Genomic DNA, 72,089 nt, shown 5'->3' on the forward strand with positions numbered 1-72,089 from the left:
AAAGCAGAACCACGTTTAATTGTCAAAGAAAAAGAGGTCATGTGTTCTAGGGGGAGCTTGGGGTGGGGCCCAGGGGAAGGGTTGGAGGGAGGAGAGGAAGCAGGGGAAATTGTGTGATGTTGTGGAAGAGAATATTTGTTTTACTATGTAAAGTGTGTTGCTTTTGTTGATGCAGCATTTGTTGAACTATGTAAAGATGTGCTGTTGTTTCATTTTCCCTGCCTAAGGCATCTGGTTGGTCTAATAAAAAGCTGAATGGTCAATAGCTGGGCAGAGGAAGGAGAGGTACAAGCTGGCAGGCAGAGAAAAAAGGAGACGCACCCAGTGAGCCAGGGGCAAGCTGGGGAAAGGAGGATGGACAGCATATAGGTGAAGTAAACAAGCCTCAGGACAGCACGTAGATTAATTGAAATGGGTTAATTTAAGTTTTAAAAAGCTAGAAAGAAGCAAGCTTAGGCTAAGTCCAAGCATTCATAATTAATACTAAGTCTCTGTGTCATGATTCATGGGCTGGCAGTCCAAGAAAGCCTGCAACAGTGTGATTTTATTTTAATTTAATAAATCATTTAGAATTTATTTACTTTGACATTTATGATTTATTGTATATATGCACCCCTTCTCCCCCCTCCATATGTGTGTGTATGTGTGTGTGTGCGCACACACATGTGCAGTGTGCGTACTTGTGTGTGCGCGCGTGTGCATGTGTGCACGCATGTGTGTGAGTGTGCATGCGTGTGCGTGTATGTGTATGTGTGTGTGTGTGTGTGTGTGTGCGTGCGTACGTGTGTGTATACTCAGGCAGGTACCATAGCTTATTTGTGGGGGTCAGAGGACAATCTGTGGGACTTAGTGCTCACCTTCCACCATGTGGGGCCTAGAGACAGAACTCAACTTACCAGGATTAGTGATAACTACCTTTACCCACTGAGTCATCCAGCTAGCGTAGAATTTTATTTTTAGTCTGAAGTTGGTAGGAACACACATTAACTGATGAATCACCATTTATAATAAATAGGGAAGATAATATTGTCTGCATTTCAGAGATGAATCATTGAGGGTTGGCGGTGGGGGGAGATGACTTAAAACGACTTTTCACCAATAAAGCATAAAGTAAAAGGACAAGCTTTCTCACAGAAACCAATTACTTCACACTAGATAGTTTTTGTCAAACCCACCATGTCTTAAAACACCACCAGTCACACATCTTCTCAAACAGTCTGTGCATTTTCATTTATTATGAACAGTGAAGTGGCTCTTATCTTGATATGTGAGAGTAGGGGTGGACAAGACTAAGGAAGAGCCCTTTGCAGAGACTTTTAAAAAGCAGATGAAATATCTATGGACACTCCAAATCCTAGGTCTTAATTCTAGGTCAACAATTTTTGGTGTCTTACAACGAATAGAATACACTCTAAGGAAACCTAGGCAAACAGACCCAAGCTTACCCAGTGCTTGGTTACTCTCCACTAAGACTAAATAATTAATTGCCAAGGCCATCTTACGACCTTCTGATTTCCAGGATCAACTAAATAATCAGCGTAACACTGTGTTCATAGGATCAAGGCTGCAACACCTTTGATTTCCAGAGGTGAGATATCCAGTCACCGAATATCAGTGACTGCTTCTTTTACCAGATTCTATGCAACATAAAGTTAGTTCCAATTTTACTTCCAGTGTGTGGGGATCTTGATACTCTGGGAGTGAAACAGAATTTCTGATGTAGAGAGAAGTTTAGCTGGAGTAGACTGAGATCAGGAATGTCTGTAAGGCTTTCTGGAGCTGCTTTGAGTTGCTCTTCCTAGGCTTCTGGATTGTAATACATTAACGAAAACGATCACTACATCCTCTCACCCTACATGTACAATCATTAAGGCTCTACAGATACAAACTCAGAATGCACATGGAATGGAACAGGAGAGACAGCTAAGTGGTTGAAAACTTACTGCTCCTTCACAGGACCAGAGCTCGGCTCTCAGCACTCATTGCAGGTAGTTTACAACCACCTCAACTCTAGCTCCAGGAGAGCTGATGTCCCCTTCTGGCCTCTGCAGGGACCTGCTTGCATATGCATAAGCACACTCAGTCTCTCTCTCTCTCTCTCTCTCTCTCTCTCTCTCTCTCTCTCTCTCTCTCTGTCTCTCAGACATACACACATCAATAAAAGTGAAACAAATCTTTCATAAATACACATGAAATGATGAGATGCACCTTCCTCTTCACTTGGCAGAACCTGTGAGTTCAAGAGTAATGGGTTCTCATTTCCCCAGCAGACGATTGGACCCTGGAATTCTCAGCATGGGCTTGTTTCTTCCTGGCTTTCAATTTACCTTCACTTCTTAGATTCTTCTTAACTTGTTTCACATAACCAAGATTATTTTCTTCTCTTACTACTACCATGTCTATAATATGGTCTATCCTGAGATTGAGTCAATAGCTAAGAAAGGATCGTACTCAAATTTTACATACATATGTGTATATATAGTATGTATATTTATATATAGATGTGTATATCTATATCTCCTCCATATATGAAAGAGAAACATGAAGGTTTTGGGCTTTTTTGTTTGGGTAAGATTCTTTGGAATTTTCTATGAAATTATCTTATCCTCTACAAATAGATTTATTTCTTCCTTTTCAAATTTCCAATCTTCTTTTTTGCCTTCTTTAGAAATTCTGTAACTATGTTGATTAAGATTTATAAAAAGAAAACCCTTAATCATCCTTATCATGTTCCTAATCTTAGAGAACAAACACAGCAGGAAAGTCATTTATCATTGTGTTATGATGTTTGAAGGATTTTTATGGATGGTCCTTAGTCAATGGAAAATGTTCACTTGTATTCATGTTTTTCTGAGACTTCTTTTAAAACCATGAGTGAGTATCAGTTTTTATCAAATGCCTTTTTTTCCTGTGTTGATTGATATGATCATGTTTTCTCTTCGTTAACCTGCTGATATGGCAGATTATTCTGATTGTTGCTGAATGCTGAATTAGTCCCGCACATGTGAAAGAAAGCCCAGTTAGTCATGGTGTGGAATTAATTTTGTACATTGCTGTATTCAGTTTGCTAAATTTTATTGTAGGCATTCACATCTAAATTAATGAAGGATATTAGTCTATTATTTTTTTCCTGGTACTTTCTCTTATAGCTTTCGTATCAGGATAATTTTAATCTCATAAAATCACATGGGAAGAAATTACATAAAATTGATATGATTTTTAATGATTCATAGAATTCTTCAGAGAAACTATATGGGCCAGTATACATCTTTTTCATGAGATTTTCACTACAAATTTAATTTCTTGATAGGCATAATACTATTCAGGCAAATAGTTTCATCTTAAGAAAATTTGTGGTACTAATAAAACGGGTTCATTTCTTCTCCAGCATCATTGAATTTACGAACTTTCAAATAGTTGAACAATATAAATGTCAGTATCTAAGATAAAACCATATCAAGCCTTCCTATTATTTACATCCACCCACATTGTACCAGAGATGGTCTGTGTGACAGATAGAACATGCCATAATTAATTACCAAATGTCTCCCTCCCCCTGCTCCCCTTGCCTTTCTCCCTCAGCCCTCTTACACTGATGATGGCTCTGAAGAAAGCCAGCTGCCACACTGTGCACAGCTTTATGAAGAAGCTCATGTGGTGGGGATTCTTTCTGCCAATTCTGTGAGTCATCCTGAATGTGAATCTCCTGCTCATTCAAGCTCTCAGAAGATGGGAACCCAAGCCAACATCATGATTACAACCTCATGGCATACCCTTGGCCAGAAACGTCTAGCTCCTGGACTCTTTACTTTTAGAAATGTGTAAAACAGTATCCCATGACAGAATTTAAGAAAGATGATTGGTGCTGTGGCCCTGCAGCCAGTTAGCTCCTACAGGTCTAAAGAGCACTCAGGAGGGAAGGGCTAGAGAACAAAGAGAAGCCCACAAATTAGAGTTTTGCAAATGCTTTGCTCCTTTTAAACAATCTCTCTTCAACCCTTCTTAAGAAATAATTCCTAGGCTCCAAGAGATTGAGATTAAATAGCTAAGCAGGATCAATTTCATTCTCACTAACTAGAGGAAACTATGCTGCGAGGTCTGTTGCTTGAGTGTGTACCGCTGCTGAACTGAGGTGGTCACACTGGTATGATGACCTGGCACTAGGGTTGGGAGGGTTCCCTAGAATAGTTATATCTGTTTCTTTGAGGGCACACTTTTGGGTTAAGAGACTAGGTGGAGTAGGCCACTGTTGTAATCAAGAAAGTGTATAGCAGCCACCAGATGACATAGGAACCTAGCTACAACACTTTTGTTTCTTCCATAAATTTGCCATTGTCTGCTTTTGGGAAACCAGGGGCAGAGAGAACTGAGGAAGTCATGGAAAACACAGGTTTCCCTCATTACACACACACACACACACACACACACACACACACACACACACACACACACCTTGGAAGTTCCTTGCACAGTGACTCAAACTTGAATTTGAATAGAGCAGATAATACTGCTCTGCATTAGATGTAAGTGGTCACAAATCAATGGAGTACATTTGGGCTTCAGGGAGGAGCTGGAAAAGTGGAGAAAGTAGAATGATTTTTTTCGGGAGTGTTTGGTGGCATTCCAATCTTCAGTAGACAAGTTAACCAAAGATTAAGAGTTAAAGACTTTTTCTTCCCTGTATCAGAAATCATTTTTAATCTGATATTTTACTCCCAGAAGTAAATAAATGAATGCTCAGAATGAATACTGGTAACTAAAATTCAGAAATCATTAAAAATAGATACTTTAATTATAGCAAATATAATTAAATAGTAAGGAATAAATAGTTGAAAGACTTGGATACTTTGAGAGCAATGTAGAATTTATGAATTGTAATTCTCCAGGAAAAAACCCCAAACAAAGATGTCAGTTCTTCCCAAGTTGATTTATAGGTTTCATCTAATTCTCATCCAGATCTTGAAATGACAATTTGTTGACATATACAAGCTTATTTTTTTAAAAAAATCTGCAGATATACATATCCTGTTGAACTGTATTTAAGTTTAGTAATCAAGGAAGATTTTTGATGTCTTTGTAAATAAGGAAAAAGACAAGAAAAGTCATTCTACATCCATGCATTTGTTTTCTTATTTGTTTTGAGAGGTAAGGTCTTGCTCTGTATCTCAGACTGAACTTGAACTTAGCCTCCTGAGTTTTGGGATCATTGGCATGCAAAAGCATGTCAGCTCAACATTTCTTCCTGAGGGTTACTATATAGCTACAGTGTGGCACAGGTACAGAGATAAATACAAAATAGAGTGGTAGCTATGTAGAAACAGGCTCATAAACCATGCATAACTAATATTATGCTGAACTTTTTGCTTTGACTTTATGATAGTTCACATACAGTAAGTTGTCCTCACCTTTAAAGCCAGCATCTAATTATACCCAGAGCATCACTATCTATGTTGTCAAGAAATAGAGAATGTAGTTATAGGGAACTTGTGTTACTCTTTCTGAGACATGCTTTCCTCTTCCCCTTCCTGGAACCTCTGAAAGTTTCAAAGCTATTCCTTTCTATCATTCTGTTGCTTAAAGCATGTCACATAAATGAAACCATAAAGCATGTGGTCCTTTAGGTCTAACACTCTGTACTCAGTATTATATCCTGGATGCAAGTTGTCGTGTGTGTCTGTCAACAGTTTGGCTCTTCTTACTGTTTTGTCTTGTAGTATACTTGCACAGTATACATACAAGTTTACTTAACCATTAGTGTCTCTAAGGGCCTCTGAGTTTTCCAGCACTTGACTGTTATGAAGGAAGATGCTGAGTGCTCATACACATATTCTTATCTTCATATTAATTTGAGTTTGGCAAGAATACTTAAGGAAATGCTCCTGTTTGTAGAAGTATTTTCACTACTAAGGAAATATTATCAGATTATTTAAGGAATTATGGGGGGGCTCCTGAAGTCTGACCCCTATAACCCTCCCCCTTCTACTCCCTCCCTTGAGATGTCCCTGACCCACAAGCCCAGTGAACCTTCCGTGGGACATATCATACATTTTCATAGAACATGGCAGCCTCCAACTTCAGTTCCCTTCTTATCATCTATAAAATATGCTTTGGGAAGGAAGGATGGATGATATAAACGGATGGCTGGAAGTGAGGGAGGGACAATGGTCCTCTGCAGAAGGTGTATTACCTTCTTGATGTCTAAACTAAAATACCAAGCCCAGGAATGCTGAGTTTGTATGAGAAATAAATTCCCCAGTCATTGACATGGTTCTTACTTTTTGTTGTCATTGTGAAAAAGTAGCTGAGACTTGATTGAAAAGGCACAGGTACCCATACCTGACTCTAAAAGTTTTTACAAAGCCTAACTGCATTGCTTAAAAGTGACCTGTCTGAACTATTTAAATAGATAGAACTATGCCACACAGTTTAACATCTTTTATATGAATTCCATCTACTGAGCCAACACCACATTTTTTCCTTAAGCCCAGAAGCACAGTGGGTATCAGAAAAACAATAGTAGCAATTCATAGTGCCACCTGGGATATATGAAGCTATTTACACACATTTAGAGATTTTTATGTGGAGTAAGAAATATCTTTATAGAGTTGATAGATTCTTCCATGCTTCTTCACATAGAAGAAAGTCACAGGTCAGAAAATTCAGAAAATCTTGTCAAAAAACTCAGTAATGACACTCTATGCAAACTTTAGAATAAATTCATTTTGAAGTTGTAATCTACCCATTATTAAAAACATTCCACCGAAAATTTTAAAGCAAAGTAGAAGGCATCAGGGCATTAAATGTGAATTTACAATCTAATCTTGAGTAGCCTACATGTTTCTGGGATTTCATGTGTTTATTCCTATTTAATTAGGGGGAAAACCCTAACTAGAAGGTACATAGAGATGGATATATGGATGAGATAACCCTTAAATATTCTTAAGGATAAGAGACTCAGCAACCAAGTCATCTTCTCACTCATCAGGTGGCCTGTCTTGTTAAATGCCATGACAACAAATGAGAGTCATGGAAGAAGCATTAGGCTGACATGCAGCAACACGGAGTCTGTGCTCAGCTCTGCCAAATTTTAGAGTTAACTCCATTTTGTTTAATCCCTAATGCAGTTGTGTTGAAAAAGGAACACTGTTAACTCAGTGCTTAGAGCCCTAGGATGGTTAATTTGGTTAATATGATAATTTGGTTATTCAATCAGATGCTAATCAGGAGGTTTCTGCAAAGAGGTTTTGTAGATTTGGTTAATACTTACAAGTACCTCCTTTGATGAAGTCAGCAGACTTCATCCCCTGAACTGAAAGCTTTGAGAAGAGAAACAGGAGAAGATGGGATTCTGTGTCAGCACAGGAACATCAGCTCCTACCTGTTTCCATTCTGCCCTGTGATCTATGGGTTTCAGGCCTCACAGCCCACAACTGAGCCAAATGCATAACTGTGTGCATATTTAGATAACTTATTGGCTTAGTGCTCTGGAGTTCTTGGTCAGATGCACCAGTGCTGTTATATCCACTTAGCGAAAATCCTGCCTTTGGGAGATGATGATGCTAATTTCATTGACAGATTCCAGAGCCTGGGTTCAAATTATTATTGCATTGTTTTCTTCTATTTCTATTTCCTTTGCAGCAATCTGCATATATGGAAATATTTTGAATTCACATATCTTGCTATAGTTAAAACTCAAGAATTTCTCAGAATCATTGAATGTTAAGCATAAATATCTTTGAAGTCATCTAGTCCAAACTCCTACTTAATCGACAAGGAAAGTAGAGAGCAAAATGATTGCTAATGTTGGGATTGGGCCAGCACCCATGTTCTCTCACATGCAATCGTATCTTTCCAGTATAACTTCCTTTTCCCCCTGTCAATCACTTCCCTCCTCCTTCTGCTCTGGAAAACTGACTGATTAAGGTACCACCGGGTGAACTAAATAAGCTCCTGGGAGGAGGGAAGACGATTATGGATGAAATGGAAGAAATTATGGGGAAAGGAGTTGCTACATTCTGTTCTGGATCCCATCCAGAAGCAAAGGTATTCACATCTCAAAAATTAGGGTGACCAGCCACATCCTCTGATTGGGGTTGGGGGAGCCCCCTAGGAACTTTGGCACAATGAAAACTAACATGTTCCACTTATGGTCACATATGGTTCAAATATGCAGCTTTGAAAAAAAAAAAAAACCCTCAGTATCCAAGAATAGAAAAACCCTTTACCTCCTAAGCCTGGAAGGATGGTAGGATGTGTTTCCCCTTATAAGATAGCTTGATTTTTCACAAAATCAAAACAACAGATTATGAGACATAAAGAGAAAGTGTCTCAGATTGGAGGATGATCTGGGACATCGGCTTTCTCTTGAAAAGCAAAGCCTTCCCTTTGTAGACTTGTATACATATTCTTTCATCTAGTGTGATGCTGGATGGCAACTTAACAGCATAATATTGGGGAGACAAATGGGTCACAATGAAAACTAGAGTTGCTTTTAATGCCCAGAATAGGGTTGAATACAGTCCTACAGATCTTTCACATTTTTTCTACACAGAGAGAAAGTATTTGAGAATTCTCAGCTCTGAATCATACTAAGTTTTGAGCTTGGATCTTTCAATTTTGCACATACAGTTCTGAGACTAAATGGGCAGAGTGTTTAAAGGTTCTAAACATGCTCTGAGTACTTTGTTTGGTCTTCATATTAACACGATGAAGCATATTGGTCAGCACCTGAGAAAACAAAATTTGGACAAAGGAGTTTTGAGATTTCTTTTTAACCTGAAATTAACTTGTCATCAATAGAATTTCTAATTCTAAATTTCAAGTTATCTCACCACAGATCATTTGAATCAGGGTTCAGTAAAGATCTGCAAACTTACATGTAGACGAATTTCTAAATAGTTTTATTAAATAAGAAACACAGACCATGTTTGTCCTTCTGAGTCTGGGTTACCTCACTCAGGATGACTTTTTCTAGATCCATCCATTTGCCTGCAAACCTCATGATGTCATTGTTTTTCTCTGCTGAGTAGTACTCCATTGTGTATATGTGCAATATTTTCTTTATCCATTCTTCAGTTGAAGGGCATCTAGGTTGTTTCCAGGTTCTGGCTATTACAAACAATCCACCAGCTTTAAATGAATCCCCAGAGGAGTCTTGGCCTGGAGGAGATGGGAATGGAGGGGAGGGGATGGAGGAAAGGTGGCGGTGGGGGCGAGAGGGGGAGGACAGGGGAACCCATGGCTGATGTGTAAAATTAAAACACAAATATAATAATAATTAAAAAAAAGAAACACAGAGCCAAATACAGAGGTGAAAGCCATAAAGATCAGATAAATAGGAATAGCTACCAACTAACCTTAGCTCACCATGCCGCCATAGCTTCCCAAGAGAACCAGCTTCTTCCTGTCTAACCTGAACCTTTATTGCTTTGCTGTTTTCATTGGCTCTTAGCCCAGTTACCTCACTTCCCCTTCACTGCCTGTCTGTACAGACCCCCAGGTCTCTATGCTTGGTACTGGGATTAAAGGCATGTGTCACCACACTTGGCTGTATTCTTGAACACACAGAGACTGCCTGCCATGTGGTTGGATTAAGGGCATGTGCTACCACTGCCTGACTTTTGTTTATAGCTGGTTATCTATGTCCTCTAATCTCCAGGCAAACTTTATTTATTAACATACAAATAAAATATCACTACATCTGCATTTTAACTGATTGTCTAAAAGTAATTATAAAATATTGAGTAAAGCACCCTTTCTCTCTCCCCTCCCCCATCTCTGTGTTTAGTGTAGTGTCTGTACATGCTAATATGGGTATGTGCATGTGAGTGCTAATGGAAGATGAAGTCCACATCTGGCCTGTTTGTCAATCCCTCTCTACTTTACATTTGAGGTACAGTCACTGATCCTGACACTCATCATTTTGGCAAGGCTGGCTAGCCAATGAGCTTCCAGGATTCACTTTTCCCCTTGCCTCCACACCACCATCATTCCTAGTGTGTGAGTGACAAGCACTGCTACCATGCTCATCTTTTTAAAGAAAGAAGTGCTTAGGTGCTGGGGGTCCAAATGCACATCTTCATGTTTGCATAACAGGGACTTTAACAACTGAGCTATCTCTTTGACCCTCAATACAGTTTTATTTTTATGGCTATGGAATAACATCATCTGTTATAAATATTGGAAAACTATTTCAAAACTATAAATGATCAGTATGAAGTTTAAAGTGCTGAAAGTTTTGTGCCCATGCACTGGCACTCACCTGGGACTCTCAGCTCCAAGATAACAATGCTAAGTTACATCTACCCAAAACCTTTGCTGATGAGCTCCTGGGGTTGGAGAGCTTTGGATCCAAATGCTTCTAAACTTGTATCTGAGCTTGGTTGATCCATTGCTCTGGATACAGGGATGATTCATTTCCTATCTCACCCACCTACACTAATGTCATAAAACCAGTAAGTGTTCAGTTTATAAAAAATTGATTTATATCACCAATTTAGTTACCATTTATTTCCACAGGGCTTCTGGTGGCAGGGATGGGAGGCAAGTTAACTTATTTCCCCTTACTGGCATAAGCTGGCTCCACTGTGTCTGGAATACCTCTCTGCACTTGCTCTCTGACTGGTTCAAAAGAAGTCTCTTTTTCATCCTTGACCTGGATGAGAGGACACGTTTTAACCCAAATTTGAGTTGTGTCTTCCTTTTCAACCTCACAAAAAGAAACTTTGTTATTTAAAAACAAAAAATGATACCTGAATCTTTACTTGAACCAAATGTGTTTGTTCCTTTAGTAGAAACTGAAACAGATCATAAAGACAAAGTATCACTGTGTGTTTTACTAAGACATCTTGAAACCTGCTTCTTAAAACCAACCTCTTCTTAATTTTGATTATAGTTAAGGCTTGCAAAGCCTGTAACTAAACGATAGTAATTGCAAACAAAGAAACTAGGGCTAAATATTGAATATGCAAAAAGACAAAGATAAAAAATCACCAAGAAAGTAAAACAGGGACTGAAAATCCCCTCTGTGCTCTGTTACCAGCCTTGCTTACAGATGGCATGGGACATTGTGATACATGATGAAGACGGTACCATGTGTCCTAATGGACCCTGAATCACATGTAGAAAATGAACTCTATGTCCACACCCAGTAGTGGACTATCTGAAGATTCAACAGTTGGCTTCATCCTGTTAAAATATAGACAAACCATAGGTTCTAAACTGGATCTGAGGATGATTAATAAGATGATTCGATCTTTGAGCAGACTCTTAACAGCAATATACAAGTAGTCCCAGGCCATAGTGGGTTTGACTTACTCTTGATAATGCTGTACAAAACTCTGGAGAGGAACTGAATAAAACAAATGTTTTTATTTTTATAATGTATTTTGACTCAAAGCCAAGTCTTAGAGGATTTTGCTTGGAATCACATTCTGCTGTTTCCAAGTCAAATAGTTCCCTAGGCTGTTAGATTGGCAGAGCTTGTGAAATACTGCTCATCTGAGGCTATTTAATCTTAGGACTCTGAAAAGTTCCAATCTATTACTGCTGCTAAATTTAACCTCATGTGAGCCATGCCACTGGGGTATGGGGTTCATCGTTCTCATGGAGTGAAAGTTCCTTCTGCTCATGGCTTAGTGAACACACTCAAATAATACCAACCATCCGAGGCCAGTCCTCCTGTTTTCTACAGCTTTAGAATTTGTTTCTTTAGTGTCTTCTGTGTATTGAGGCTTAGTGTGAGGTTCCACAGATACAACTGCTTGCAGAGAACTCAAAGACTTGTGATGGAGAGGAATGCACAAATCAGTCATTATGGTAAAGTGTGAGTCTTTTCATAGAAGTAGTTTGAGGGGACAGTTGTGTGGTCTTTCAGAATCCATGGTGGCTATGTTTTATGAGGCTATGCTTGGGGTGGGGTATACTAATTATCTACTCCTGCATCAGAAACCATTCCATAACCAGTGGCATAAGAGAGCAGGCTTTGTTTGCTCAGTCAACTGCTGTAGAGTCCTGGCTCAGCCACATATTTCTGGGTGGGTGTCTCTTGGACTTATTTATTGTAGTTCATGCAGACAGCCTGAGAGACCTTTACTCATGTGTCTGGCAGCCAGGTAGATTTCTCAAATGAGCATCTTGGTTCTTCTTCATGTGGCCTTTGTAACAAATTTGCCCAGATTTTAAAAATGTTGACAGTGACTTTGAAAGAGAGTCAGATTAAAAATGACAAGCTTGGCAGTCATGTACCACTTTTACTGTGTCATGTTAAATGGACAATCCAGGATTAAAATGGGGGAAATAGCCCTCACCTCCTAATGATTGGTGCCAAAATGTTGTGGCTACTTTGAAGACTCACAGGTGTGGGTAGTCAGGAAAAATGTCAGTGGAAGCACTTTTGAGCTAGGACATAAAAGATTTTTTATGAGTTTGTGTGCTATGACATTTATTGGTGTGTGTGTGTGTGTGTGTGTGTGTGTGTGTGTGTGTGTGTGTGTGTGTGTACATGCAGGGGTATGAGATATTCCAAGGAGGGTACAAGGAGCATTCCAAGTTTAGTACCTAGCATAGTCAATGCATAGCACAATATCTGTGACTGTGGTCATGGATGATTATGTGATGTACCATATCTGCTTTGATCATAAGAACATGGTGAAGAGTAGGACAGAGGAATCTGGAAAACCAGACAAATGTTATGAAGGACTCTGCCAAAGACCCAGGGATCTGTAATTTATCCTCTAGGCCCTGGGCAACCTGAAATCATTTTCATGTGTAACTTCAGACCTACATGGAGGAAGTTACTGAAAAAAAATTCATTGAACACAAAGTCAGATTAGTGACAGATTCATGATGCTTAATAGCATGGAGGTGAGCACCATGAATCTCTAGCTGGCCTCTACTCAGTCTGGATCAAGACCTATCAGTAAATATTTATTCTAAGATTTTCAGTCTATCCGTGGTACCCAGAAGGGTTCAGGCAGAAGTCCAACCAGGATGAGGCTGGGGATCTTGTAAAGCACACAGTACTATTGGGATATGTTTTGGGTTTGCAGGGTTGACAGAGACTGAGAGGGACTGTGAAGATACTAAAATAAAAAAAAAAAAAAAAAAAAACCACTCTCAAGAACCACCTCCACTGTAAACCTTCTTCTTCCAGGATCCTTCTACCTATGAAGCCATGCCGATAACTGAACAAATTATTTTGCTCAGGCTTTTGTCAAACTTTATTTTCTGATAATTATAGATTCAGAGTATTGGGTACTTGGATTCCCCTATGACATTTGTACATCTTCTTCTAAGGTTGCTGTATTCTTACTGTACTAGTACAATATCAAATGAGGAATCTCACAAGAGTTCATTGCTGTTAATAAAACAGCACATCATAATTAGTTTTCACTGCTTGTTGGGGATGTGATAGTTAGTATAGATTTGCCTAATCACTACCACAATTTGATGCAGAGTTCTCTCACCTTTAAAGTACCCCCTCAGCTTTCTTTTATGTTCAAAACCCTTTGATTCCACAAATTAAATGATCCTGGATCAATTATGCTAAACAGTATATGTCCTAAGAGAGTGGGCTTCATTTTCTGGGGGATTTGTATGCTGCACTTTATGTGACATGAAACATTCATGTCCTTCAGTCCTGGCATCAGTCAATGTGCTTGGATGAGGAGTTTGAGAATTTATGTTCATTTTTCATTTAAAGATTTCTTTTGCTTGTATGTGTTTCTCTTGTTTTGTTGCAAGATACACATGGGTAGTTATTCTTTTCTTGTTCCTACCCTACCACACCTCCTGGAAGAACTCTTTCATGTGTTTACTATAATTGCATTGACAGAGATCATTATGTCATATGCCAACATTCTTTTATAAAACTCCAGTTTTATCTATCTGTTGTCTATCTATCTAAATATTGCTATAAATACAAATAATATGCATTATATATTTACACACATATATGTGCATACTATTTATTTGAGACATAAAGAATTTCCATTGATTTATAGGTTCCCTTCTTTGCATGAATAGATGTACAGTGATAGGTGATGGTAGTGATTGAAGATGATAATAAATTCTAATTCATTATCATCTAGAGATAAAAATAATTCTATTAATATTGACTTGGTGTGGACTTGAACTATTAATGAAAATATGTGGCTGTGAATGGGTGACATAAAGAGGCCACTGTTCATGACTTTTGCCAATGACTCTCTGTAGGTTTAAGCTTATATCTGTTGACTCTAATGAAAGGGGTTCTTTTTACCAATTTGTAGGCACATTGACTGCTTATGAAAACAAGTTCTCTAAGAATAGAGACAAAGTTGGTACTTATTTTCTGGAGGAGTTCTTGGATCACTGAGGCTTTGTGGCTTCAGCCATAAAACAGAATGAGATTACTTTGGATTTAGAATGCTGTAAAGGAAATTAGAAGCCCCAAATGGCCTACAGTGTTCTTTCTCTGCTACAGTCTTCAGAGATGTAACTGTGCTTAGCAGTAATTAATACTCTATCTACTTTTGACATGAAGTTGTCTGTTTCCAAAGCAGAAATTGCTTATACTATAATCTCTACTGTAATTCAGCCTGCAATTCAACGTCTCACAGTACCATCAGGTGATTTTCATTTGAAAATGATGGCGATTGATGACATGCAGAATGAAAGGAATTGGCAAACTTCTTATTGTAATCAATCCATCTATGCAGATAGGGAGAGCTGAGATTTTAAAAGCTCATATGCATAGCTATATGGTCATGACTTACAATTGTGCTGATTTGGAAATGGTTCTGGAGCATTAAGATAGGACCATGCTGAAGCTAGCTGCCATTACTGACCAAGTTTATTTGATTCAGAGGTAACTAAGATAAACCCTAAAATGAATACAAAATAAGCATAGAAAGTAAAGAAATATAGGAATGGGGGAAGTCCACAGAGTTCAACAAAAATGTGGATTAGGATTAAAATTTCAAACAGCAATTGTGAATTATAGAAACACTTCAATGGAGCAAGCAGATCTGTAAAACAATGCGAGAAGGGCTGTGGGCAAAAGCCAACACAGGAGAGGAAGGTGACTTGAGAATTACAGATCAGAATGAAAAACATTTGAAGATGAGAACTATATAAATTGGACCAGAAAAAACATGTAACACACAGGAAAAAAAATGTTACTTCCAATAGGGCAGAAGACAAAATACTAGATCTCAGAACAGTGAAATGAATATATTCCTAAAATCAAAGATAGGAAAGATGTTTATGAGAGACAGGCAAATAAGATTCAATAGATATGCAATTGAGAGTCTTCAAAGTTCAAAATGAATTCTAAAATATTTTGAGAACTAGAAGAAACCTCAAGAAACTTTGTATTTTTCAGGCTTGTGGACACTCACACTTCCTTAACAAAGGAGAATGTTTTCATATTATTACCTAAAAAAATTTATATGTGAAATATTAAGGATGGAACTTTTATGTATTTTATTGAACAAACTTTCAAAAGCATAATTATTTAAATATGTTATAAATTTAGAATACTAGATGAAACCTGAGCATGGTGACACATACCTTTATCCCAGCACTTAGGTGGCAGAAAGGGGTAGATATCCTGGTTTCCATAGTGAGTTCTAGATCAGAGAAGGTACAATAGTACTCAAAGATGGAGCATGGAAATATTATAATCTTGTAGCTATCAAGGTTTTTTAAAGGATGAAGGCTAAAAATATGACACATTTCAATACACTGAAAATTAAAAGTTAATGTGTAATAAAAATCATAAAAAGAAGTCATACCTCAACTAGAAAATGGAAAAAAAAACATATATGGCACTTCTTACACTGATAATAGTAACTTGTGCTTTTCAATAAGAAACAATAGAAAATAATTATATAAACCTACAGATCATGGAGAAAACAGTAAACAGCTTTTCAACATAATAATAAAAGTGGTAAATTCCACTTTGAGAAAAAAAGGGAGAGTTTATTTAAATTACTTTATTTATTTATTTACTAAATTCATAACAGTGAATTTAAGTTTGCATTTCCAGACAGAAAAGTTTAATAAGATGTGGAAGAAAGAGTCTACTATGCCCTTGGTGAAAACATAACTTGAAAGTAAACAAATACAAAGGCAAAGCTTTTGTATAAAAATATTATACATACACACACATACACACAAACATGTACACATTGTTTCTTGGGATGAGTGGAAGACTGCTATACATTCTTCTGAAATATTTAAGCTTTCCTTCTGCACTTTGTTTCTTATTAGAAATAATGCTGACATGAAATTAATCATTTTATTAAAACCATCTCAAGAATTCCTCTTTAGCTCCGTATCCCCTGGTTGTTCTCTACCTGCTTTCCTTTTCCTTGGCTTTGAATGGGGGAATCAACTCTGACTGGAAGCAGTCCACAAATTTCCTACATCCAATGACCTCACAGCTTCTACAACATGCCTTGAAGCTCACCCTTGGAGAGGACTGTTCCTTTCTATTGTTCCTTGTATGAAGACACAGTCTTAACATTAGGACATACCCTAGACCTCATCTCCAGCCTTACCTATTAGCTTTTTCTCCATAAATAAACAATAATTTTTTATTAAATTCTTCTTAAATTATTATATGAAATATGAACTAGAAATCAAGTGATGGAATTTTCACATTAATCTTCAGGATATTGAGAAATGAGTTTCCTTATAGTTGTTCAATTCAGTGGAAACCTCACAAACTATGGTAGCTATATATTTGTAGTTAAAAAAAAGAAAGAAAAAAAAGAAAAACACAACCTTAAGGAGAATTTATAATGTTACTTCTTAAGGAATTTAGTCACACTAAATTGCTGAGATTTGGTAATAAGCATGTTAGCAGGAATGTCAGGGTGAGCTTAATCATAAGAAAGGATGTCATGCTGACTCTTCTGGATGACCATATGTTACTCTGTACAGGGACCATAGACTCTTGATGTGGTGCTATTGTTTTCCCTGAAATATTGTGCATGCTAATGAACTTATCTGGGGTCAGAGAACAGGACAGCCACAATATTAAACATAGAGAATAGGCAGTGGTAGCACATGCCTTTAATCCTAGCATTCCAGAGGCAGAGATCTTCCTGGATCTCTGTGTGCTCAAGGATGCAGCCAGGCATGGTGACTCATACCTCTAATCCCAGGAAGTGAGCCTTTAATCCCAGGAAGTAATGTCAGAAAAAAGAAAGGTATATAAAGTGTGAGGACCAGAAACTAGAAGCTTTTGGCCTGGTTAAACTTTTAGGCTTTTGAGCAGCACAGTTCAGCTGAGAGGCATCCAATCTGAGGAAACAAGATCACTTGAGGAATAGGCAAGGTGGGGTGGCTGTGGCTTGTTCTGCTTCTCTGATCTTCCAGCATTCACCCTAATCAATACCTGGATTCAGGATTGTTTTTATCAATAAGAACTTTGAAGATTCATGCTACATCAACGTGGTGGTATTGTGGTCCTCGAAATATTGTGCACACTAATAAACTTATCTGGGGTCAGAGAACAGGACAGCCACAATATTAAACATAGAGGATAGGCAGTGTTAGCACACACCCTTCCAGAGGCAGAAATTTTCCTGTATCTCTGTGTGTTCAAGGATACAGCCAGGCATGGTGACTCATACCTTTAATCCCAGGAAGTGAGCCTTTAATCCCAGGAAGTGATGTCAGAAAGCAGAAAGGTATATAAGGGCATGAGGACCAAAAACTAGAAGCTTTTAGCTGGCTAAACTTTTAAGGCTTTTAGCAACAGTCCAGCTGAGAGCCATTCAGATAAGGACATAGAGGATTCCAGTCTGAGGAAAACAGGGTCAGCTGAGAAACTGGCAAGGTGAGGAAGCTGTGGCTTGTTCTGCTTCTCCGATCTTCCAGCATTCACCCCAATACCTGGTCCTGGGTTTGTTTTTATTAATAAGTACCTTTAAGATTCGTGCTACATCTTGGTCCTTTTACTCTATTTCTGGAACTCTTCATTTGAATGGAATCAAGAAAAGCACTGTTGCCTTTGAAACCCCACAATAGTGGTAAGATGTGTAAGTTGTGATATGGATGTCATAAACTGGGGGCAACAGATGGCCAGCGACTGGTAGGAGAAGGAGCTGGTCAATAGGTGTTGTCATGAACATCTCAGGGTACTTTTAAAGTTACGAGCACATCATTGCTCCAAGGGTGAAGAAGTGTGTTTTCATCTTAGTAGATATCCAGAGTCTACTAGTGACTTGCCCAACTCCAAAAGAAACGCAAGAACCCAAATAGCTGAGGCAGCTTCCGGTGGTACTCCCAAGCATACAGAAATACCAGGCCACATATTCCTGATGAATGGCTCTTCCTGTCTTCAGCTGGTTCTGTTTTCATGCAGTTTCAGTACATTGTGAGTGCCCATGGCTTGCATAGAAATGGCTTGCTTCTAGTGGCTGTGTTTAAGAGTGACTTGAGCCTGGTATTAGCAGAGTGAAAAGAGAAAAATTTCATTCCAAATAGTGCTTGATTGTGCCCTTTTCATTTCACATTTAAGTAGGAGAAATATAGAAGACCTCACTGAGAAAGTTCCATCATGAGTTTCCCTTCAGTGAGAGCATCCGAAACTCCATGGAAGACATTAGATTCTCTGAATAAATCAGTGTTTCTCATAATGAGACCAGTTCTTAACCTTATTTGATCTTGCACCACTAATGGACTTTCTCTAGTGAACCTTTTTCTGTCTGCTTGGATTGGTGACTTCACTTGAGACACTGTTATTTAAATTTTATCCCTCCCGTTCTTTTCCTTGATTCTTTGATTACTCATATCAATATCCTCAGCTCCTGAAATAATTGGTACCCTGTAAATGCTTATTTGCTTTTAATATTGATCTTGAGAACAGCCAATGGGAGTATTGCCACTCTGCTATTCAAATGTACAGTTTCCAGGGTTTCTTAAAGATATCCCAGAAAGGTGAAAGGACCAAATCAGTTAACATTGCAAAGTGCATAGAATTTGTAGACCTTGGCCCTGAGTGTGATTTTACAGATACAACATGGACTGTGCAATCTTAGGCAAGGTATTTAAACTTTGTCTCTAGGTTCCTTATCTTTGAGGTGAGTTTAATAATGACATATAAGTCACATTTTGTGAGAATTTTATATATATAGTAATTGATATATATGGCAGTTTTTAAACATTAGTTATTATTTATGTTACCTATTCTAGTTTTCTTTAAATTGTTGTGATAAACACCATGACCAAAACAGCTGAAGGATGATCAGGTTTATTTAGATTATACTTCTATGTTACAGTACATCATTGAGAGAGGTCAAGGCAGGAGCTAGGTCAGAGATTGTGGAAGATTCTTGCTTATTAGCTTGCTCCCCAATGCTGCCTGTTTCTTTATAAAACCCTGGAATATGTGCCCAGCAGTGGCAACACTCACAGTGGGATGAGCCCACCCACATCAGTCATTAATCTGAAAATACCCCACAGATCTATTTACAGGTCAGTCTAATGGAGGCATTTGCTCTTGGAGATTCTCTCTTCCAAGATGACCCTGGCTTGTGGCAAGTTGACAAAAACCAACTGCTGCATTACCATTTCACTACTCACTAACTATAAGAAACAATAGCTCTGTTATTCTAAGGTTGACATTCTGTTTTTGCACTTTATTGTGTTTGTAGCCATCACAGTAGCCACTGCTACACAGGAGGGGCAGGGTAGTGTGGTCTTTCTTTCTCCAATTACTCTTATTTACACAGAACTTTGAACTCCTTGGAGAAGGTTTCATATATATTATATGTGTGTATCATTTATTTATTTATTTATCCATTTATTTGGTTTTTCAAGACAGGGTTTCTCTGTGTATCTCTAGCTGTCTGAAACTCTCTTTGTAGAGCAAGCTAGCATTGAATTCACAGAGATCTGCCTATCTCTGCCTCCTGAGTGCTGGGATTAAAGTTGTGTGCCACCACTGCCTGGCAAAGAAGGTACATTATAAAGACAAGATATTTTAATAATTTGTGACACCAACAGTCAAATTAGGTAATAGAGTTCCCAGCACATTTTAACAACCTTCAGAAGGCAGTATTTCTAGACATTCCTCACGTCACCAGGAAAGTTTTTTTTTTCTTTTTTTTTTAGTAGAGTATGATAATGTACTTAGCTGTGAGCCTTTTATTTTCAAACAATTTTCATCACATTCATCTATGTTAGAAAAACGGAAATAAAAAAATTGAGTCAGCTAAAATTGATTGTTCCCTTTCACTGGCTTATGGGATTCCACTCCACACAAACAACTACAGTGCCAGCTGGAAATTCAGCTGGAAACATCTGCAGGACCCTAAATCTTTTCTTGCATATTTTTCCTGTTAAATTAAGTCATCTACTGATGATTTCACTCATTGAAGAAAAGTAGGTTAGAGAGAAAGACAAACAGCCATGGCCACAGATAGAATAAACTAGAGAAACATGATGACGAGGTGACTATTGGGTAATTAAGACAAAAACATGTCTTGTTACGGTTTTCAGGTGATTCAGAGCTTAAGAAGCATCATGGAATCAAATTAGGGATTTTTTTGTCTCAATAATATGCATTTTCTTATTAATTATTTCTGAACTTAGAAAATTTCATACATGTATATAATATATTCTGATTAGTTTTAGTCCCTAACCCTTTCTCTTTCTTCTACCCCTTCCAATGTAACCCCCCCCCCATACAAATCATTTTCCCACAATTGTGTCTTTGTGTTCTGTGACCCATTGAGTTTATGCAGGGCTATCTGTGTCACCATGGGGTCACCATGGGTGTGATGCTATCCAGTAGAGCCTGGCAGGCTAACTAGTATGTATTTACCTAAAGACAATAATAGTGCTTCACTCAGAATCCATCATTAACTAATAATTCAGCAAAGAGTTGTAGGACACCATAAACCCTCCACTATTCATCCATGACTGCTTATGGACAGGCCTATATCATGCCCAGGAGATAGAATTTGTATCCCTTCTCCCTATCTTCCAGTTCCTACACCACCACCATTGTAGTGGTTTGAACAAGAAGACCCCTATAGGCTGTATATTCAGATAATTAGTCACCAAGGAGTGGCACTATGTGAAAAGATTAGAAGGTTTAGCTTTATTGGAGGAAGTGTGTCACTGAGGGTGAGCTTTGAGGTTGTAAGAAGCCCAAGGCAGGCCCAGTTTCTCTTTCTTTCTCTACTGCTACCTGTGGATCCAGATGTAGACCTCCCAACTACTTCTCAAGCACCATGTCTGCCTGTGTGCCACAATGCTCATCGCCATGACTATGGACTAAACTTCTGAAACTGTAAGCAAGACCCAATTAAATACTTCCTTTTCTAAGAGTTGCCTTAGTTGTGGTGTCTCTTCACAGCAATAGAACACTGACTAAGACACTCTTTTTCCATGATATTTCCTGAACCTTAGAAACGATGGTATAAATGCCCTTACCTCCTTCTTACACTCAAAGCTGTAGATGTAACCGTGTTGTTAAATAAGAAACACAGAGCCAATGCAGAGATGAAAGCCAAGAGGTCAGAGTAATAGCTAAGAGCTAAAAACCTTACCCTTCACTGCTGCTCCTGTCCTTCCCTCAGCAAGAAACCTACTTCCTGTGTGTTTGTCTTTTTTATAGACTTTCTGTTCTGTCTTCTCATTTGGTTGTAAACCCAACCACATGACCTGGATTTATGTGAGTTCAAGGCCAGCTTGGTCTATATAGAGAGCTCCAGGCTAGGCAGGCCTAAATAGTGAGACCATGTCAAAACAAACAAACAATCAAACAAACAAACAACAGCAAAAATCAAACCCAAGCCACAAATAAAATGAAACCCAAACAAATAACCGTTCAACAAACCCAGACACACACACAAATGAAGTAATCAGGATCCTTGAGTTTGCATGGACCAAATCTATGAAATATAAATGTAAGAGAAAGGAAGCAATTCCATGTCAAAGGCATAGAAATTATTTTCGATAAAATCACAGAAGAAAAATATCAAACTTAGGAAACAAGATGCTCATCTAGGTATAAGAAGCACATAGAACACCAAATGAACAGGACAAGAAAATAAATTTTCCATAACATATTATTAAAACACTATTACATGGAACAAAGAAAGGGTATTTAGAACTATGAGAGAAAAGGCTGAAGACACATGTAAAGGCAGTCCTATCAGAATAACAGATAATTTCTCAAAGGAAACATAAAAGCCAAACAGTTTAAAGCAACATGTTTAAAGTTCTCAAATCAGTTTAACAATCAGATACTCAATATTTTTATCCCAATGCGGTGGAATAATGCTTTTGTACACTGTGAAGATTTGTCTCTGTAATTGATTTAATAAAAAAGCTGACTGGCCAGTAGCTGAATAGGATAAAATTAGGTGGGAAAGCTAAACTAATAATGCTGGGAGGAAGAAGAGCTGGGTCGAAGGAGTTGCCAGCAGAAGCAAGGAGAAGCAAGATGGGTATACCATACTGAGAAAAGGTATCGAGCCATATGGCAAAGCATAGATAGAAATGTGGGTTAATTGAAAAATATAAGAGTTAGCTAGTAACAAGCCTGAGATATTCGCCAATCATTTGTAATTAATATAAGCCTCAGTGTGTTTATTTGTGAGCTGCTGGTGAGATAGAAACTTCTGCCAATATTCCAGTTTCCAGTAAAATTTCCCAGTATCACAAATCTCTGATAATAAAATAATTGATTAGTAAGAGATAAAATATAGTTTTCATCTGGTAATTAGTATAATCATGCCAGAATATCATACTGCTACCAAATGCAATATTTGCCATATGCCAAAAGTAAACAAACTTTACTTTTTGATGTAGCATGAATCTTAAAAGGTCTTATTAATGAAAACCAACCCAGAGCCAGGCATTGGGGTGAACGCTGAAAGATCAGAGAGACAGAATAGGCTGCAGCCACCTTGCCAATTCCTCAGCTGATCCTGTTTCCTCAGACTGGAAGCCTCTGAGTCCTCATCCAAATGGATCTCAGCTGAACTGCTGCTCAAAAGCCTAAAAGCTTAACTAGCACTAGTTCCTGGTCCTCACGCCTTATATACCTTTCTGTTTCTTGCCATCACTTCTTGGGATTAAAGGCATGAGTCACCATGCCTGGCTGTTGCCAGTGTGGCCTTGAACTCACAGATATCCAGATGGAAGGCTGGGTCTTGCACTATCAATTAATGATCAAGACAATCCCCCATAGAAATACCCAATGACCAATTTTGGATCAGCAATTCCTCAATCAAGGCAACAGAATGTTGTCAATATGTAGCTAAGTGTCTCAGCGAAAGGAAAGGTTATATTGTTTTTGTCAGTATTGTTATTTTCTCTACTGATCTCTCATATGGAAAACTCCATTCACAACTCATATGCTAGGGAAAGTGGGCCCTAGCACCTTTGAGCTAATGTTTTACAGTCATAATCTGGAATAGGATATTTCTTGTGGATTACAAAGCACTCTATTTGGTGTTATATGATTTAAATAAAATATTCAGACAAATTCCCTTCTATTCTTTCTCCTTTCTCCTTTCAAACCTTAAAAGAATGTGGAACGAATTCCTTCTCAGGCTAATGAAAAACAGAGTTTTCTACAATTGTGAATGTTCATGTGGGAACTCAGGAGGTTAAATACAGATGGATATGAATGTATGTTTGTGGAAAGAATTAGAATCCATTGCCAATACCATCTAATTGGTCTGGGTACTAGGATCCCTAAAGGCCTTAATGTTGCCTCTTTTATTTGCATTACCATTAAAGTCTTTCCTTATGTTACCGAATTCAGAGTCTCTGCACCTACCAGTTTCCCATGGGTTGACATTGACCTTGGCAATCTGTGGAAGTGTCTGTTAGGAAAGTTTTCACTGCCTTGTGTTGCTGTCACCCACAGACATCTTCCTGGAGTCTGCAATACATTACTAATTCTAAAAGGGAAGTGACTGCAAACATTCTTAGTTGATTGGCCAGGTAATTAGCCAACATCACAATTCCATTTAATTGTAATATAGAAGGAGGGCAGAGTTTCCTACCTGCCACATAGTGACTATGGAAGTATGCAGAATGCTGAGACATACCCTCTCTATTATTCAGTTGCTACAATACCTTCCTCCATGAGATGGCAAGACTTGCAGGACCTAAAGAAGTGATTACATGAGAGGCTTCAGAACAGCTGGAGGAAATGTAGCTTGGATTGCAAATGAGAATAAGCTTTACAAAAAGAAAAATAATGGTGGCATAAAAGAGAATCAGATGAAGAAAAATCATCTTTTATTTAATGAAATAAACTTCCAAGTTTGAAGGTAAAAAACTACACATTGATTGTGAATCATTGGTTCTTCCTATTGGGCTATTATAGTTCTATAAATATTTACAAAAGCCATAATCTGCCATTGTTGAATTAATGACCAATTTTATGTGGAAAGTTTCCTGTCTTACTTCTCCCGTGGCTCCAGATTCAGACAGTAACAATGATTTCTTTGTGTCAGCTTCATGCAGGAACATAAGTATGGATTGCAGATTATGCCCAGTCTCATGTAGAGAAGCCAGTAAATGAATGACAGTGGTTAGGAATTTAGAGCAGAAAATGAAAAAAGTATGTGTTTTCCTGAGAGAGAGTGTATGTTAAAATTCAAGGGAAATAAATAAATAAATTTCATTTTGGGGTGCCTGGATCTAGAAACTTGCTTGATAAAGTGGGTTCTACTGTAAAGTGAAAGCAGCCATTAACTCTTGTTGGCTTCTACTCTGTAAGAGCTGAGCCAGGAATGGAAGCAGAAGGCGAACTTCCAAGACCAGCTTTCCTGTTGAACATTCAGGTATTCTTATTAGTCCAGTGTGCATTCTCTAACAGTAGCACAAGCATCTACCTAGTCTTTTTTTTCTCTTTGCCTCAATTGCTTTTCATCAGGGTACACTTAAATACTGTTGCTTTCTGAACACAGTAAGTGATGCTGTGTTCTCTTTCCTGGGGCTGTTCTCAGCTAGACTCACTCCCCACTTGACCAGACATTGCTGATTTGACTGTTTCATGAGATCACATTTGCCTTGGATTACACTTACAGTGGAGGAACTGGTATGATTGAGTTACTCCCAGATATATTGCAGGACAAAGTAGTAAAATACGTGTAGGGAAAGCTGGCTCTGTGAAGAGATGAACAGCAAGGCTGAGTTGAATAGGAATAAATTGCATATGTATTTGAAATCTGGTAACAAATATTTGGCTCATTTGGACTGAGAGAGACTTTATGTATTCTCACATTGGGTTCTTATCTCTGTTGAATTAAAATGTTCATTGTAGATACACTTACATTTTAAAATTATATATCTGACAGTAAATACTACTGAGATCAATACATTGAATGTATTTCTCACTTACATTAGCTATCAGGTAGCATATTACTATTTAAAAAAAAAATCTCTACAGGCCAGTTCTAAGTAGTCACTTGCAATTAAAACTCTAAGATCTGACTCATGCTTTGAGACTTCTGGATGGAACGGTGGAAAGACTGTTGTTTAAACTGTATGTGCTTCCAGAAATAAATGAAAAAAAATAGTATGGAGAGGAGGAAATGGGGGAAATTAAGAAAAATAAAGATGGAGGAAGGAAAAAAGGAAGATATAAAGGGAGGGATGGTTGAAGGTGGGAAGGAGGGAAGGAAAGAAGAAAAGAAGGGAAGGCTGGCAGGAAGGCAGAACAACCATTATAACTACTCATTTATTCAGTTCACCATGAGAAATATTTCAGAAATAATTACTATGTGTGGCTGCTTGAACTCATTTTCTAAATCAAATTAACATAAAAAATCCCAAGTTATCAGATAATTATAGTTATGGTAGAGAAAAAAAAGTCAAGAAAAGGAAATAACACTAGATATAAAAGAATAAATTAGTAAACAGTTTATGAGAACATTTTGGGGGGCTAAAGAGAATAGAATGAAGAAGGGGGTTAGAAGCAGGCCATTCACCAGATCTTAACAAGGTGAGGAGTCAGCAGAGTTTTGGGGGGCAGAATGTGTCCTAGTATGTCCAAGGATGCAGAACAAATCTAGGCCAATCAGGGCATAGGAAATGAGGGGTAAGTAGGAAGACACAGAGAGACTGGACCAGACCATCATTCTGCATATGGGACATTGTAAGAAATTTTAAAAGTAATTAGAAAAAAATTGTACCTTCTTGCTGGGCGGTGGTGGCACATGCCTGTAATCCCAGCACCCAGGAGGCAGAGGCAGGTGAGTCTCTGTGAGTTCGAGGCCAGCCTGACCTACAGAACTAGTCCAGGATAGGCTCCAAAGCTACAGAGAAACCCTGTCTCAAAAAACCAAAAAAAAAAAAAAAAATTGTACCTTCTTGAAAGCATGGTAAAATTCAGAATTAAGCCCAATCTTGGACTCTGTCTTTACTTGGGTTCCTTATATCAACAAAACATGGCATATCAAGTTGCAGTAAGATTAAGCACTTCCCCTCATATTAAGGTTGGGCAAGACAACTCAGTTTAAGGAATAGGGTCCCAAAAGCTGACGAAAGAGTCAGAGACAGCCCCTGATCCCAATGTTAGGAGTCCCACAAAAAGACCAAGCTACACAACTGTAACATATATGCAGGGGGCCTGATTGTTAGTTCAGTCTCTGTGAGTCCCTCGGACCCCAGATTAGTTGACTATATGGGTTTTCTTGTGATGTCCTGGGCTCTTCTGGCTCCTACAATCATTCCTCTCCCTCTTGTTCAGGATTCTCCCAACTCTGTCTAATATTTGTCTGTGTGTCTCTGCATCTATTTCCATCAATTGCTGGATGATGCCTCTCTGATGACAATTGGAAGTCTTGCCGGGTCACAGGAGTTGGGCAGTTCAGGCTATGGTATGCCCTATTACTAGGAGTCTTAACTGGGGTCATCCTTGTGGATTTCATTATGGTCATTTTTAATGCTTCATTTTTCATCTCTAATATTGTTAATGTAAGTCACCTGTATTTCTTTTAGTTAGCTTGGATAAAAGCTTGCTGATTTTGTTTATCTTTTTAAAAATTCTTTTTTAAAAGTCACATTTCTTTTCATTTCTGTTTAATTGATCTCTGCCTCAGCCCATTTTTTTTTCTTTCAATCTTCGGTTTATAAGATCTCAAGGTTCATTTTAGGATTTCTCTGACTTGTTACTTGTTTATTTATTATAAGATTTTAATTCATTTTTATTTATGTGTATATACATGTACATTAGGTGTGTGCAGAGCCTGTGGAAGCCAGAGTAGGTATCAGTTCCCTTGGAACTGGAGGTATTAGCAGTGATGAGCCACTGGACTTGGAAGCTGGGAACAGAACCTATGAAAGAGTAGTGCATGTTCTGAACTGCTGAGCCGTCTCTCTAGTCCCTTCTCTTGCTGTTTAATATAGCCATGTGTAGTTAGAAATGTCCTTCTTATAAGCAGTTTCTTTATTTAGCACATGTTCTCTCAGGTTGTGTTTTTATTTTATTCAATTTCAAGAATTTTTAAATTTCTCTCCTGATTTCTTTGACATATTCATAACTCAATAGTTTTTGTTCAATCTACCTACGTTTGTGTATTCTGTACTTTTGTTGATGACTTTTATTTTTGTGAACAGACAGGATATTAGAAATTATTTCAATTTTCTTATAATAGTTAAAGTTTGCTTTGTGTGTTACAGTGTGTTCTGTATTAGCAAATGATCCACAGGCTCCTGAGAAGATATTTTCTTCAGTGTTTGGGTGGGATATTATATAGATATTATTGAGTTGGCTTGGTTTATAATGTCAAGTTACTTTCATTCAGATGTAGTGATGAGTGTACAATAATACACTTTCTACTATTATTGCTGTCTTGTAGTTAGTGGTACCATTACATTACTTATAAGATGAAGTACCCCAAGGTTTGGATCATATATTAAGAATTCTAATATTATCATAATTAATTATTCCCTTAGTCAGTATGAAGTGCCTTTCTTTCTCTTCTGATTAGTTTTGGTCTAAAGTGTGCTTCATCAGATATTAATATTGCTTACTCACTTGCTTTCTAGTTACATTTCCTTGCCAGTTTTATTTGTAGTCCTTAACCCAACCTCTTTGCCACCTTTTTTCCAGAGTGATGTATTTCTTATAGGCAACACATAGGCAAGTCCTACTTTTCATTGGAGAATCAAGACTATATACATACAAAATTACTGAAAGATATGTTTTCATTCCTGTCATTTTGTTGTATGCTACAGTTTCATACTTTTCACTGTCCCAGTTGTTTACTTGTCATTTTATATGCATTTTATCTTTTATTTATTTATTTATTTATTTATTTATTTATTTATTTATTTATTTATTTAAGTTTATTCATTTATTTTACACCCAACCCTATTTTCTCCTCCCTCCTCTCCTTCCATTCCTCCCCTTCCAATCCATTCCTTCTCTTTTTCTCCTCAAAGAGGGGTGGTCTCCCATTAGGTGTCAACAAATCACGGCATGCCAAGTTGAGGTAGTGCAAAACTCTTCCTCTTGTATTAAGGTTGAGCAAGTAAACTCAGTATGAGGAATAGGTTCCTGGAATCCAGTCAAAGCTTTGGGGACAGGCCTGCTCCCACCACTAGGAGTCCCACAAGTAGACCAAGCTACACAGCTGTCACACATATGCAGAGGGCCTAAGTTGTTCCCATGCCGGCTCCCTAGCTGTTGGCCCAGAGTCTGTGAGCTCCTATGAGCCCAGGTTAGTTGTTTCTGTGGGTTCCCTTGTGATGACCTTAATCCTTGATCCCCCTTGCTTATACAATTTTTCCTCCTTCTTTTCAACAAGACTCCCCAAGCTCAGCCCAGTGCTTGGTTGTGGATCTCTGCATCTGTTTCCATCAGTCACTGGATTAAGGCTCTCTGATGACAATTAGGGTAGTTACTACTGATTACAGAAGATGGCCGGTTCAGGTACACTCTCCACTATTGCTAGGAATCTTAGCTGGGGTCATCATTATAGATTTATGGGAGTACCTTTGCACCAATTTTCTACCTGATTCTAAAATACCTCTCCCTCCTAGCCTAGCCTAGGACATTTCTTTCATTACTCTTCCCCTCCATCCAGCTCCTTTATCCAGTCACTTATGTTCCCATCCCCACTGGCCACAAGTTTACCCAAGAGATCTCTTCTATTTCCCAGCAAAATCCAGGCATCCCCATCCCCCTTGGATCCTCCTTGTTATGTAGCCTCTCTGGGAATGTGGATTGTAGCATCTTTATCCTTTACTTTATAGCTAATATCCATTTATGAGTGAATATGAACCATATTTTTATTTCTGGATCTGGGTTACCTCATCAGGATGTTGTTTTTTTGTTTTTTTTTTTTTCTAATTCTATTTATTTGTCTTCAAATTTCCTGAAGTCACTGCTTTTAACAGCTGAGTATTGCTCCATTGTGTAAATGTACTACATTTTTCATTATCCATTATCCATGTAAGTTGAGGGACACCTAGGTTGTTTCTATGTTCTGGCTATTACAAATAATGCTGCTATGAACATTGTTGAACAAGTGTCCTTCAGGTATATACCCTTGGTAGAGCTGGATCTTGAGGTAGATTGATTCCCAATTTTCCTAGAAACCACCATACTTATTTCCAAAGTGGCTGTATGAGTTTGCATTCCCACCAACAGTGGGGGAGTGTTCCCCTTGCTCCACATCCTAAGCAGCATAAACTCATTAGTGCTTTTGATCTTAGTCATTCTTACTGGTGTAAGATGGTATCTCAGAGCCATTTTGATTTGCATTTCTCTGATGACTAAGGGTGTTGAACAATTCTTTAAAAGTATTTTGGCCATTTGAGATTCTTAGCTTGATAATTTTCTGTTTTTAGGTTTTAATTGGATTATTTGGTTTCGTGATATCTAGTTTCTTGAGTTCTTTACATATTTTGGAGATCAGCCAAATGTTAGATGTGGGGTTATTGAAGACCTTATCCTAATCTGTAGGCTGTTATTTTGTCTTATTGACAGTGTCCTCTGCCTTATACAATCTTTTCAGTTTCAGGAGGTGCCATTTATTAATTGTTGATCTCAGTGTCTGTGGTGCTGGTGTTCTATATAGGCAGTTGTTTTCTGTGCCAGTGTGTTCAAGGCTCTTTCCCACTTTCTTGTCTATCAGGTTCAATGTAACTAGATTTATGTTGAGGTCTTTGATGCACATGAACTTGAGTTTTATGCAGGACAATAGATATGAATCTATTTGCATTCTTCCCATGCCAATATCCAGTTATGCCAGCACCATTTATTGAAGATGCTTTTTTTTCCATTGTGTAATTTTGGCTTCCATGAATTTGTAGACTTTCTGTAGTTTGTGTTGTTGTTTAACTCCAAATTAACTAATGGTGATCCAATAATATACAGGAGTTTATTCTAATTTTCTAGTATCTGTTAAAATTTGCTTTGTGACCAAGTATGTGGTCAGTTTTAGAGATGATTCCATGAAGTGCTGAGAGGAAGGTATATTTTGTGTGTTTGAATGAAATGTTCTATAGATGTCTGTTAGGTCCATTTGAGCCATAACATCTGTTAGTTTCCTTATTTCTCCATTTAGTTTCTGTCTGGAAGACCTTTCCATTGGTGAGAGTTGGGTGATAAAGTCTCTTGTGGGGTTTGATTTGTGATTTAAGCTTTAGTAATGTTTCTTTTACAAATATCGATGCCCTTGTATTTGGAGCAGAGATGTTCAGAATTGAGACTTTATCTTGATGGGTTTTTTCTTTGGTGAATATGAAACATCCTTCTCTATCTCTTTTGAATAATTTTAGGGATTAATATTAGAGTAACAAAGAAAATGTCCAGGAGGTAAATGTAAATAGAAGGAAAGATCAATAAAGACAATGAATGAAAGATATGAAATGAAAGGCAGTCTCAGCTAAAGGTAGTAGGAACTGATAGAGAAAAGGAAATTCAATCAGACAAATTAAAATGTTTATACGACTTAGGCAGCAGAGACAGGAGACCTTTAACTCCATACCAATCTGTGTTTTGTAGAAAACTGAGTAAAAACTGGGAGTGGGAAGAAGGAAGGCAGGTCAGGATGAGAAAAAAGTTAAACTCAAAATTAGTAGACAGAGAAAAAATTCAGGGAAGAAATTAGTAAAATGAAAAATAATAATAAAACAATGAAACAAAGAAAATGTTCTTTGAAAATGAAAGCAAGAACAACAAACCTTGGCCAATCCAATCAAAAGAAAATAGAAAAGACCCAAATTAATATAATTTAAATATTGAATTATATAAAAAGGGAGCATAAAACAAATATCAATGAAATTTATAGGGTCATTATGGCATAACTTGAAAAAATCCTATATTTAATAAATTGGATAATCTAGGAAATGGTTAAATAACCAGACACATGTGCTCTACTAAAATTAAATCAAGAGTATTGAAACAAAATAAGCAAATCTATAACAAGTAGTGAGATTGAAGATATAATAAAAAAGTCTCAGAACTAAAGTGAACCAAGGGTCAGTTGAACACATTGCTGTTTTCTATTAAGTTTTTAAAGAATGAATAATTACAGTGGTACTAAAATTATTTTTTAAAAAAGTTAACAGGGAGCAATGCTTTATAGATCAACATCCCTGATGAACATAGCTGCAAATCTCTTCAAGAAAATGTTTGCAATTCAAGTTCAATGGCACATTAAAATGAATCTGTATCATGAGCACATTAGCTTCATCTCAGGGATTCAAAGATGACTTGACATATTGATATTAATAAATACATCACATTAATGGACCCAAAGACAGAAATTATATAATTATCTTAATATGCAACTGAAAACAATTTCCTCTAAAATGAAGAATGACACAAAATTATCCACTGACTCCTCTCTTACTCAATATGGAACTTAAAGTCTTAGCTATAGGAGATACAAGAAATAGAAGGGTGCAAATAAGAAGGGGAAAGCCCAGTCACTGTATGTGTAGACACTACACTCCTGTTCTTCAGAAGCCCTAAAGGGTCCATCAGAGAATTCTTAGATCTAACCAACATTTCAACAAACTAGTAGGATTCAAAATTCAGCACTACAAAGTCAGTAGTTTTCCTATATACCAATAATGAGCACGCTTAGGAGAGACACATTCCAATTTGGAAAATCCTCCCAAACCCAACCCAAACTAAACCCTCTGAATACACCAAAGCCTCTGGAATAAAATCTTTAAAATATTAGAAACATAAATTAAAGATGGCTCTAGAAGATATACCACCCCAGTCCATCATAATTTGTGCCAGTATATTGCAGATTCCTGCACCTCCGTGTTTATTGCAGGACTATTTGCAATAGCTGAGTTATAGAATCAGCCTCGATAGTTATCAAAGGATGAAGGAAGATTTATTCAGCCATTAAAAAAATGTCACCTGAAGGGAAATGGATGGATAATCCTAAAAAGGAAATAAAACAGATTCATTTTTAACATGTTGTCTCTCACATGCGGAATGTGTGTGTGTGTGTGTGTGTGTGTGTGTGTGTGTGTGTGTGTGTGAATGTGTACTTATAAACAATGCAAACAGATGTTTGTCATAAAGTAGAAGGGATATATTTAGGAGAGGGAAGGACTGAAAGGAAGTGGGAGAGAAGACAGGAGAGGAACGCCAGGTTAACATGATCAAAGTACATGGTATGCTTGGATGGAAATAGCTTCATGAAATCTATCACTTTGTACAATGAGTATACATGGATATAGATTGTTTTTAAAGATAGTTATGAGGATGAAGAGCTTGCTAAGCGGGTAAAAGTGCTTCCCACACAAGCTTGAGGAAATTAAATGATGTGTGGGTGTGATAGCCCACCTGAAATTTCAACATGTGGAATGTAGAGACAGGATCCCTGGTGCAAGCTGGTTAACTAGATTTTCCCAGTGTGCTAGCTTTGGTTCAAGTTAACCAGCTTGCCTCAACAAGTAAGGTAGAGAGTAGTCAATGAAACACAATGACAGTCTTAGACCTACACACACACGTGCACACAAGTGCACATGTACTTGCTCAATACTTGTATATATCATGTGCAAATATGCATGTGCACTATACACATGCTCACCACACCAAAAAATTAAAATAAAATGAAACATGTCACAACTTAATTGCTAACAATGATTCCTACCTTTAGCAATAGACATTCATTGCTATGTTTTGGCACTTACTTTATGCTGTTTATCTTGTTGATTTTCACAACCTATGCCATTGTTCTTATCATCATTTACTTTGTGTAAATTATATTTGATGTTTCATGGAATTTTTTATTAAGAATTTTTTTCATTCATTTTCCATACTAATCAAAGATCCACCTCTTCCCTCCTCTCATCCCCCCCAGCCTCCCCATCCCAGCCCACCCCTCACTCTTCCTCCACAAGAAAGCAAGGCACATCCAATAGAGGCAAGTCCAAGCCCTTCCCCCTGCCTCAAGGCTGTGTGAGGTGTCCCATCATAGATAGTGGCTCCAAAAAGCACGCTCAATTCCATGGGATTTTTGTAGCAATTAATCAAATCCACAAGTAAAGGAGTGATATATTTAAGTATTTCTTATCTTCAAATAACTTACATATGCTAACATCTGAATATATTTGATATTTTATGGCAATTGGCAGTGTTTGTGAAGATGTTTATAGAAACAGCAATTCTTAACCCTATATAAATATAAAATTCCAAGGGCCTTTTGTTTGTATTTCTTGCCTCCAGAGACACTGAGTTAGTGAGGTGGTTGGGGTCTAGATTCTATATGCCTGAAAGAGTGCCAATACCCTCTCAGATGATGAAATATATTTAAGGGATGAAGAAATATATTCAAGAGCACCTGTCACACTTAAAAAGATAAAGAATAAAAATGCCCCAATCACAAATGCCTTTTGATTTTAATTACATTATTTTCAAGAAATAAACACAAACAAGAAATACACCAACTTGTTTTCTTCTCTTCAAAATCTTTCCAGGCCATATTTATGTGTATTTATGGAGTGAGCTTACCTGGCCCTTCTCAGGATGTCCAGACTTAACAACTTTTTCAATTAAAACTTATTTTACTCTTATAAAGCAGCCTATTTTTATGTATTTTATTTTTTGTGTGTGTGTATTGAGTGTTCATGTATATGGGTTTCACATGTGGGTGAGGGTAGGTGTGAATGCATGTGTGTGTGTGCAGGCATTTGGAGGCCAGAAGACAAACCTCTGGTGCCACTCTTCAGGTGTTGTCCCACTTGAGCCTCTCACAAACCTGGCCAGCAAAACCCAGTGACCCACGTGTCCCTGCCTCCCCAGCTACAGACTTACAAACACATGTCTCCCTTCTCATCTATAGGCTTCTGGGTTAAAACTCAAGTCCCTGTGCCTACAAGGCAAGCCTTTTACCAAGTGTATTATCTCTCAGCCCTCCATTTTGAAGTAAATATAAAAGACAACACCTGAACACTCATCTAATGATAAATCTTTAATGAATAGCTACTGACTTACATGAACCAACTCCATCTTTTTATGAAAGAAAAAGGAATAACCAATTGAACAAATAAAAAGGTTTCTACAGAGAGTGGGAGGGAGAGGGAGTTTTCAGTTAAAGACAACGTGGGCATTAAGGCTAGGTGTTTAATGGTAGAGTAAGGACTAAAGATTTCTATTTTCCCACTACTTTCCTTTTATCCTTGACTGTTTATAAAACCAACGCAGGTTCTTACTTCTTGTCACACCTGAGGCTTAGCCTCTGTCTGAGTGAGGGAGGGCAAATTCAGGACCATGGTGCTAGAAATAGTCTTAGGACAGACAGACATGTGAGGTTTGGGAAATGGACCAGTGTTGTGAAAGAGACACTTTGTAAGTGGGCAGGAATTGGTAATAAATAAATAAATAAATAAATAAATAAATAAATAAATAAATAGATAAATAAATAAAGGGAAACTTCTGTGATGTATAATGTCAGCATTCACAAAGCTTAGCAAAACAAAGGTTGCTTTTCTTGGTATCTGTGTAACATGAATGTGTGGTGGTGCAATGGGGGCCACCCTGACTGCTGTCCCTTACCCCTTCAGTTGAGGACTTGAAGGATTGCTCTACTGCACTCCCCAGATCATAGGAGTTAGAATTCTCTAGAAAATTCTCTCCAATCTCCAGAACCATAAACAATGAAAGAAAGTGGAGGACTATGTGAAAGATGTTAGGCTCTCTCTCTCTCTCTCTCTCTCTCTCTCTCTCTCTCTCTTCCCTCCATTCCTCCTTTTCTCCCTCTCTCCACCTTTTTCTCATTCTGTTGGCCAATATCAGACTCACAGCCATACCCCAGAACAAGGTGCAAAATGAAAAATAGTCAAAATCTTAACCACACAGCTCATACCTTCACCAATGGGGAATCTTAACCAAAAGCTACTTGAGACAGGTGTCGTTTTCCAAATTTCAGATCAAGATGTCTATTTCAGGAGATCACAGATAGCTGATCTTTTCTTGTGACTTAATTAGTTATGGCATTTGTACTAAGAAATAGCGTCTACACTGTGGTTTTGTTTGTATGTTCACTGAAATTATAAGGACAAATGGAGTCTGTGAGTAACTGCTCAGTCCCTGGGTAAGGTCAACTGGACAGAGGGACCTGGGACCAGGAGCTCAGGTGTGGGAGAAGCAGTCCATAGGGAATTCCCCATGACATCTACAATGACTCCAGGACAAACTACAAGCAAGCTTAGAGTTCTGTCTATTTTTACTGTTTGGGGTCAGTGACAGAATCTAAGCTAGATGTATGCTTCCGTTTGACTGGCTGCAAGGGCTGAGTGACATGAGCAAAGTCCTCAGTCGGTTCTTAAGGCTCTTTCACGATTCCAGATGGCAAGACTTCATGTCACTCTGTGTCCGGGCCATGGCTTCTATAGAGTGACTAGACCGGAGTGGTGTGAAGTGCAGTGCACGGCCTTTGATGGTGGGGGAAGCAGTAGCTCTGAGGCTCTGCCCTCTTTGCTGTGTGCTGGTGAGAATACCCCAGCTTGCCTTTTCTCAGAAGCTTGTGTAGACAGACTTGTGCTGTGAGCTTGAATGTGGTTACAGAGTCTCTATGGCAACAAGGGGGAAACATTTTGTAAGTGTGACTTCCTGACATTACCCATGAGGGAGACTCTAAGAGCTGTGTGCATGAACACACATATGTAAGAGGACTGTAGGAAACCACCTTTACACAACGTTTTCTCTGGAGACACATACATCACTTGTAGATTGAAGTACAAGTTACAAGGTTCTATACTGGGTACCTTAATGCAGAATTAAAGCATCGTATTGAAATTCAGGCCTCCTATAGCCTACTTTTACTCCCCTTGTTCCCTAACTTCAGTGCTACAAGAACCACAAGTAGCACCCAGTATGTGGTAAGGCAAAGAAAATGTGATTGTGCTCCTCCTATATACTTCCTTATTTCTTAATTCCATGCTAGATCGTATTCCTGTTGCCAGCCAGTCATACACACACATTCTCATCTACATCTACATCTCACAAATTATGTGTGTATGAGTGTGTGTGTATATGTATGTATATGTGTGTGTATGTATGTGTATGTGTGTGTGAGTGTGTGTGTGTATGTATGTGTATGTGTGTGTGTGTATGTATGTGTGTGTGTGTGTGTGTGTGTGTGTGTGTGTGTGTGTGTTGCCTACAGGACACTTTCTGGCTTCTTTTGTCTATTGTCATCTATATTCTTTTGGGGTTGTCTTTTTGTTTGAAAGGGAAGTTCAGATAAATTTGCTGTAATAGTTTCTTACACAGTTTTAGTGCTGAGGAAGGAAGTTGCTTCTGTTTGCTCAAGTCAACCAACATGTACAGTGAAGAATGAAGAAGAGAATGCTCAGTTAGCTTTTATTACATATGTTTACATATACACACATACCTATGGATATACACATATATGTACATAGCCCATATACATGCATGTATACATCTACATGCACACAGAAACTCCAGATGCTCCTCAGAATATCTAGTGAAGATGTATTTGTCATCTTGTGTCATGAGCTGGGACAAGGGGAATTGTGAAAGTCCAGTGACATTTCTCAGCCAATATTTTTTTTTCAATAATTCCTTGTAAGTCTTTTCCCAGGCTTTCACTTTATTCGTGACAGAGTGATCCTGCTGAGAAAATGAGCCACACAGACAACTGGAATGACTCTCCCAGCAGGCCTCGGGATTTACGCCCATCCCTAAAAATACATAAGGAAGCTTGGGCTAACTTCAAAGATAGGGAACATCAATCCTGGATAACACACATTTCTTTTTTGAATGGTGTGAGGAGTCAGGAATGTGTGACATGATATTTAGGGCAAGTACATGAGATATGGATGGGGTTGTTGAAAGACAGGCCCTTTCCACTGCACATTAACCATTCATTTTCTCCAGGGCAAGTGGGTAGTGTGAACTGTGAGCAAGGCTATAAACCAGTGTTCTGGCAGAAGGGTAAGGACAGAAACATTTTAGGATGTGTTTACCTGCAGAGTTATGGGGTTTGCAGACCACAGAGCATGGCCAATCATGCAGAGGAGTTTGAGAGCCAAAGATTCTAAGTTGTACACCCACAATCATAAAAGAGAAACTGTTCCCTCTGTTAGGAACTGCAGGCTTCTTGTCCTCTTCTGGCTACCCTGCCTCACCTGGCTCCTTGTCTTTGGAGTCTCCATAGTCACTTGGTCTAAAATGAAGTTCCATGGTTTGAAGCGTAGATAGACATCCCTCCTAGGAACTCACTGGTTCTGCACTGCTCCTGGGGGAAAGCGTTTTCACATCATCGTCTTTTGCATCCGCCTCTACACTTATTCTTCTGGCAATGTGTTTGGATTGTGTCTTTAATGCTTAGCCCATGCTTGGCATAAGAGCAGCCATCAAATGATGGATATTCAGTCTATGAATCAGTATGCAGCAGGTCATTCAGAACTCTAAGAGATGCTGAAGCATAAGGCCTGAGTGCTTTGGCCGCCGGTTTCCATGGAAACACTCTGCTGTGTTTCTCTTAATGTAGAACATCTGAGACCAGGCCCAGTGGGTGGAGTTCTGGACTTCAGGACAATGAATAGCTCATTAGTGTCAGCAAAACTTCCCTGCATGTGCAAAGGCAACACACCATTAGCACCTGGCCCTGAATGAGTGGGAGACTCAAACAGATGTTGTCAAGTTTCCATGGCTAGCTTTCTCTTCATTCACAAATCCGTGTCTCTTCTTCTTCCCTTAAATGGCTATGTGAATAAGGAAGTGATCTTTACAATGACCTAACTCTGTATCCCTTAAAATGAGCCCTATCTTTCTTTTACTTACTGCAGCTCTTGGAAGTAAGGAGGCAGTGAGATGGGAAGAGGAAATGAATAGGTGAGCATTGGCACTCTTTCTCTGTCTTTCTCTCTGTCTCTGTCTCTGTGTGTGTGTGTGTGTGTGTGTGTGTGTGTGTGTGTGTGTGTGTGTGTGTGTGTGTTTTGGGCAGAGTTACTGTGCATGCTTGTGCATGTGCATGTTTTATGGTGTGTTGGAGTGCCAGGCTTGCTGTAACACATGAACTTGGTGGCTTACACAAAAGGAATGTTTGTCTTTCATTTTTAGAGCTGGGAAATCCAAGGTCAGTATCCAGAGTTAATTCACACTGAAGGCTGCAAAGGAGATCTGTGCATTTCTCTATGCCTTTTTAATCCCCACATTCCTTGCCTTGTATAGGACTGTCTTGTTTCTGTGTCTTTACATTTTCTCTCCACAAATCTTCTCCCCCTGTCCAAATTTTCCCCCTTTAAATGGCCATAAATCATATTCAATTTGTGCTGTCCCTAACAATCTCATCTCAACTTGATGATCTGCAAAGACCCTACTTACAAATAAGGCATATATGCAGATCCTGGGGGTTAGGACATAGCACAGTTCAATGCAAAACCCATGTTCAATTACTTCAAGGAAGCCAAGGCACAGAGACAATAACAAATTCATTGTGTGACATGGAACAGGCTCAAACCAGCTCACTGCTCATCTCCTGCTGGCTATACTTGTTCTTGTTTGGGGGAAGGGAGTGGAAAGATGTGCTGTGCTACTGGTATTTAGAAGCCTCCGCTTTCTTCTGGGTTCACTGCAGCAGCAATCATGGTTCTTGTACTCCTGAGAGAGAATTCAGAGGGGACAGAGCAATGGAGCAAGAGCTTGATTAGAGGAAGCAATACACCCCAGCAAAAGAACTGGCTGTGCCACGCAGCATTCTGGGTGCTGGTGTGCAAGCATGGAGATTCATTTCTCCTCCCACTGCTCTCCATCCCATGCCTGCCACAGGAGGAGCACTATCAGAAAAGGGGTGTGCTTTCCTTGGAAGCCTATTCCCAGGATTCAGTATGTTGTATGCAGATAGAGGATACAGGAAAAGTTTTCTAGGGAAAGCAAACAGGTGAAGCCAGTTTGAACTAACACAGTTACTTGGTCACTACCACTTGTTAATAACATCCTGTTCTGGGGACTTTGAGCTGGTCCAGCTGTAGCCAACTACTACCACTCTCTTTACATTTTGTTTGGGGTGGGGGGCTGAACTAGCAAGGCTAGAGAGTATCATTTTCTTATTTTTAAACAAATGTTTAAGATAAAAAAAATATGTGTGTGAGTGCTTTGCTTTAATAAATATATCTGCACGACATGCATGCCTAGTGCCCTCAGAGGTCAGAAGAGGGGCTTGGATCCCTAGACTTTAGATGGTTGTGAGCCACAATGTGGGTATTGGGAATAAAACTCAGGTCTTCCACAAGAACAGCAAGTGTTCCTCAGTTACTGGCCTTTATGTCCTGTATGGGGCCCATTGGTCACTCCTTCCTGATCTAACCTTCCTGATAATACTACAAGGAGGTTTGTCTGCTCACACAAATGGCAAAGAAAGACTAATCACTGTCCCATGAAAATGGAAGAAGTCCCTCTTTTATAGGTTGCTTTCTGTCCCAAGGTTTATTTCAACATATGATGAACACTGATAAGTATAGCCAGAACTGAGTCATTGCTACAAAAATTCAACATGCAACTGCACAGTCTTAGGAATATTCTAGAAGGGAAAGGTATTTCAGTGAACAGTACGTGTCACCACACACACAGGACTTACACTCCAGTGAGCAAAAATAGTCAATGTAAAATGATAGCATTATTTTTTGTATTTGTGTTACCTGTTTTTATTTTAATGAAAATGAACAAAATAGAACCTTTGAGTTCCTAAGGATTATGAGGTAGGCTGGACAGAGAAGAGCTGTTTGATGAGAGACACCTAAAGAAACTGTGTTAAGAAGTGTTACAGGTATACATACAAGAACAGATCTCTTCACTGTAACTGAAGACAGCAGCTGAGGACACTAGCCCTAGGTAGGGACATGCTTGGTTTGTTTGAAGAGTCTAGAAGTAAGGCAGGATGTATTTTTAAACACTGGCTTAATTTAGTGGTGAGGGTCTCTTTAAGATAGCATATTTATTACAAAGAGAGGAATCATATACAGAGTGCAGAGGTGGGGTGGCAAAGACTGTCAGAACTGGTGAGCATCTTCAGTCAGTGGGAATGTGATAGCAAAGTCATCTTTGTGCTTTCCTGTCTTTGATAAAAGATAAAACAATAGGGCTGTTAATTTTTCTTCAGATTTCTTTTATCCATATTTTCCTCCTAGCCACACGACCCTGTTCTCTTTAGATCTTCTCAAATCATTGGTCTGGTCTTTATCTGACCCCTCACACTTTCCCCATGCATTTAATTGTGGTTCAGTAAGAAATGCCACTATCTGCCTCCAAAATTGCATTCAAATTCTTTTCTTTTTCTACTTTTTTTTTTTTTTTTTTTTTTTGCCAGAGCTGAGGACCAAACCCAGGGCCTTGTGCTTGCTAGGCAAGCGCTCTACCACTGAGCTAAATCCCTAACCCCTTTCTTTTTCAAATAATGAGTGTGTGTGTGTGTGTGTGTGTGTGTGTGTGTGTGTGTGCGCGCGAGTTCACCCACGCATGCTGTTCATAAATACTGTACTAATTTATATAAGGAATTTTGCTTACTGTTGGATTTCACCTACCATGGACTTTACTATGAGTGCTAGTCCTGGGGAGTTTCACGGATACTAAGGGACAGTAGTTAAGTCTACAGTATACTACATAAAGCGATATCGGGTAGGAGATAGGAGAGGGTTGTGGAGATGGAAAGTCTGCACACTAGCGTTCTGTAGGTACTATGCATCACCTTCATTGTGTACATATTTAACGTGTTACATAATTTAATTCTCTTCCAATATCTCTTTTCCATTCATGATCTGTCTATATGCCAGTCTAGTATTAAGTAGAATGTAAGAAGCCTGTGGATATTCCAGGGTCTTGTAGGTGATAGGGTGCTTGGAAACCCTCATGAATGTGTATCAGTCAGTTTTCTGGGATCTTATGTGAGCTTTCTTCTGGGGAAAAATGTTCTATTGTTTTAGGAGGTCTGAAAATTCTTCCTTTCTTAGCAGTCATTAGTTGCCATTGCTCTTTGTCTAGGGGTGTGCCCCCTTGATATCTTTCCCTTCCAGTCAGCATGTCTATTGGAATAATCACTGTTTAGGTCTTGTTTGGGCAGTGCTATTGTTGAAGTATCATGAGTGTAGCTTTCCTTTCCTTGTTAGGAGACACAATCTCACAACAGACTTCTTGGTCTTCTGGCTCATGTATACTCTTTGTCTCCTCTTCTGCAACGTTCTCCGAGGCTTAGGTGCACAAGTTTTATTATAGACGTATCCACTGGGGCTGGGCATCCATGATAAACTGATCTCTGCATTTTGACCAGTTGTGGTTTTCTGTAATGGTTTCCATTTGCTGCAAAGAGAAGTTTCTTTCATGAGGAGCAACAGCTACACTTTTCTGTGTGCATAAGAGTGTTTGCAACATAGTTAGGAATTATGCAGGTCTAGTAAAGCAGTGGCAGTTTATTCTCCTCTAAGATTCATGGCCTCACTAGCCTCAGATAGTTAGCTAGGATTCTAGTACCAGGAATGATTTCCTTTCTGCTGGGCCCTTAAGTCTGATTAAATAGCTGTTGGCTACTGTCAAGATGTGAGTACCACTATTTCACCTACAGGGATATCTTTCTGTGCTGGTTGTTGTGGTGATTTACAAGCATCACAGCTGGGTAGGACTATTGGCTGCTTCTTTATCCTGACTGCTTGCATAGCATGTTTTAGTACTATGAAAGCTTGTCCTCAGGGAAGAGGCTTTCATCTCAGATCCAGCTCAAATCTTCTGAGTCCTGTGTCCAAAGTGTGTGTTATCTGCAGCAACAGGAACTTAAAATACATGTGTACTCAAGAGTCGGGGACGACAGTAAGTGAGCAAGCCGAGGGGTTCAGAGAACCATGTAGTGCTAACATGATTTAGACCTGAATGGTTTTGTGGTTTGAATTAGAATGGCCCTCATAAGCTTGTGTGTTTGAATACTTGGTTCCTAGTTGGTAAAACTGTTTGGGAACGATTAGGAGGTGTGGCTCTGTTGGAGAGGTGTCACTGGAAGCAGGCTTTGGGGTCTCCAAAGATCTGTGTCTTTACTAGCATGCTCCTTCCCGCCCCCCTCCCCCGCCACCTCTTCCTTGAGGAACACCATGAAAGCTCTCAGTGGTTTCTGCTGGTAGCTCTTTGCTCCACAGTCCTGAACTCTAACTCTGTGGAACTTAGTCCTAAAGGAAACACTTTCTTTTATAATTTGCTCTGGTCATGTTGTTTCATTGCAGTGCTATAAAATTAACCAAGATGTAAAGTTCTGCTTTTCCTTGTGGATACCTGATTTCATAGCAAATAAATAAATAATTTTTTTTAAAAAAAATCTAGCATTTAGTTGGACTTGGTTCAAACAGGCACTGAGTGGGAGAAGCCGAGGGCCCTGTGCTGTAAATGACAGGAAGAAACAAAAAGCCACAGTATGGTTTCAGTATGATAGAAACAGGACCAGACCTCAGGCCACCCATGTGAAAGGGCAGTAAGGTGACAGTGTGTCGAAGTATTGGCAGCAGAGTGACAGTGGCACAAGGCATCCGAGTAGACCAGCCAGTTTACACATCTGGCTGCACCGTTTAGTCCTTAAGAACACCTGTGTCTGTGAGCTCTATGTCAATAGAAAGTGTAAACAAGAACATAAGAAAATTCATGGAGAACCAATGCCATCCTGCTGAGCAGTAGAGCATTCTCTACAGAACCTCATAGGATACTAGGAATGATTTCACTAACCTAAGTATTTCTGCAGGTGATTATCAACTTTGGTCCTCCTCTTTCTTCTTGATCTTCTCTCCATCCCCAGGTACCAACTAGTTTCTCGTTAACATCCAGAGAGAAGTCTCTTTAGCTCCATGGAGAAAAAACAATTAAGTGGAATTTGCTGTTTTGGTACCTGACTTATTTCATATAACATAATGTTCTCCTGTTGTCTATGCTGTCACAGATGACAGAGCTTTCTTCTTTTATGTGGATGAATAGAATTTGAATGTTCTCAGTCCAAGGAACAACATATGACACAATGGTGATGCTGAATACACTAACTTCATCATTGTATGGTGTATATATGTTGCAAAGCATCATGCTTTACCCTGTGAAACTGCATAATTTTCATGTCAATTAAAATTAATTTAAAGGCAATGAAAATTAAATAACATAAAATGTCTATATTTAAAGAGCAAACCATATAATACATGTTCCTCTGCTTTTCTCTCTATGATATTCCTTTTTTTCCATCTCTATTTCCCTCCTGAGCAGCTGGGGTTAGACACAGTATTTACTCTGTCTTTAATAGTGAGTACAGTACCAGTCACAGAGTTTTGGCTGACTGAATGGTTGGATGAATGAAAGAATGAATGAATGAATGAATGAATGTACTTGAAAGTACTGGGTTAAGAACAGAGTCATGTCTTGAGTCTTTTCCATTTTTTAACTGTGAATTGGCTAATGTGACTTCTGTGAGACTCCTCCCAGCTCAAAATTGGTTGCTAGGATCTGTGCCCTTGAGGTGCCTCCCCATAACAAAATGTTTCCTGGACACCTTCTGCCCCAAGGCTTCTTAGTTTGATTGTGATTCTTGTCTGGGGAACATTCTGCAGAGCAGCCAGGCTCACCCCTTTTTTACTCCCCAGCCAACCTTTCTGGCCCAGATCCTCAGCCCATCCTTTTCTCTTTCATGCTGCCTCAGCCTGTGGTAGATCCTGACCACTGTCTCTCTGCCTTATGTGATTTATGAGCCCCCGTGACACTAAGGTCAGAACACAGACTGTTTTTTCTCTTTCTTCTTTTTTTTTGTGTAGTGTGTAGTGTGTAGTGTGTAGTGTGTAGTGTGTAGTGTGTGTGTGTGTGTGTGTGTGTTGTGTGTGTGCATGTGTATGTGTGTATACATGAATGTGAGTGCATGTGTGTATGTGTATATGTGTGGAGGTCCAAGGGTAATATTGGGTGTCTCTCTGTTGAGATAGGGTCTCTCGACTGAGTTCAGGGCTTGCCCATTTGGCTAGTCTGTTGTGTTGGCTACTTTTATGTCAATTTATACAGGCTAGAGTCATTTGACAGGAGGGAACTTCAGTTGAGAAAATGCCTCCATAACATCTGGCTGTAGGCAAGCCTGTAGAGCATTTTCTTAATTAGTGATTAATAGGGAAGGGCCCAGTCCATGGTGCTTGGTGCCACCCTTGGGTTGGTTGTCTTGGGTTCTATAAGAACACAGGCTTGGAAAACCAAAGGGAGAAAGCCAGTAAGCAGCATCCCTTCATGGCCTTTGTATAGCTCCTGCCTCTAATCTCCTGCATGTTTGAATGAACAGTGATATGGAAGTGTAAGCCAAGTAAACTTTCTTCCCCAAGTTGCTTTGGTTATGATGATTTTTCATAGCAATAGTAACTCTAACTAGGACATTTTTCTAGACTCTTGGCTCTAGGGATCACCTGTCTCTACCTCCTACATGCTAGGATTATAGCTTGGCCACTATACCCACCTCACATTTCTATGGGTCCTGGGGATCTGAACCCAAGACCTTGTGCTTGAGCAGCAAGTATTGTGCCTCCAGAGCCATCTCTCCAGCCCTAAAGTCTTGACCTTTCTTTTGCCACCTGCTCCTCTGAACTACTGGGCTAGGGGCGGGGATCCAACCTCGACAGTGTGACCCCAAGTGGCACTTTCAGATGTTTATTGACTAAGTATAAGTTCCGTGAAGCAAAAACAAAGCTAGCAGAAAGTCGGAGGAAAAGACAATGAAAGGCCACATGCTATGTATTCCTCTTAAGCTTACTCTGACCTCAAATGCAAACTGAGGCTCACCTGATCCCTCCTATGCCCACATCAATGTCCCTCAAGCCTTGGGCATTGCCAATAATGCAGCTAGCTACTTCATGGCTTTACACCCCCCTTCCTTCTGTTGTCCTTGCTCCAAAGTGCCAGCCAGCCCTTACTCTGGCTACTGAAAAAATGCATGGCTATCAACTACACAAGTGCTTTATATCCATGATATTTTTAATGACTCTTGTCCTCCTCCAGTAATACCCCACCCTCTGACTCATAAAAATCAAACCCCTTAACAAACATCAGTAAACTAATCTTCCTGGTAACCTAGATTAGGGGAGCATCAATTAAACATAAAGATGTAAGTGATTATCCAAGGCCGATTGAAGGAGAATCAGGTGCTTCCATCTCCCACTTCCAGCGCCAAGACCTAGCTCTCTATTTACAGAGCACAATGTTGCTGTGATAGCCTAATTGATTTATAATGTTTTTCCCCATATTGTAGCATGTGTGCAATTAGTTACTGAAAAGGAAACACAGCTCAGCTCAGTTGCTGCATCTGCTTCTAGTCAGGGACTTACAATTTCATGCCCTGTTTTCCAGATGGCTTGATTAACATGCAAGGAAACCTAGTGACTTGGCCAGGGCTGCAGATGAAGCTGGGTAATCTCAGGTATAATTAGACCAGGGAAAAATGTCCCCAATGGGAAGAAATCTCAGCAAAAGAATCTCAAAATAAATTAAGTACAGTGGGGGGTGGGAGGAGAGTGAGAGACACATGGAGTATGGGAGTTTTTTGTTTTGTTTTTTAGTTGTTATTTATACATTAAAGCATTAGTTTTTCCATGGAGCACATATTCACTGAACATTTAGTAGATGGCAGTTTCTTGTTGACCTTTTAGTGGTAGGTCAAGTGATGTTTTATGTGAATGGAGTCTTTGGTAAGTTTCTGCTTATATGTGGGTGTGCACATTAACTCAGTAGTAACATGGAAGAAAATACAAATGTAGAAATGGCATGTTCTGAGAGAGGCACATACTCTCAGTGAGAGAAGGCGTCTCTGGGGACTTCCAAAGGGGAAGAGATGAGCTTCTGGGAGTAACAGGAGTTTAAACTGAGTGAGCAACAGATTAGAGAAAAGATCTTTTCGAACTCCAGAAGTTTTAGGAAGGCTGGTGTGGCTACTTTGGAAGGAACAGGATGATTGTATAGGATGAGCCTGGAAACCTCAAGAAAGAGGTTAAAAAAATAGAGGCTTGCCATTTCCTGCTAAGTCTTACACTTTTCTTTTATCTGCTCCATTGAGAGTAGGAGCAAGACTACAGGAACCCTGAGTGGAAGCAAAGAGCCATGGGCATCTAGATGAGTGATGGCTGTGGGCTGCATGTGGATATTGGTGAAGGAAATGCAGTGGATGGTTTAAAGAGATAACAAGAAGGCAAAAGTAGGCACAGTTTAGTAGCAGACTGAAAGTAGAGAGGAAGTCCACAATGGTAAGGATGACCTATATTTGTTCTTACATAGTAGAAAATGTCATCTCCTGAACTGGAAGGGGAAACATGATTAGTTCTGGACCCTTATCATAAAGATGGAATTTACTACAAGAGGGAAAGTAAGTAATTTTGAGAGAAAGAATAGGCTAAGAGGAGAAAGGCACTACAGACAGAGGCTTTGGGTATTCTGACTGTAGATGTCAGGTGGGAAGAGATGCTTGTAAAGAAGTGTGTCTAAAGGATGTGACACCCAACAGTCTAAAAGGAAAAGCCACATCAGTCAAGGGAAGTCAGCTTTGCTGGGTGGAGTTAAATTATCACACACCACAGAAATTGTATGCCAATTGGAATTAGGAGCATGGAGAGCATTGGTAACCTATGGAGGTGTGGTTGGAGTATTATATGCCATATGGCATATTTACAAAAATATAAACTCAATATCAGACTGGCCCCAGAGAAGGTATGTGATGAGCTACAGTACACATGCTTCTGCTTTCCAGCATGAATTCTGAAAAGTATAACTGGAAAGTTGAACAACCAATCAGGGCAGATTTCCCTCTTTTTTCCATTTTTTCCTGCATGAGAAGACAGTCATAATAAAGTAGGAATGAAGACACCACACATATGGAATAAGGAGTTGTGGACTTCTCTTTCTGTGAGAAAAAGGCATGGGGGAGATGGAGAACTTATTGCCCACATCTGCTGAGACTGCAACATTTATCAAAAATCCATATTAAGCCTCCATCTAGACCAGTCGTTCTCCAGCCTGGGAGACAACTGGAATGACCTATGAAGTTTTAAAAGAGATACTCCTAATGTGTACCTTTGATTTTCATACTTCAACAGGCATGTACTTAGTCTAGAAATTATCTATCTACAAGCTCCACAGGTAACTTTGATCATAATTCTTCATTTTCATTCATACCCTAAAGCTTCCTGAAAACTGAAAAATAAAAACCAACTACCCTGTTATTACATTTCCTCATTGTTTTGTAAAGTATGGAACCTAGGGTGAACATACCCTTTGTGATACATCATGAAGTATAAAACATCTTACCCTCATCTCCATTATTAGAGGAAGCAAGGCCTGGGAAATAACCAACAAATGACTTTCATAGAGCACTTGCTTTGCAAAGCTCAAGACATCCTTGGATTAGTGTTCGGAGACTGTTAACAGTACTGTTTCACAGATGAATAGCCTGAATGCCTGAGTTAAACACACATCCATTTGATGCTTTACCTCTGTGTTATGGCCATAAGGGAAACCTGAGCAACATGTAGGTACTTTGAGATAGAGTTTGAGATAGAGACACTAATACATTAAGAGGGGAGAGTCACTCTGCTGATTTACTGTACACACACACACACACACACACACACACACACACACACACAAACATTGAGCATGATCAGCTCTATATTAAACATAGATAGCAAACTATGGTAGAAACTTATGCTTTCTGTGCTTAAATGAGCCTGAAATCTCAATTCTGAGGAGTAAAATCTGTATCTATAAGGCTCATCAAATTGATGATACAAGGCTGTCAGGGCTCAGGGAATAAAATGAGACCACTGACTATTGTGCCAATTCACCAGCAGGTGGCACAAACATACCAGGTTGGATCTCATCCCCCTACATGAATGTCTTGTACCTGGCAGATGTGTTTGTGTGTGTGTGTGTGTGTGTGTGTGTGTGTGTGTGTGTGTGTAGTTAGTGAGTATCTAAATTTTAAAAATTAGACCCTAACTACATAATATAAATTAAAATATTTAATAATTAAAATTTACATATGAAGAAAACTTGATCAGTCTCTCCCCCAATTTGACAGTCATTTTCAAAACAATTTTTTTGGAGATAAGTTTTCTCTATTATGTAGTTCTGGTTGCTCTGGAACTCACTAGGTTGGTCTTGACCACACAGATCTGCCAGCCTCTGCCCCAGGAGTGTTGAGATTAAAGGTATCCACCACTATGCTGGACTCAACAACAATTTTAAAATAAATTATTTACCCTAGAAGAAAAGCAAGACTTATTTTCTTCCCTTTATAAAAAATGATGTCATAAAATTGTTTTCTGAATTGGTAATCAAAGAGTATGCAGTATAAAAGTATGTTTTGAAGTTATCTCAGACAGTCTATTAATATATTTGACTATATTACTCTAAATTAATATTTCTAATTCTAAGGAATTATTAATTTCAACCAAAAATTATTGCAGTTTTGTATTTTTAAAGTGGGGAATACCTCTCTCTTTCTCTCTATGTCTCTATGTCTCTATCTCCCTATCTATCTATCTATCTATCTATCTATCTATCTATCTATCTATCATCTTTCTATCCATCCCCCACCTCTCTCACTCTAAAGCCACATAATTTCTAAGAGAATAGGAGCATTCTAGGTAGGTGCAAGCATTTTACACATAGAAGAATTTAGTGTGTTTGTGCTATAAAAGAATACTTTATAAGGAACAGAAAATGAGTTTCTTACTTCTGGATGTTGGGATGTCCAAACTCAAGCTTGTGTGAAGCCTTTTGCTGTGTCCTCACATGGTGGGAGGAGGAAGAGCAAGCTTATCAAACACTATGTGGTGATTTGAATGAGAATGTCTCCCACAGGCTCTTGTTTTCCAACTTGGTCCTCAGTTAGTGGAACTGTTTGGGAAGGGTTAAGTGAATTTGCTGGCAGAAGTGTGTCACTGGAGGTGGCCTTGAGGTGTCAAGTATTCATGCCATTCCAGTGCACTCTTTTCTTCCTGTTTGAAGTTGGAGAAATAAGCTCTCCACTGCTGTTCCACCCAACACACCTGATACATGTTATCACTCTTCCCTGTCATGATGGACTCTTCACCCTCTGAAACCATAAGGCCAATTAAATGTCTCATTTATAAGTTTCCCTGGACATTACATTGTGCTCTTATCTCAGCAATAGAAGAGTAACTAATACACACTGCTTGGGACCTTGGACTCACTTTATAGCTCAGGCTGGGAACTTGTGATCCTTCTGCCTTAGTCTCCTATGTCTGAAATTAGAGGCCGGTGCCACTAGGTGTGGCTCCATAAGAATTTCACAGTAGAAAAAAATTATTCAGAATTTGAAATGACCATATTCAGAGAGGAGCACATCTGTCTTTTCTGTTTGCACACCAGGTGAGCATTTGGTGGGTTTATTGGAAGGTTGCTATAGTATTATTTGACATTGAATTTGATGTGATGATTTTTCAGGCCTAAAACATGATATTGGTTGTTGTTGTTTTTTGTTTTTCCAGATTGTTAGTCTGTGGTGTCCCATAGCTGACAAATATTATATCCTATTGCCATTGTTTCTAGTTACCCTCCAGAACTTGATGGTGAGATCCTATTACTGAAGATAACTGATGCTTGAATCATAGGACCTGGAGAAATCAAGCTGATATTTACCTGGAAGGTCCATTACTATTGGTAAGCTTTCTATAATGCTACAAGGTTCTATTTAGGCAACAAAGGGAGAAAATTCATTAACTGACTTACTCAGCTGTGAATTCTGTGAGCTGTAGTAACAACTGACATGGCAAGATATACAAACTAGTGTAATAGTGGCATGGGTGTTAGAGATGTAACCAAACACTTTCTGCTTGCATTTAAATCTGATCCACAAGGTGGAACTTATGCCTAGTGCCTTTAACTGGATCAGAGTTCTGAGGCTAGCTAGGTCATAGGTACTAGGGAAGAACCTAGTACTATTATTTTGCTAAATGGTTATCGTAATAAACTGCCCCCAAGTTCATACCTTTATAACTATAGATTAGTACCTCTCCACCCTCATCAGGAAAACTTCTTTTTGTAGTATATGTTTATTACCACAGATACCCACAATGGGTTAACATGCAATGAATAAGAGAGAATATGGAGTGCTCATCTCAAAATGTAGGAAGATAAGGCTTAGGAGGCCGAGAGATGAGCAAACATGGAGTCTGTTTGAGGGCCTAGCAACAGGCACTGTCAGAGATCTGATCATGTCTAGCCAATGAGCAGCAAGTATGCAATCTCACAAGATCAGGATGCAGCCAGGGGCTGGGAGGAGGGTAAGGCTCTCCCCATTGCTGAATAAATGAGTCTGCTGTTGCCTTTTACTTGACTCCCTGTGTCTATGCCATTGACAGAGCCTTCTCACCCCCTCCCCCAAGGAAATCCTTAGGATCCAGCAACTCACCAATCTCACACCTTCCTCACAAGGCTCAGGGATTGTTGCATAAGAGTGAGCAAGCAGAAAGGTTATAAGAGACAGAATGAGTGCCATTTTTTAGTGAAATGGTACTTGTCAGACATGGCTAGAAAGTTGTACACATGAACCAATAGTTGATAATGTATGTGCAAGATATAAAATCCAAACCCAAACCAGCCAAAATCCAACCATGGGTGACAGAGGACTCATAAAGTCCTCCCCATATCTGAAGCACTATTGACAATTGATGGCTACTAAGGGAGAGCCAGTTTTATTCAGGGATTTGGGATCTGGGAGGCTACTAATGCCTCAGGAGATGGGTGGCTCCATGCTCATGCCCATGCACACACTAAACAGACTTAGTCATTTTGAGGTTGTGAAGAAAAATGGGGGAGGATGTTGGGGGCGGTTAGGTGAGGCATTAGAAGGGAGGGATTGTGGGGTGGAGTCCATCTAAACAAGTTATATGACTATCTGAGAATTAAATAACATATTAAAAAAACAGTATGGCTCAGTCCAAATTCTAGAATCACATGGATTTAGATTCAAATACATGGTTTAGTCTTTGATTAATTTGGAACAATTGATGAAAAACATTTTTTTTTTACCCTCATTTCTTTACTCGTGAAAAGCAGCTATAAAAATTTAGAAAGAAAGTGACAACAAAGCACACATTACTGTACCAGATGAAAAACTGTCCAGGTGAACTAGATGTCAGCTACTTTTCTGGTTTCTTCTAGATCTGATTATACACAAGCATGAGCTTCAGGCACAAGGGACTCCTGGAGGTTGAGGCGTTGTGCTCATGAAAGGGCTTGATGTCATTCAGTTGTCTGAGCTGTACACTGTGCTGATGCAGACAGTCTGTGACTGGGTATTTAGCTTTTTCCCTCAGAACTGATTCAAGAAGAATGAACTTGGGATCAATTGGCCTGTTTTTCTTTTGTACCTGGCACCACATTAAATACATATTGGATGCTCAGGAAACACTTGCTGGGGAATGTGTTTGCCTTTCCCATTGATGGCAGCAGGGACTTTGATGCTTAGCCCATGAAACCCTTGGATGAAAATAAGGAAAGTCGTTCAGTCAAGTGGACACAATGAGGCTTTTCTAGTTCCCTACAGCATGTCTAAAATGTGGCTGGAAGCTTAGCTGTGGTAAATGAATGCCTGCCTGGTTTTAAATAACTCTTCTCAAAGTGTTCTCCCTTTCAGAAGAGGTCACAAAATTCCCGTTAAAGTTGCATTTGTCACTCAATTTTGTGTCACATCAGCATAGGTTAATATTTGTAAGTGCCTGTGATGTTGCTGTCTCAGAATTTTGCTAACTCATTATCTTTGTTCAGAAGTTATCTTGAGTCATTTTTTCTGTCCTTAGGTAACAATGCTGCACAGGTCAGCAGATGCCAATACTGGGTGGATTTGACCTAGAGGGCCTGTGAAAGTTACTTCGTTTCCTACCCATACTGGGCATATGTTGTCTTTGTATCCCAAACTGAGAAGCTGAGTTTGTGTGAACTGTAGACCCACTCAAACACCAAGACAAGCTCTAAAAATGAGCTGACTTCCACTCTTCCCTTTGCTTCTCCTTTTGCCTCCTCCGCTGCCTTGCAGGATTTCATGCTAAGCACAATTCTTCCAGAAACTTGAGACCAGAGGGAGGCCTTCATGCCTATTCTCAGTCTCATAGTGCCACCTTTTGGAGCATGTTCTCAGTTGTTTCCTAAAAGTGAATTCCAGACAGCTGGTTCCTGGGGCGAGTTTTACAATCTCACTTCCTTGGTTATGGCTTGACATAATTTCCCTAGAGAGTTCAGGCTTAGGGTATGATAATATACCTTGGATCTGCAGAGCATTAAAAGGGAGGATATTGTCAGATATACGATCTAGCCGTGGACACAGGCCAGATGCAGTCCTTACGAAAGGAGAGGGCCTGTGCATCCAGGCCTAGCCTTTCCTGGTTTGCTTCTGCTGTGATCTATCAACGCCTTCCTTCCTTATGCACAATGCTCAGTTAATATCTTTCTTTGGCCTTGCAGACAGGAGCTCACTTATGACTATATATTACAGGTGACAACAGTGTCTTTTCAGAGAAGCAAAACCAAGGAAGCCGTAGAGGAGCTTCATGTTCTTTTTCAAGATAGCTTCACTGACTTATTTTCCCCAGTGTAGAGTGAGCGGGTTGTAGGGCCTCCTTAATAGATGGGGTCAACTTCGATTGTTTGTTTGGTTGATGATTTGAAATATGTGTCTGGCATTAACTGAAAACAGATGAGTTAAATATAAAAGAAAAACCTATCTAGACCGAACTGTTGGAGGGAACATCAAAATGGCTGGAAATGAGATGGTGCTTTATGTTTGGAGGATTGTTCTTGAAGGGAAAATCTCTCTGAACAGTCTCCAGTCAGGCTGAGTATGTGCCAAGGCTTCTGAATTCCAGTTCATCCATGTCATGTGACTGCATCCACACTGTCCTGCAGCCTGTCCAGTCACTGGGGCAACATTAGTGATACATTTAGTGCTATAGTAAATAGAAACTAATGTGTCTCCCACTTTGTTTTTAACCAAAAATATTGGTCTGATAGCTCAGTGTAGATAGATGATGTTGTGAGAGAGAACCTGTTTTGTCTGTGAGGCAAATCCTAGTGAGTGGCTCCAATAGTTGCTTTTGGTCTGGATTTTAACAGACAAGACAGAATCAATTCTCTGGGTCAAATTTTATTTACCCTCTCCCACCCAAAGCTATTCAATTTTTCCAATAGTGACCCTCCCCAAGCCTGAATCTCTTTTACCTTAAGGCAATATGCCGTGGGATAAAGAAGAAAAGTCCAAAATCACACCATGCTGGTCTTGGTATTCTATTCTTAGTAAATTCTGGAGCCTTTGGGAAAAACAAAACTATGAAGGTACACATGGCAGAAATACATCCCATTAGTATCCTTGTCCAGGACGCTATGACCATCTCTGTATTATCTATAACTCTGTAGCCACCACCCCACCAGTAGTTTCTCTTTCTTCTGCTCAGTCCTCATACTAGTTATAGCAGTTGGACAACCAATTTGAACATGTTGCTTCCCTACTTCCAAAGGCCCGCATCCCCTTCTAGACCCCCAAATGGGTTCTAAGCTCTCCATGTGGATCAACTATGGCGGTAGGCCAGTTGCGCCGTTCTGAACAGTCTTTTGACCACCATCTCCCACCGGGCATATGGCAGTTTGCTTGAATGACTCCAGTGTTATTCCCTTCAGGAGCACATCCCCTTCAGATTTTGCTTATGTGGCTTTCTTTCATCACTTAAGATTCAATATTAAAGTCTCCAGTCTTCATACAGTGCTTCAAGGTGGAGTAAATCACAACTTCCCCAGGACTTTCATATAATTTTATTGATTATTTTGTTATAGTATCTACTGTAAGTTTCATTCATTTTTTCTTTGCTATATAAATCTCATACTGATCTTAACTGACTTGAAGAAAGGAACCTCATTGACTTAATTATTTTTTGACAAAAGCAAACATAGGCAGCCATTCTTAGTGTGTAACATATAGTGAGGGCCCCCTAAATATTTGGTGACAAATAATTGGACTAGAACTAGATAGATCTGTCTTTCAGACCCAGCTGCTCTTTCCACTAGGAGCTCTTAGCCAGTTATCTTCCAGGTCTTGGATTTCTAGCATTCACAGAGAGTCAAGTGGAGTATGTGAAGTCTAAGGTCTTCCTGTTTTGTGTTCCTGTCCTCTGAATTCGTGCATGGGAACCTTAATTATTTATCATGACAGTGATGGGAAATGGGACTTAGTAAGGTGATATTTGTGCCATCGGATGGGGCCCTCATCAATAGTTTAGTGCTTTTCTACAGATTTCTTTAGATAGAGTGGAATACAGCATAGATACAGTGAGAGTTCAGCCCCTATTCCTTTCTGTCACATGTAACTGCTGGTACATCAGCCTCCAAAAGTGGCCAGTGCATGGGCTTGAACTTCCCAAGCCCTCAGAACCATGAACCAAACTTTTGTTGTTGTTGTTGTTGTTGTTTCTATGAGTTACCCTCTCTCAGGTCTTCTGTTGTAATAGCAGGAAACAGTTGAAACAGACTAAAGAAGCTCCTGAACACCCCTTGTCAGTGTTTTGTAATTCAATACATTTCCATCTACAAAGTGAGCTAAGCAGTGATCGGAATTCTTAGAAAGGAGTGGATTCTGACCTGAAGTTTCTGACCAATCTGGACAGAACAGAATATTCAAAGCCTGTTCCTTTTTACCTGAAGCTAGTTAGTAGAAACCCGAGCACTTGACATATGCTGATACCTGAACAAGTGATTCAGTTTTTTATACAAACCATTCATAGTCTGTGTCAGATTGAATCCTATTGGAAGTAAATACCTACTTTTCAAAGAAATAACAGACCAATTTTTTAGATGATCTAACCAGAGGTTCACAAGGGCAGTAAGCTAAGGACCAAGCTTCCAGCTGCTGTCCTTGTTTCCACTCAGTGCACATGGTTGGAAGAAATGGAAGTCCAGGAAAGCAAAGTAAGTGATCCTTAGCATACTTAAGTATCAACTAAATATTCTTTATGTATAACTGGCATGTCAAACTTCACATGGCATAAACGAAATTCTTCATTGTTCCATATGCTAGTCATGACCCTAGCTACCTACTCTCTACATAAATACCATTATCATCAGGGTTTTATTTTCAGCTAAAAAAAACCCCTCAGAAATCATTCCAGATTCCCTCAATTCACTCCATCATCTAATTCCATCTGTCCAGGTTGCATGGGTTAGATTTGGTTCAAATGGTTCTTCAAAGATCCATTGAGAGCTTGGTCAACAGTATATCCATGATAGGATGTATCAGAAATGGGGAAGTTTCTGAAGTCCCCTGAGGGGGCTGCCCTCATGTGCTACCCCTTGCTAGTTCTTTCCAGAAGGTTCTAAGACCAATCCTAGTCTTATCTGTTCTCTCTGAATTTTGAGATGTGATGAACTGTCATTGCCCATGCTCACACAATAGCCATGGGCTGAACTGATGTAAGTGCCATGCTTTTGCAGCTCCTGAACTGTAATCTGAATAATTTCTTTCCTTTTTTTTTGTGGTTTAAAATTAGCTATTGTGGGTATTTTGTTATAGCAACAAATGCTCGGAGCACCACAATACTGACATTTACATTGAACCAATCACTTTTTACTCTTTCTGCTACACTAAGCAACCATTGCTTCTTACTTAGATCATTATAAAAGCTCTTGATGTTTGATCATAATTTGTTCCCTCATGGAGATTCTGTTCTACTCTGAGTGGTCAAAACATTCTCTTTGACATGTAAATATCAGATATCAATATCTTCTTATACTTAAACATCACTATAGTTGCCAAATGTATTTTTACTATGTGCCTAGCCCCTCTGCACAGCTTGGATAGCCACAAATGATTTAGCTTTGCCAGCATACCAAGCCTAATGTCATCATGATTTCTCAGGTTTCCTTTATCTCCATTTGTGCTCTTTGTTTCTTGTCACAGGTATGGAAAAAAAAAGAAAGAAAAAAGATACTTATCTTCCTACATTCGCATTTCTAGTTCTTTCTGCTCTGAATACACTCTACACCCTGGTGACTTCTCACCATTGAGGTGTCAGATCCCATTTCCTCCTCATAGAGAACTTCTTTGGCCCTACCCAAACCAAACTAAAACAGCAACAACAAAAATCTCAACCAACCAACCAACCAAACACACAAACAAAAACAAACAAGCAAGCAAAATCTTCCTGTGAGAGTCTTTTGAATTTGAAATTACCTTATTTCTCCTTCTTAGTATGCACCACCATTTAAATTACCTTATTTCTGGACTAATTACTGACATGTCCTCTGCTTCTCTCTATCACTTATGCAACTGACTGAAAAAGGAAAGTTCCCCCCTGTCAAGTGCTTTGTTCTACACTCTCAGAACATGTTTAACATGTCAGAGAACCACAGTAAATATTTGCTAATTAATGCACCATTTAATATTTTCTGCTATGATGGATGAACATTAAGGAATGCACAAATCACAGCTAATTATTAAGAATTTAACATTATATTACCCTAAAAAACACAAAGCTTTTTTTGTTTATAAGAGGAACTTGTATTGCATCACTCAAAATTAAACATATGTGAGGATCTTTCACATTGTATGCTTTTCTTCTTTGTCAAGAAATGCATACAAGGATGACCAAGTCATAAAATGACAGGCCATTGAACAAAGGCTTGATGCTATATGCAAAAGCAGATGGATAGAGAGCATGCCAGTACATAGGGTTCTCTGTTTCTCACTTGTTTTCTTTATCCTTGCTTTCCAATTGATCTTTTCTAAGACTGAGTTGATGACATTTTTCCATTTGCAATAATCCAGTGGAGGAGTCAGCTAGACCTCTGTCATATCTACATGTGCCATAAATACATGGCCAAGCTGTGCTGTCCCCAGAAGAAACTTTTAGTCACATCTTCCCATGAAAGAAATAAACAGAATTTAACACTGCTTTGAAGCTAAATCTAGGAAAATGTGAAACCCAAAGGATCTTATATCATTAGATGTTGCTAACCAGCAAGATTCCAAGCATTGAAATTCAGACTCCATATGGAGTTACCCACAGATTCTTAGCTAGTTTTATCACAGATCAGATTGTCAACAATTCCCCTTGGAAAATTATTTTAAATGTATGCCACACCACTCAGAATTACTAATACATTGCTCTATAGCGTGACAAAGACAAAACCAAAAAGAAATGATGTGGTAATATCTTTTTTTTTTCTTTTTGACACTCAACAAAAAGTTGACTTACTGTAAAAGCAAAACAAAGTTTCTGTTGTCTCCCTCCAGTAACTGTTTTAGTTTTTTTTTTTTTTTTTGGTTGTTTTTTTTTGTTGTTGTTTTTTTTTTTGGGGGGGGTTGGGTTTCTCTGTGTAGCTTTGTGCCTTTCCTGGATCTTGCTTGGTAGACCAGGCTGACCTCGAACTCACAAAGATCCACCAGCCTCTGCCTCCCAAGTGCTGGGATTACAGGCGTGCGCCACCACCGCCTGTCTCTGTTTTAGTTATTTTACCCAAAGACATTTGGGAAAGATGATGTAGAATACTTTGTGTATCTTTTCTGAAGCTGGGCATGGAGAAGAATGAGTAAGGAAGAAGAGCAGGTGCACATCTAAGAATGGAGAGTGCAGTCCAAGGGGGCTGAGAGACTTAGGGTGACTTTATGGAGGCCACACCCTCCAGGAGCTTCCAGACTCTCAGAACTTGACCTAGTCATTCTCAACCATGCAACTGCATGCAGAACTCATAAAAGAAGTAAGTTATGAAGAGGGGGAAGGAAGAAGAGAAGAAAAAACATAACGTGGTAAAAGGTAGAAGAAGAGAAGAAGAGGGGAGGAGGGGAAGGAAAGAAGAGGGGGAAGAGAGAAGAAGAAGAAGGGAAGGAAGAGAGGTAAAGGTAGAGAAGGAAGAAAACCAGGACCTGAGAAAACAAACCCATGGGGGATGACATGCTCAGAATACAGGAAGGCTGTGGTGGTCCTTTTTCAAGGCATGGATAAGAATACAGTTGCAAACAGATTTCAGCAGAGAAATTTTGAAAGCATTTTCTCCCAAGAAATTTAAGACAGGTAAGAAAAAAAGCATTTCTTATGTGTGGAATACTTAAAGTATTAATATTTATAATGGAAGAAAATCCTTTGCGTAGCCCTGAGTGATAAAATGATCAATTTAGGAATTTGTGATTTCAATGCTACTTTTTAAATTAAAATGTTTAGATTGATTTATTTGATTGTATATGTATTAATGTTTTGCCTAAAAGATTGTATGTGCAGCTTATACTTACTTAGTGCCCCAGAGTTGAGAAGAAGCCATCTAGTCCCTTGAAAGTGGAGATATGGATAGTTGTAAGCCACCATCAGGGTGCTGGGTCCTCCATAAGAACAACTGTGCAGAACTGCTGAGCCATCTCTCCAGCCTGCTTCTCTGTCATTATAAAGAAAATGAATGAGTAGGAAGTGAGCAGCATAAACAGAAAGGAGGTCATGATAAATCAAGATGGTGGGAGGATTTCACAGTTTGCTTCCTTTTTTTCTGATATTTTTACTTTTCCCTTCAATGTCTAATAATTCTTTACTAAGAATAAAAATACCACATACATGCACAGACACACAGACACATAGACACACAGACTCTCTCTCTCTCTCTCTCTCTCTCTCTCTCTCTCTCTCTCTTTCACACACACACACACACACACACACACACACACACACACACACACACAGATGAGAGAAAAGAGGAAGGGGTCATAGTGGGCTGCTCCTAAAGGAGGAGAGCCTTTTGTATGATTCTCTTTTTAGAATTATTTAAACATTTTTAGACAATGCATTTTTATTATACACCATCCTCCCAGATTGTCTCTACCACCCGACCTCACATTCTTTCTCTCTTTTCTCTATTAAAAAAAAAAAAATAGAACCAGCTAGGCGATGGTGGTGCATGCCTATAATCCCAGCGCTCAGGAGGCAGAGGCAGGTGGATCTCTGTGAGTTCAAGGCCAGCCTGGTCTACAGAGAGAGATCCAGGAAAGGTGCAATGCTACACAGAGAAACCAGGTCTCAAAAAACAAAAACAAAAACAAAAACAAAACAAAACAAAAACAAAAAAAAAGAGAAAAACGAAAAAAATAAACAACCTAAAAACAAAACACAAGAAAACAAAACCAAACCCCCAAAGACAAAAATCACCAAACCATATCAACAACAACAATGACAAAGGCACATTAAAAAAATAAATAAAAAATAAAACAAAATGTAAAACCCCCAAACCATGGAGTCCATTTCATAGTGGTCAACTACTTCTGAGCATGAGGTCTGTCATGGAGTGTGGTTGATACACCCAGTGTTACCCCATTGGAGAAAATGACTTTCCCTCTCCCTGCAGGTTTCAACTGCAGATAGTTTCTTAGTCAGGGGTGGGACGTGTGCCAACTTCATGGAGGGGACCTTTAATGAGCTGTTGTAAATATGTGGATCGGTCAGTATTTGGGAATGTCATTTGTCTGATTGGGACTGATGCGTGTGTGTGTGTGTGTGTGTGTGTGTGTGTGTGTGTGTGTGTGGTCAAAGAAGGAGAAAGAATGCAGTACTCATTGCCTAACTCTGAGCCTCTAACAGTAAGAAATGGTTCTCACCATCTCCATTCAATTGCCTTAAGATGATAAGACTCCTTTTGCTCTCTTTGGGGGAAGCAATTCCATAATTTGTTCTGCATGCAAGGAAGTATTTTCTGATGCTGTAGTCTGATTTTTTTTTAACCATGTTTAATTTACTTATTCTCTTTTATACTCTTAGAATTTTCTGGAAAAAACATTTAATAATTATTTGATAGTAAACAACTGGATATTGGAGAATATTATTTTCAGGTGTGTTACTTTTGTTTGTGTTGCATTTGTTGAACTCTGTGAAGCTGTGCTACTGTGCCTGTCTGAAACACCTGATAATCTAATAAAGAACTGAACGGCCAATAGCAATGCAGGGGAAAGGATAGGCAGGGCTGGCAGGCACAGAGAATAAACAGAAGGGGAAATCTGGGAGGAAGAAGGAAGCAGCCAGAGAAGGAGGAGGACTGCAGGGGCCAGCCACCCAGCTACACGGCCAGCCACAGGGTAAGCTTTACAGAAGTAAGAGAATGGGAAAAGCCCAGAGGCAAAAGGTAGATAGGATAAGTTAAGTTAAGGAAAGCTGGCAAAAAAGAAGCCAAGCTAAGGCTGGGCATTCATAATTAAGAATAAGCCACTGTGTGTGATTTATTTGGGAGCTGGTTGGTGGGCCCCCAAAAGAGCCAAAGTATGTTCTTTATAAATATTAGAGCTAAAGGCATTATTGTGCTTTGGGTGTGTCTCAAAACACTTTTCCAGCAGCCGTACAGATACCATTTCAATTACTTAACCTAAATTGCTTTCAAACTTTAAAAATGTGGGAGATTAAAAAAACAGGAGTGTTTATATTTTCTGGAAAGAATTTAATAATGTTTGTCAAGAATTGTAAATATGATTTCAATCTTTGATCCTCAAATCCCTTCTATAGTAAATTAATACTTTAAAAAGATATTCAAGATAAACTAACAGTGTTTGGTTAGATTTGTTTATAACTGGAAAACAAATGCTGAAATTGAAATCAATTATGAAAGTGTCAGTAACATAAACAGTGATATATCACTTTGGAATATTACAATTACCAGGAAGAATCATTGCAAATGTGTTTAGTGATGTGACTATACATATAATAATTTAATAATTAACAATATAATTAAGTTCTTAAAGGTGTGCAGCAATGCCATTTCAATATAGCTTTAACTTTTAAAAAATGTATGACGGCACCTACATGTGTGTTATATGTGATATATATGATTGTATATGTATATAACTCTTATAGCAATAATAGCTGGAATTCCAGGCTCTGGCCAGGAACAGACAGACAGACAAACAAGCAAATTTGACTTTTAGGTAAGTACATATACACACACACAGCCTAGGAAATAATACTCACCATTTTATTTCTTTATCATGAAGTCTGACTTTCAAATTATGCTTATAATGTACATTGTAGGGCATCCAACAATTCCTTCACATCCTTCATCCCTTCATCTCTTTTCCTCTTTCCTCTCTCACCTGGGCCCTGATGCATCTTGGAAGTGCAGTGTCAGGTCCTTGTGTTTCTGACATCAGATCTGGCTCATCTTGACAGGCTGGCACGGCATTGTTTTGTGAGTTCTTAATTTTATTTTCATTTACTTTCAGGATTTTAGGACTTGAACCTGTTGCATAAACAGAAAAGAGAAGTTTCACTAGAATATCCATTTGTAAGAGAAGATAAAAAGTCATGAAGTGCAAAGTAATGATGGCATTAATTTTCAACCTATGCCACTCCTTCTTACACTTTTCCCTCTAAATGTGTCACCCTGTTGCAGATACAAAGTGACTGATAGAATCAGGAAGAAAGGATAAAGTGGCATGCATCCTAATGACGTGCCAGTAAAGTGTTGTCCTTGTCTTTGAACTCTGTATGTGTGAGCCATTTGTTGGTATATTTGTAAGAGCAAACTATAGCAGGAAATCCAGTCAAAGGGATATCACCTTAAGGCATCAAAGCAAACCTTTCTCTAACAGTTCAAATGGAGGCTCTGTGAAGCAACTGGATCCTGAAGGGGCTCTCAGGGTTCCCTGCTATGTCTGTACTGAGGGGTTTACAAGTGTGGATTCTGACTTTGGCAGCACTCTTCCTAGTCCAAAATGTCTCCAGCCACACTCAGGCCAGGTCTAGTTTATAGTCTTTTCAGGGTGGCTTCACAACATTTGATTCATACATTACATGAAATGCATTACCTTCAATGAATCAGTCCTCTGGAAACGAAAAAAGTTAAAGGGAACCATTGACACTTTGAGTTCAAATCCTCAAAGGCATTACTATCATGACCAAGGCTGAGACAGAAATGTTGGTGGTGATCATTAAGCTGCAGTCTCATCTACATTTCAACTGCCCTAGCAGGCTGAACTCCAGGAGACGATAAACTGTGAGCAACACTTGGGATTCCTCATTTTCTGTGTTTAGCAAACGCAGGCAGTGTGAATTCATCCTAATGACAAATGTCACGTCTCTTCCCAAACATCCTCTGTACCAAACTGTACAATTGGTCTGCTTTGACAACTCTAGCAAGCGGTCACAGAGATGGGAGACCATCTGTGTTGAACAATATGCCCAGTGTCTACACAGAAGAGTGGGAAGGAATAGTGCCTAGGGGGAAAAAAAGAATTGTCGAAAATGACCATGGATGTTGGGATTCAGCATCTCAGGGGAGAATACAGGCCAAGAGTTGAACATGACACAGATTTCTGCCTAGAGTGGTCTCAAGGGGCCAAGATTCTTCCTTGTGGATTAAACTGATGAAAGAGAATATTTAATAAACAACTCCTGCTACTGGATTAAGTGGCTGGCTCTTCCATCAACTAGCTCTGTTTACTGGGATAAACTACTAGGCCCATCTTGCTCTCTTGAGCATAAACTGTCTATATGTTTCCTTGCTTAAGTTATTCAGCATTTATTTGTTCATCTGGCAGGCCCTGGGGATTTCTGAGAATTGTCTCTCCATCTCTTCCATGAATTTCTCATCCGTACTCAACACCACATGCCTTCACCCTCTATTCCAAATCCATTGCTCTGGTTGGATTCTAACAATTGAATTTAGAAAGGGACTGAGGATTCCAGCTTATAGTAATCTGTTTTCTTGAACTGAGACATACATTGAAAACTCTAGGTCGTGGTATTTTCCCATCACATGTGCAAGGGTCCTAAGAAACTATTCTGTACAAAACAAAAGAATAAAGCAGATTTTTTTTTAAAAAAATCAAAGAAAAACTCCATTAATTTCCTTGGACCCACTGCTTCCTGAAGCATAACCCACTTCTTTCTGGATTTTGAGATAAAGTTTAGTGTATGCAATTCTGTAAGTTTTTTAAATTTCCTTAAGCTATTTGTCATTTGTAGCAAAAGGAAAGTTAATTTAACATGCTAGGGGATTTTGGTCTCTGATTTATTACTAAGTTTCTTTATAGGATGTATTGCTGAAGAGTCTTTGGTTGTTAACAAGGAAAAATAACTGACTCTAATACAATATTAAGGTGTTTAGTTAAAGAGATAGGTCACCCCATCCTCGCCTATCCTGAGTCTATGTTTCTATTGAGATTAAAATTTTTCACCAGTGGGAAACAAACACAAAGGTAAGAGATTTATCATTTCTTCCTTTATGGATGAGTAGTAAAACATGCACACAAATAGCCATAAAATCCATCAACACCTCATGTCAAGTCTAGAAGAAACTTAAAAAACAGGATGTGCCTGCTCTGTCCTGGTTTTAGTAGGTGATTCTGAAGTCTCCCATTTAGAACACACAGTGTCACCAGAAAATATAAGAGGTTGTGGAAGAAAAATTCTCAAGGAAGTGCTTCATACTCATAAGCAGCTGGCAAGACCTGAGCCATTTGAATCCAACGCTGTCTTTGGCATGAGAATGACATGGTAAACTTGAGCAATAAAAGAACTGATGAAGACAGGTCTTCTGGCCCCAAATAGCTTACGGTAACAGTGAAGCTTCAAGTATGAATGGGTGATTGAGTGATCGTGAAGGCTGTTGGAGCTAGAAGAGTCTTGATAGGCCAGTCTAGTTTACCTGTGTGCTCTCTTTTCAATGTGTTTTTAATCTTCTGAGTGGTGCCTTCACCTCCATAGCTCCTTCCACACTGTCTGTTCCCTTTACTCAGTGAGGTCCTGTCCCAGCTCTGCCTCTTGAAGGAAGTTCTTTGAGTACTTTATCACAGAGCCATTGTTCCATTTTCTGAGTGTGAGACATTTGATCTTGGTGCTTTTTAGTTAACAAGCATGTGGTGGTTTGCTAAAGCCTGTATTAGTTCTGATGATGCTAGTTACTCTACACAATAAACCCCAAACTATTTCTGGCTTAATCCAGGAGAGAACTGGGTTTTGTTTATAATATTTTCCAGGCAAGTTTTCCAGCTTTTAAACATATTTTCTCCACATGGAGAGTCAGGGACTTTGGCTCCTTCTGTCATTGACTCCCCAATATCTCTCTGAGGCCTTGGAATCTTCTGTATCCAGGTCAATGAGTGGAACCATCCCAACTGGCTTCAAAAATCACCAATAAGAATCTTGCCCCTTGCATTGTGGGGAAGTAAGCACATGGCAGTCAACCCACTCTGAGTGGAGCTCTGGACTATGATCTGGAACTGTGGCTCCCGGTTAGCTGTCTTTGTCATAAGCTTCTTCCCATCCCTCTTTCTTTTCTTCCCTTCTTTACCATCTTTCTCTCCCTCCTTCTTTTCTGCATAGCTCAGCCTGGCCCGAAACTCACTTTATAGCCCTTTTATCATGTACTTCTTATACTGATGCTTAACTTTCTGTACAATGTTTCTCATTTTGGCACTTAAAATTCTCAATGGAGAGTCATGGCTGTTATGCAATAGCACAATCTTCTATATAAAAATATACTTCATCTATCTTGAATATATTTTGTTCCCATTAAATGTGTTTTGAGTAGTTCATAATAAATTTTAAGAATCTCTTCAAATCACTTTAATGCCAGGTTTCTTCCAAGTGCCTAAATATTGCCCTCTTCTCCAGTACAATGACTCCTTGAAACAAATGCTCACATAAAATGGGACCATTATCTTGAAGAACTGGAACAATGGTGCTTTATGCAGCAACATTTACTCCTCAGACATGTTTGGAACAACTTCAAGGTGCCAAACATGACAAATGCTTTGGTGAAGGCAGTGAAAATCTTTCAGTCTCTGCCCGTGGGGAATTTGGTCAAGATTGACAAGAAAAATCAAGAGTTTGGAACTTTTACATTGACATGGGCATAAAGATACTGAAAAGAATGAACGGAGCTTTAGTAGAGTGACAGTGTGAGGTCTCTCTTCACTGTTTGATCCACTGTGATGAGCTCAACACAGAAGTCATTCTTCATGGCCATAATACTAATCTTATTAATAAAGTAACTTGCATAGCACAATATGTTTTATTGGACATGGTCATGCAGATCACATGATTTGCCCTCCCCTATCAAAATCTCTGAGATAGGTGTTATCATTTCATTCTGGGAAATTAAGACCATAAGATTCAGGAAAGCAAGTAAAATTTCAAATATTATAACATTAAGAAACAGTAGCACTGGACTACAATGAATATTGTATTAATATATTGGGTAACTTAAATTCCTTGACAGAGCAATCAATGGCAGAGCCAGTGGTTGAAGCAATAAAAGTCTTAATGACTGGGTAGACTGCATTTTATGAAGCTGCATATAACGGTTTAAACTTATGGCTAGGAAGCCATAGCCAAAAAGATTTTTCCATATCTATATCTCTCTGGTGATCTCCAAACATCAAGACTTGAATCGGGGTCATAACTGAGTAGCTTTTCTTGAGACTAACAGGAGCTCTGATTGAGGCAAAGATCTTTGCTAGTAGAGAGTTTACAAGCAGAAGTCTGGAATCCACATGGGCTCCAGACTGCCTTGCCAGTGAGGGAATGATGTTGAATTTGTGCAGTACTACAGCGCCACCTGCTGGACTTTCTCTAACTAGCAAGTGCAGTTCCAGCAGATCAGCGCTCAATGTAATCCTGTAAGGACAGGATCGCAAGTCTCACACATGTGAGAAATAAAATAATTTTCCATGGGAAAAATTCAAACTGTCATCTCACTTTCCATATGTGAAATAAAGCTTTCCCAGAGGTAAGATGACTTGACATTACACACTCAATTTTAGACTAAAATATGATAAGAATTGTGTCTACCTCATAGTGAGAAAGAAAGAGGATCATGGTGGTTTGGAAATGTAACACCATCAGAGTCTGTAAACCAAGTGCATTTACCCAGCATTTTGTCTGAAGAGCATTTTTAATTGTTATTCTTTTCTGGCTCAAAAAAAAAAAAAAAAAAGGCAAATTCTCACTTTCTTGAGGCCTCTGTGGAGAATGCTTGCTTTAAGGATCTACTCAGATTATGGTTTACACTTCTTGGATCTCTCCTCTTTTATTCTCTTCCAGATTCTTCTATTTTATCCTACTGTTCTCCCCACCTTCCCATACATGGGGTAAACTGTAGTGCCTAGCAGCAATATCTTGGATCTCTTAAGAGCTTTGCAGATGAGCTCAAACCGCATTTCAGATCAGTCCTGGAGTCGATGTGAAGATTCAAGCTTGCCACATTTGTCTGGACATAAATCTCCAGACATATTTTGTTCATTATCTGTTCTCATCTTTGAGGCAAACACCTGCAATTCATTTCAAGGTCAGAAGATAGCCGAGAAGTTTCACCCTATCATTTATAGATTTTTTTATTTGTTTGTTTGTTTTGATTTCTGCTTTGGTCGGGAATCTCAGAGATGTCATGGTCCCTACTTCGTAGGCCATCTAAGCACTAGGCTCAGTTGCTCATGAGCACACCGCATCCTCCATATTGAAATTGGAAACTAACATTGGAACTCTCTTTCATTAGCTTTTTGCTTGTATGATGTAAGCTCTAAACCATTTCTTCAGTTTGCAGGAGAAAGAAGTGGAGAAACCTAAGTGTGTAGTATGGCGTAGCAGGCTGCTGACCTACTTGCCACTCCAGTGTCTGTAGAGCTCACGTCCACAGCATTATGACTCTCTGATACTGACAACAAGGAGAAGAACACTGACTTCCAAGATGAAAGCATCAGTCCTGGCTCTTCCATTGAGTTCCAGGCCATTTGGACAGTATGTGCATTTCCTTGTTGTGTATTTACTTTTGAAGGAAGATAATTGTTTTTTAATTACTTACTTTTAAGAAAATTTAATATATCAGTATTATATTTACTATCCACCCCTCCAACTCTTCCTCCCTGCTCCATCTAAAATTTAGGACCTCTTTTTCTTTCTCTTTAACATATATTTAAATTAATTGGGCATGCACACACACAACCTGTTGGTTCCATTTAGTGTAATGTTGTTCTTATATATGTTTTTAGGGTTAAAAACTTCGTATTTTTAGGGTTAAAAACTTGGTATTGGGGTTGGGGATTTAGCTCAGTGGTAGAGCGTTTGCCTAGCAAGCGCAAGGCTCTGGGTTCGATCCTCAGCTCCAAAAAAAAACCAACTTGGTAAACTTGGTATTGGATAGCCAACTATGGGGCTCATCCCGAGGGGTGACTGTTGTACTTTTCTCAGAAGTCATTGCCTGTAGCTCTTCATTTAGGAGCGGACCTTGTGAGATTTCCCCATCCACATCGGCATGTCAACTGTTGTCAACTGTGCTCCTCTTCTTAATCAACCATATTGTTGAGATTTGGTGGGTGAAGCTTTCTTGTCATATAGAGAAGGCAAGTATCTCAGTAGATGGCCAGGTCCTCTGGTTCTTACAGTCTCTCTACCCCTCTTTTTTGATGTTCCTGAGCCTCAAATATAGGGCTTGTGCTGTGGATGTATCAGTTGGGACTGGGTACCACACCATCACTTGTTCTCTGCATTTTGGTCAGTTATGGCTTGTTGTAAAGATGTTCATATACAAAAAAAAAAAAAAAAAAAAAGGAGCTTCTTTGATGAGGGTGGGTAGATGCATAGATGTGTGTCCTAGGCTAGGTCAGCCTGGACCTGGTCACAAGATGAATGCACCAGACAGAGCCTGGAGGTTGGATGAGGTACAAACAGACTGAAGTCAGGCAAGCTAATTGGACTTGGCTAATGCACAGGATGTGTGATCTAAGATCTTTGTAAATTAATCTCATGTGTTTGCACTTGCCAGTCTTGGTTACTTACTCGTGAAGGAAGATAATTTTTTTATTAATATCTGGTATATATTTACCTTTGTTACACAGTCTTTAGTGTAAAAATATGGGCAGATGTATTCTAATGATATATAATATGATAAGTCAGTGATACAAGAGAAATGCAGTTGTCTCAACATCTCTAGGGCTCACTCCAGGATTCCCACACATTCTGAAATCTAAGGTTGATCAAGTACCTAATAGAAAATAGTACAATGTATATAACCTTTACCACCCTCCTCTATGGTCTTAATAATCTCTAGGTGACTCATAAGAACTAATGCGGGGTAAATGCTAAGTAAACAGATGTTACCCTTTATTATTTAGAAGCAAGAAGAATAATGCTATAGCTGTTCACTATGGACACTTGCTCTTTGAATATTTTCTGTCTATGTTGGCTGAACTGGCTGATGTGGAGCCAGCATACATAGAGTTTAGAATGTGTACCTCATGCATTCTGAATCCTGTGCTACTGACACAGGCAAAATACTGTCTGTGAGAACATTCCATGGCCTTGCAAAATTCTATACATTTGTGCTAACTTGAAACTTTGGAAGGAAACATAATTGGATTAGAGTTGACAAGAATATGCTGCTGATATTATCCCAGGCTTCCATACATGTTCATCTTTCTGTACTGTGACACAGCTGCTTCTACTCAACACTCATGTACGCAAGAAAAAGACAAACCCAGAAGGTGAAGACACAGTATTTGCAAGGGGGATTTTATTGAAAAGCAGTGCCAGTGATCACCATTGTCTCTTCCCTCAACCCACAAAACCTCAAATAGAAGTATTAACTCAGAAATCACTTAGCCAGTCAGCAAATAACCTGGACTCCAAGTACAGGCCTCTTATAGGGCATAACATTTTAGAATATTCCAGAGCACTTCAGAAGGTTTCAAATGACATACCAGGATGAAACCAGAGATAGTTGGGTGCAGAAAGTTATTTTTATTTTACTTCCCATTCTGGTGGCTACATAGTGGATGGTATCAATTACTTCCTCCTTATCTGCAGGACTATTTAAACTTCACTTTCTGTCTCAGACAATACCTTCCAAATCATGACTAAGGAGAAAGTGTCAACAGCTTAGTAGAAATTCATGAGAGCATATATTAGGATTTTAGGGTATACAGTGTGACATATAAACTCTGTTCATTGATAATTTATAGCTCATAGTGGGTAGTTAGTAGTTCCTTGGAATTTATACATATATGTGTATGTGTCTCTGTGTGATGTGTGTGCATCAATGTGTATAATAATGTGTGTATGCCTGTAGAAGCCAAAGACAGCCTCAAGCCTTAGTTCTGCAGTCTACTTTATGTGAGCCACCCTTTGCTGTTCATCACTGTGTACACAAGGCCAGTTGTCCTTGAGCTTCCAGAGTTTTTATGTTTCTACCCCCATCTCAAAAATAGGAATGCTGAGTTTAAAGACTCACGCCGACATGCCAGGCTATAATGGGTTCTGGAGATTTAAATTCAGCTCCTTGCTTGCATAACAAGCATTTTGCCTATTGAGACCAAGGATTTATATGAAAAAGGAACTCCAGGTTGTGGTATTCAAGGATTGTTAGCGGTTAGATGATCACACACACACACACACACACACACACACACACACACTACAAAAGCACAACAGTAGACTTTGAAGACATGCTGTTGTCAGGGACAGGAAGACATTGCGGCTGGAGTCTATGGCACAGGTACTTTTGCCCATGGTTAAGCGTATGATGAGTCTCAGCTTTGAAGTTTTGGCTCATGAGCTACAGAACACTCCTCCTTCCTCTTTTTTTAATTTATTGTTCTAATCACTGGGTAGAATAGCAGCCCAGACATCAGATGACAGTATTCTGACAGGATAATGGCCCCTGGCCTTGAAAATAGTGTCTCAGTTTCCCTGAGAACTCTTCTTTGGCAGCTTGTCATGCTGTCCAGTCCTATTGATATCTTTTAATTGCTCCAAAAGACCCATCTCTTAGTCATCATGTCTCAGGTGCTCAGAGACCGAGGCTGTCTGGAATGGCATTCCAATCCATTCTATTATTTGAGTTCAAAAGTCTAAGGGGAAAGACTGATGACTTAAAGATGGAGATGAGCATTTTGAGGAAGTACAGAAAGCTCTGTTCAGGATAATAATGAAAACCCAAGTAAAGTAACAAGGAAGGCAGGCTGTCCTGCACGGGTTCTAGGGATGCCGTGTGTACTGTGTATATAAGGACAAGTGGACCATATTGAATAGAATATTCAAGACAAATTTCTTTTAAGATTTAATTGTGTCTTTTTGTGGGAATGCGGTGTGAACACAGTGCTGTGGAGGATAGACATGAGTGTCAGATCACCTGGAGCTGGAGTTACAGGTGGTTGTGAGCCACCTGACATGGATGATGGGAACTGAATTCAGATCTGCAAGAGCGCTGAGTGTTCTTAACCACGGAGCCATCTTGCTAGCTGACTCCAAAATGAAATTTCTAAACTGAATGTTTTAAAACTCTTGCATAATATATGACTAGAGAATCCTAGCGCTTCCCAGGCTTCAGCGTATTTGCTCTCCCCTCAGATTCATTGTCAGTTAGATATGTATGTCTGGGTGATCCTTTTCTTGCCGTTACTGTTTCTGCTAAGCATGTAAGGACTGATGCCTGGGAAGGTGCCCTACTGTTTCCTGTACACTGTATTCACCATAGACAACACCAGCATCAGACTTGACCTGCAAGAAGAGTTTGAGAAAGCAGAGGGAAAACAGGATTGGGCCATGCAAAGTCTGAAAGCCAACCACAGAACGGAGTTTCCTTTCTTATTGTTGCTGGTCAGGCATGGTTGTGCCACAACCTGTCAGAAGTTCCTTAGGGCATATGAAGCTTGAGGGTACAGCTTCTCCAAAACCCAAGTGGGCTGGGCTGGCTCTGATGCATGACATAAAGGATGGCTGCTTCTGCAGGGACTACAGGTGCAGGACAAAAAAAATGGCCTCCATGCCACTGAGATGGATTCAGTTTTCTTGAAAGTTCCTTTTCTCTTGCTCAGATTTAGGCTTTCATGTTCATCATTTTAGTTGCTATGTGCTTACCATGGAGGTCAATTTTAGGAAAATGAGCATTGCATAAATATTCTCCATCCATACAGCCTCAGGACTCATCAACATTGCCTCTGCTGAAAACTGTTTCGGGAACATACACTCCCCAGTGTCAGATTCAGAAGTGATGGTGCCCCACCCTTGTTTCCAGCTCACAATAGACCTTGGCTGCCAGGATTTGATTAGGAGCCTCTCTGAGCCTTCTCCTGCAGCTGACTCCTCTCTCCATCCCTTTTCCTGTTATTGTCCTGTTCATTCCTGATAAGATTACGTTTGTCCCCATGAAGAGAAATGTTCCTTCCTGTACGTTAATGTTTTTCAAAGACCACCAATGAAAAGATCCCCATGCCAATTTCAGATAACTTTTTTTTTAACTATGGGTTGGGAAAGCCAAGAGAGGAACAAGAGGTCCCAGGAGGTGCTTAAGAAACATCTGTCCTAATATCACCAAACTTCCAATCCAATCCCTGTTTCCAAATACAGCTCTGTTTTGGCTACAAAGCAGGGAATTTCATTCTACTTAACTGGGGTTCTTAGGTCATCTGTCAAGGTAGAGTTGAGTGAAGTGGGTCCCAAATTAAGTGGGTTGTGGGTGGCTTATAGGCAAGTTAATTCAGAGTTAACCTCAGCTTCCTCATTTGTAGAAGGCAGACATTTCTTACCTCACTTTTGATTCTTGTGAGCATTAGTGAATGATCTGTTATACCATCTTTCTAAATAGAAAACAGAAAATATAGTTTGACTACCTAAGCACACAA

Source organism: Onychomys torridus, chromosome 7 (genome assembly GCF_903995425.1).
Source record: "Onychomys torridus chromosome 7, mOncTor1.1, whole genome shotgun sequence".
NCBI classification, from domain to species: Eukaryota; Metazoa; Chordata; class Mammalia; order Rodentia; family Cricetidae; genus Onychomys; species Onychomys torridus.